The sequence below is a fragment of the Cuculus canorus genome, chromosome 5 (assembly GCF_017976375.1).
Source record: "Cuculus canorus isolate bCucCan1 chromosome 5, bCucCan1.pri, whole genome shotgun sequence".
In the NCBI taxonomy this organism is placed as follows: Eukaryota; Metazoa; Chordata; class Aves; order Cuculiformes; family Cuculidae; genus Cuculus; species Cuculus canorus.
The window spans coordinates 33,226,384-33,279,415 of NC_071405.1; the positions used below are offsets into that span (position 1 = coordinate 33,226,384).

The 53,032-nt window shown below is 38.4% G+C and overlaps 1 protein-coding gene across 3 annotated transcripts; it reads left to right on the forward strand.

Moving 5' to 3' along the window:
• The first annotated feature begins 555 nt into the window (after positions 1–555).
• Positions 556–47,443, forward strand: QSER1 (glutamine and serine rich 1). Of its 3 annotated transcripts, none has more exons than XM_054067289.1 (13): positions 556–839; positions 18,264–18,376; positions 19,657–19,821; positions 23,115–26,810; positions 29,676–29,965; positions 31,454–31,570; positions 32,211–32,344; positions 34,561–34,772; positions 36,374–36,511; positions 37,835–37,932; positions 41,522–41,674; positions 42,664–42,759; positions 43,343–47,443. In XM_054067289.1, the coding sequence occupies exons 1-13, from the start codon at positions 745–747 to the stop codon at positions 43,481–43,483; spliced, it is 5,448 nt and encodes a 1,815-aa protein (XP_053923264.1). In that variant the 5' UTR covers positions 556–744; the 3' UTR covers positions 43,484–47,443. The 3 variants fall into 3 exon arrangements, with proteins under 3 accessions (XP_053923264.1, XP_053923265.1, XP_053923263.1); XM_054067290.1 differs by lacking the exon at positions 556–839 and adding an exon at positions 1,004–1,181; XM_054067288.1 differs by lacking the exons at positions 556–839; positions 18,264–18,376 and adding an exon at positions 20,943–21,068 and having other exon boundaries at positions 19,690–19,821.
• Positions 47,444–53,032: the final 5,589 nt, after the last annotated feature.

The following is a 53,032-nucleotide window of genomic DNA, read 5'->3' on the forward strand; positions in this document are numbered from 1 at the left end:
AGGTGCTGTCCCAAGTGACAGGTGAAGGACAAGGGACAATGGCCTCAAGCTGTGCCAGGGAAGGTCCAGACTGGATATCACAAAAAAAAATTTCACAGAAAGGCTCACTGGGTGCTGGAACCGGCTGCCCAGGGAGGTGGTGGAGTCACCATCCCTGGAGGTGTTTAGAAGATGGGTAGACGAGGTGCTCAGGGACATAGTTTAGTGGCAGACAGGAATGGTTGGACTTGATGACCCAAGAGGTCTTTTCCAACCTGGTGATTCTATGATTCTATGAAAGGGTTATTGGGCACTGGCAGAGGCTGCCCAGGAGGTGGTTGAGTCCCCATCTCCGGAGGTGTTTAAAAGAGGGGCAGATTCGGTGCTCAGGGACCCGGTTTAGCGGAGGACGGGTTCGGTTGGTCTCTGTTCTCCAAGTTCCCCCCAAGCCGCCCCGAGGGTCGCTGAGGCGCTTCCTCCATCTTGCGGGCGCCGCCATGGCCCCGCCCCGGCCCCTCCAACAAAGCGCCTGGTCACCGCCCCCCTGCACCCCGCCCCGGTGCCGGCCACCAGCGGCTCTCCCGCCTCTCCCTCCTCCCCCCGCCGCCCCGCCGAGCCCCGGTGCGCCCCGCCGGGGGCGGTGCATCCTGGGAAGGCGCAGCCCGCCATGGCCCCGCGCCCGCCCGCCGCGCAGCGTCGTGGCTGAGCCAGCGCGGAGGCGGCACCGCGGAGAGCGGGGGGGACGCGCTGCCCTCCGCCCCGAGGATGGACAGGAACTACGCGGCCACCCCCAGCTTCGCCGAGACGCAGCCCGCCGCCTCCTGGGCCTACGAGCGCGGCGCCGCTAGCCTCAAGCCCAGGTGAGGCCGGCGTGGGGGGAGGCCGGGGCCTGCGGGCCGGGCCTCGGAGCCGGGGATGGAGCTGGGGGTCCCTGATGGCAGGGCTTGAGGCGCCCCTGCCTCGGGGAAGCGGGGCTCGGCGGGACAATGCGGCCCCGCGGCGCCCCCTTGGCTTCCCTGCCTTGTTTTCCGCTCGGGTTGGTTCACCTCGTCCCTTCTCCATCGCCACATCGGAGCCTCTCCTCTCGGATCTCCGCTCGGATCTCGGTCCCGCCGAGAGTTGTGTGAAGTTCCGGGAAGTGCGCGGAAAAATACAGGATGTCTTATTGGCTTCGGATCGCTTTTGGAGTGTAGAAGTGCCGGGTAATGAGCGATTAGGGGGTTGTTATCTCCTGCCTGCTGCGTCTCTTGGTGTATCTGGGGTTCCAATCTCCTTTAAAGCTAAACCACCATCCGAATAGGCTGTGGATGACTTCGCATTCGGTCCTGGAAGCGGTCAGGGGCGGATTCTGATCTCTCTGATAACACCAATAGGTTATCGAGTCAATCTCTGCCCTGACCTCGTCATGATACAGGCCATGGGATTCTTCCACTCCCCCCAAATCTGTGTTTGAAACTGGGTTTTAGAAGGTGCAGTTGAAAATTTCCAGTGAGGCAAAATTCAGCGCAGTTCTTGGTGAGGTGTAGAAGTAGCTGGTTTGTATTTTATTTCTTCTCTGTGGTGTGAAGAGAGCTGCCTTTAGCTATAGCCACTGAATCTTACTGTAGCCTCATCCACACTGAAAATCCCATCAAAATTCGTGTTTTCCTGAGTATGGATTTTGATTAATTTCTTCCTTTATGTTCTTTTTATTAAGAAAAAATAAATAATCTTCTGAAGTTTGTTACCAGACATTCTTTTTTTTTTTTCTTGTTTCCACTTCAGTTATTCTCTCGGTTTTCTCCTGGATCCCCTCCAGTTTATTGTCACCCTTCCTGAATTGTGGACATGGCATTTTAGAAGCAATTAAAGTCAATGATAAGTAAGAAGATAATGGGACCTCCCTGCAGAGTGAGCCTCTAGATTCCTTGTTTCACAGAGAATTGCAGGGATGGTTAAATTTTTTTTTTGCCAAAACCCTGCCCTGTGAATCTGTGTTTAGCCGGGTTGTCTGCAGAGTTGCCTACATGGCAAAAGAGGGTCTCCTACCGTTTTTTCTACTCTTTCTTTCTGATTGTTGAACTTCTGGTCATTTTGATATATTGTTTTAGTGGAAGCCAGTGATGTCCTTTCTATATTACTTTTGCTAATTCTCATCTGTTGAGGATGGTGCCCTCTACTCCATGAGGAAGCTTTGAGTTTTCCAGATCATTTAAGAATGCAAGATCTCTCTGGGATCCTGGAAGAAACACAACTGCTTGATTATTACTTTCTATATTCAAAAAAATCCTCCGGTTTTAAAACATAACTTTAATCTTTTTGATAGTACTGTGTTAATGCAATATTAATTGAATGTTTGGGGAATTCCTTAATGGAAATAGCACAGAGAACATTTCCAAGACAAGTACCACGAGGAAGCTTATTGGTTCAATGCCTGTTAACTTTACCGATTAAGTTGTTAATCAAAAAAAACCAAATTAGTATTACTTCATCCATTCTTGATCAGACAACGTTTATGTTATGCCTTAGGAAGAAATGTCAACAAGGCCTTGCTTTCAGTTCTTAAAAGTTTAATCTGGAGGCTGTGTAGATGGTGATGAATGATAAGTTTTAAAAGTGTTGACGGAAATGTCTTGACTTTTTTTTTTTAACCCTAGCAGAGGCTGGGGAAATGCTGTGAATTGTACTTTGTGCTTGGAAGTTGTCCTGTACTGGGTTCCTAGAGTTCATATCATTTTAGTGAGAACTAAAATACCCTGTCTTGAGCAAGATTGAAATATTTGAACCATGTTGAACGCAATGTTATAGACAGTCTGGGCTTGCAGAGGTGTCTCTGGTTTCTCTATCACTGATAACATTTGTGTTTGTATGGATGGAGCCAGTTGCTGGGGAATTGGGATGTAAGAGTCATGCCTATTGCTGCCATGGCTTGTACCAGCCTGGAAGAAAATTGTGGAGGTAAAGATATACTGTAAGGGGAATATGCTGTCAATATTCCCAACTCGTGTTACAGATGACTTCACATTTTTCAAAGTGGTGGTTTTGATTGTGGCTGACAGGTAGTCATCTAAATAGCTGAAGGTGCATTAGCCTGATGTGAAATTAAAAAAATGTGTGTCATGTTCATCTGGTACTTGAAAAGAATTCAGCCTTTAGGTGATGTAGATAACAATATTTCATTCAAATTTCATTTCATATTTATGCTGTTGCAGGCTGTGTCGTGGCAGGCTCTGTTCCCTTTGTGTGGAGAGCCATGTTCGCAGTCTCAGCTCATCAAAATGATTTCTTCTCCCTACAAGCATTGCTCCTGTCTTCCTGCACTTAACTTCAGCCATCTGGTTTTTATCCCGCTCCTTATTTCTTGCAGACACTGTTTTGTCTGCGCAATGGCACTATTCTTATCAACTGAAAGGAAATGTGTGGTGAAGTATTATAAGGACATTGCTACCAGGCCTGCTGTGACATAACTTTTCCCATGCAATAGGAGAAGATAATGAAACAGGAATGGGGAGCGGATGGAAATCACTCGAATCACTGTGTTGACTGAGCAGAGATCGCTCCCATGGAAGAGTGTACTTGGACAGTGAGGCCGCAGCGGCCCTGTAGCAGGATGCTGAGGGTTCTTCTGTCTTCTGCATTCCCCAATACCCCTTACGTAGGCTGTCAGCATCCTGAGGGAATTTCTGATGGTGGTACAGGCACACTGCCACTTCTTACCATCTCTGTTGCTGTGGCATAGTTGAAAGCTAGTCCCGTGTTGGATAGCAGATCCGTACATCATGCTTGCTTGTTACTTGCTTAAGACGAACATGGTCTTCAGGTGAACGTGTAATAGTTGGAGAGACTGTTGTAATTGCTTAGAAAGAGAAATGGAGATAGGTGATAAAGGATGAGGTTTCTGGTTGAGTATGTGCCTGACTTGTGGATCCTCGTAGAGTTTCATTCAGAGGAGAGCTTTTACTTCTGGAGGGAGCTCACTGTTCCTGTTAGGCTTCTTGCTCCAAGATAGAAATCTTGAGCTATATGAGATTGAATAACAGTCACAGTAAAGTTTGTTGTTATTTAGGCTTTATGGTGATTGCTGTGGTCTCTGATGTTTCTTCATGCCTGATGGTCTTTGTCTATTTCTGCCCTACCCAAACATATGGAGTTTTATATAATTTAATTCAAGGTGGTTCTTTTCAGTCGATAACAGTGACATTTGGTTAGCACAGCCTGTTTGTAGCACCTAATCTAAGGTAATGAGTTAATGATAGTTCATGAGCAAACTTACCTAAATGAGATATTAAACTTTTATGATAAACAGTTATGATTTTTTTAACTTGTATTTTTTAATAGCTGTCAAACTAATGCTTATTGTAACAACGATAATCATTGTGACTTAGATAAGGCTCAATTTTAAATTCTAATGGATTTTTGTGTACTTCATGTATTTTAGAAAAGCATCATCAAATGAAATTGTTCTGAGAGGTAAACCCAATGTTTGTTGTTAAGCACATTTCCTATAGAAAGTTCCCTATGGGGTAGGATTCCAAATGTTGAAAGGTAAAGTTCCTAAACATTGAATGCATTTAGAACATTTGCTATTAAAAGAAAAGTCATAGAAGGATTACATAAACTTTATAACCATACAAATAATGTAGGTCACTTTAAAATCTTACGAAACTTCCTGTCATGGTGTATATCTAACCCATTTATACATACAGTCCATGGACACCTTTCAGGGGCTTGCGAGCTTTTGTTGGTTTTCTTTTCTCTTTTTTTTTTTTTTTTAACTTGTTTTAACTTGCATTCAGTACTCACTGAAAATAGCAGCTGTGGCAAAGATTGACTGAATGGAGAGGCTGAATTCTTGCTCTATGCCCCTCAGCTTTTCACAGATGCAGGTGTATGGTCATCCTGTAAAATCTTTGCTAGAGTTTCAAAATGAGCCAGAGAGACTTGTTTGGAATTACATGCTGCTTACCTGTCTAATCTTTTACATGAAGCATTTAAATCATTAGATGTCACTTTGATGCAGCGAGAACTGATGACATAGAGCAGTATGCAGAGGGGACAAGTTGAAACTTAGTCTGAGGATGCAGTTACGTGAGATGGCTGAACTGAATGCTCAGGCTCATGACTGCTGAAAGGGCCTCCCTTCCTCTCTTGCTTTGGCACAGTTGCACAGGAAGCTGATCTGATTTGTTAAAATCCACAAGAAGACTAACCTGACTGAGAAGGTGAATGGTTTTCTCCTGAGTTGGAGAGCTGCACTGCTGTACCTGTGCTGTCAGACAGGAATCCAGAGGTGGCACCAGGGGACAAGCAGGGAGCAGAGCTGTAAGGAGTAAGCTGTGTGGCCTCAACAAGGACTCTGTCCTGCAGTCCTTGGCAGCTTTTATATGGGCTCAGCCTTGCCATGTCACGACCTTCAGTGAGGATCCACCTAAATTGTACTACCTGGTTCCCTACCAGGTAGTATGTTACTCGCATGTTACTCGCATGTTACTCGAGCGCTTGACCTCTCTTGAGAATGACAGAATGATATTGCAGATGTGAGTCCTTTCCCATGGAGCCAACAACTTCAACACAGGTTACTGAGTATTTTGTTCTGAAAGAAAGGGGATTTGTATTCTTCCATCTATGCAAAAAGTCAGTCCGATATGTGTATGCTCCCTTTCAACCTGTTAACTTTAATTGTAGGCATTTACTTTATAGCACCAGAGGACAACCCTCTTCCCTTTGTTTCTTCTGTGCTTTGCCCACCTTTTATTGTTTTCTTGGAGATGTTGATTCTGGCATGATGCTGTCATAGGAGGGAGGTTGTTTTTACAAAAATCTTTGTTTCCGTCAGGAAAAAATCACCTATGACTGGATTATGTTCATTGTGAACGATACTAGAGCTCTTAGTGGGTGTATTTTCTTTGGATTTTTTGATTTCTTTTATTTACTTAAAGCATTTGGAAATTTGCATGTCGAAGGTTATTTTGTATGATGAATGCCTATTCCATGCTTTAAAGACCAAAAAAACCCTACCCAAACCAAAAAGCGGTTAAAAGGCAGCACATTAGTAGTCTTGCTTTGAACCTTCCTTAGCAGCCTTAAGTGTGACGAAAATAACTTTGAGCGCCATGCAGGGTTCAGCCTTGCCAGCATGGCATTTCTTGTGGTATCATGCAAGGGACAGAGAAAGGAAAATTCTTAGCATTTTTAAGCAAACAGAAAATAATGTGCTCAGAGAGGATGGAGCTCTTGGTCATTAAGCACTAGGTTTACTTATCTCACTGGGCAGATTTCATAGTTTTTGGGTTTACTTCTGCTACTCTTTGTCACCTCTTGTTATGTTACTTCCTTGTTATATTCCTCTGAAGGGACTATTGGGGGTGAGTGGACACTTGGAGTTGGAGCATCCTCAGGACCTCTCTGAGCAAGGATGAAGAGAGGTGGTGGCAAGAAGTTTTTATTCCTGAATCCCTGCATACTTGAATATTCATCTTCCAAAACAATTCGGCCAGAACCTACGTATGTTTAGACAAGCTTTTCTTTGCCTCTATTGCTTTTCTTGTTTTTCATCTTCCTTCTACATGCCTACCTCTGTTACTTGTTTAGGACTTGTAAGTGTAACCAATTACAGGCAGCAGGAAGGAGACACCCTTTAGGCATCCTAATCTTAGAGTAATAGTATTTACATAGGAGTGTACTAAGGAACATTTATTCCTTAATAACCTTATATGAATTATACTTGGGGCTGTCATACATCTAGATTTCATTGGAGATAGTCCTCTTTTTCACCTGGCAGCGTTGAAGAGTTTGAGATCTGTGGGCTTTCATGTAGTGTTTCCAGATGTCTGGCAACTTGTTCTGAAAGCTTTTGGACATCCACAGTGTGCCAGATGAATGGCCACTGCTGCTGCGTGGTGTGCATGCAGTCAAACTGGTGTTCTGTGGCAATACTGAATGTACCAGCGTGTGCTGCACATGGCATTTCTTTTCTGACCAGGAAATCCCTTTAAAAAATACGGCAACTTGGTGTTTCACACCACATCCTGTTTACTTTCTCTCCTCTTCGTGTTAAAAATTCCAGTGCTAGACAGTGAATAGTCCTTCAGTTCCTATGTTCCTCCAATTTCATTGTTCTCTACTGAGTCTGCCAAGGATAGGGTTTCTAATAGGTTTTTCTTGACTGTGAACATTTGCTTTACAGAGTGGTCCTAGAAGACAAACTCTTTAGAACTCTCAACTTGCAACCGTTTGTTAACTGCCTTCAGTTGTTGCTGGAATTGGTGACCTGGAAGTTACCCATGCTCACTGCCACTGGAGAGCAGGGATTTTCTTCCTTTCCCGTCCAAAACTACTCCCTTCTGCTATTATTTTTAAAAGAGAATACATTTTTTTTTACAAATTAAAGGAATTTTTTAGTTGATGTGCATACTGTTTTGATCTGTATTAATACTTGCTTAGACATCTGCCTGAACATCAAGAAATCTTAAATCAATACCTGCAGCATGCTTACCCATGTAGCTGTAACTATTTTTATACGGTTCTGAACAGTGCATGTTTTCTAGTTGAAAGCATTCAAAAGCAACTGAGTTTGCATGGTATTTTCAGCTAGATAGTAGCTGTTGACAAGCGGGGGGGGGAGGGGGGAGGTCCTTGCAAGGTTAGAAATGTAAATTTAAATCTGTTACAGGGTGGAGACTACTGGTGAAGAGAAGAGCTAAATTCAAGCTCTATGCTAATTGTCCAGTTAAAAGTAAGGAGTAACACCCTGTGATGTTTCCTTTAACAGGACTCTTGCTGCTGCATTTTATGATGAATTGTGTGTTATTAATATGGTTGATCGTTTCTGGGCACACCTCCTAAATTGGCATAGAAGAGGTGATAGTCAGAGGGATGCCTCTTAATTGACTCAGGAAGCTCATATGAGCTGCTTAGCCCTTGTAGTGTGGTGTGGGATGGGGAAAACACTTTACTGGACATGTAGGCATGCTACATGACTGAGAGAATATTTAATGATCTTGAATTGTAGGCTGTACAGATAACCAAAGTCACAGAAGGATAATAAGGTTTGTGGTGCCAGATTTAGGCAGTGAATAGATGACTCGATTCCATGCAAGTTCTGTGAGTATGTGAGGCATGAAGCCCCTGATCTTCACGGGGATTCAGTATGTTGCATACTGAGTGCTTAGAAATTTTAACTTCGTGAAAGCTTGAGAAACCGGCTCTTATTTCAGTTCCAAGTGTTTGAAGCTCGGTTGTGAGGACTGACTTCTTTCGTAAATCCGAGTGGATTAGTGTTTGTGCCTTAATTTCCCTGGATTAAAAGAGAAGATATTTCATGGATTATGGAACTGTAAAATGCTTGAGGATTTAGTAACAAAAAGAGGTGTTGCTCAAGATCCCTCTGTCAGTCATAGAACATATGTACTTGTGGCTCTTGCCTCTTTTGTGATGACTATCTCAACTTCAGCATCGTCTTCTCCGTGTAATTGAAAAATAAAAGGCTTATTAAAAGGATATTGAGCATTTCTGTAGTATCCAAAGGTAATGCTCAAGTTTACCACAAAACATGGCACTGTAATAATTGCAGGACAGTAAGTGTTGAGAAGCACTTCAGTACCTGAAATGAATTCTGTTGTTAATAAGGCACTGATGTGACTAAGCTGCATCTTGAGATAGTGCTCTGCTGATTTTTGTATTTTGAAATAAAATTGTATTATTAAAAGTAGTGAAATCTTTTTGTGCATTTCTCGGCCAGCCATAATAGAGGATTATGCTGTGTGCGCAAGCATTAGTGCTGTGGTAATCTTAAAGAGTTTCAGATATCTCCAAGTGTGCTTTTGACAACAGAATAGCATTGCGTATAAGAGAAAAAGTGCTAGATTTCCATTACTCTCTGTTACAAAAATCTTTGAAATCATTAAGTAAAGCTCTGTAGGAGAGAAGCATTACTAATTAAAAAAATCACAGCTATTATCACCGTGATGGTTAAGAGAACATTCTTTTATAGAGAAAAGATAAGAGAATAGGATAAATAAATATAGTGACAAAATAATCCGGTGCCTCAAAAGGTGAGAAAAGAAGATTGCAGCTCTTTCCATAGTGTAAGCTACACAGAGCAAAATGGATAGTAATTTTCTGCAGGGAGCAGTAGAGGCTTTCAGGAAAGATGTGTGAGACTCCAAAACATTGTTTGACAAACAAATGGCTTCAAATGATTTCTCATGTGGCAGTATAAATATCAGTTGATAATTGTGGGCATATTGGTGTCTGTTTAGATATGGGGAGTGGTGATAAATGAGGTCATAAAAGTTAGGCCTCAATATTCAGAGCAGGAGTGCTGAAATCTCCTCTCCAGACCTTGAGATCTTGAAAAGTACATCAGGAGCTCAAAAATGGTGTAATCGTAGAATAGTTTTGGCAGGCTGTAGCCCTGTTAGAGTAGAAAAGAGGGGATGAAAAGCGGGTAAGTGGTAAAGAGCTTCTTAACTAATACAACACTTTACAGTCATTTTTATCTACCATGTTCAGATCTAAACATGGTGGCTTTTTTTCCTGTGGGATTTTTTGTGTAATCGATTTCAAGGAATTCCTTGAAAAGTTGTGATAAGAGACAGAATACCTGTCTTGATGCCTCCAGCCCCATGTGCCCTGCGGTCGAGTGGCCAGAGGGACTGCAGCAGTTTGGGGCTGCTGCAGCCAGGTAATCACCCCCAGTCCCAGTATGTAGGGGAGCCTGAAAGCCCTGGATGCTGCCCCAGCTTCTAGGTTCCTGCTAGTGGGCTGGGAGCTTTAGTTTCTCATTGAAGGAGTTTGAAGTAGTTCATATTTGGATTTTTAATTTTGAATTTTAAATACCTTCAGCTTTTTTTTTTTACCTTTCATAGCATATGTAATTTTTGTAAGCTATGGATTTTCTTTTGGAATGTTGCTTTGGTTAGGGGACTGAGAATTTTAGTCAAAGTCAGGAGAAGCGATAGCAATATCTGCCAATTCTGATTTAAAAAAATCCCCAACCTTTTTGTTAAATATGCTGCATTTCAGCTGTAGATAACTGCAGCAAAAAGTGAATTTACAGTGTATACCTTGAAAGTTAGGAACACAAGGTAGTTTGTCCAGTCCCTCCATAGTAACTGAAGCTGAAGTTTGTGAGTAGCTCATTTCTCTCTGAATGTTAGTTTTCGCTTACGTGGTTTCAAGACATAGTTTAACTGATTTTTACAAAAAGGGAATTACTATTGGCTTTATTTTTAAGAACTTCACAGGTTACTTAATCAGACAAGCCAGTGCTTGCACTCAAGTATTGGAGTACTAGTAAGACTATTTTGGCTTTCCTGAAACAGTTTAGGATTTGTTTTATTTTTTAAAAGGATCAAGTGGTAAAGAGTTCAGACGTGTTATCATGTGAATAAAAAGGAGGTGGACCTTTTTTGCCTTAATATCTTTCCCCTCTTAAGATATGACATTTATTCAGGTAACAAATCACAGGGACAATGAACTTTTGCTCATTCAGGCAGTTCCCTGCATGTAATTTTCTGCCTCAATCTATTTCTCGTAAGCTTCTCTCTCAGCTCCTAGAAAACAAGGAAGGAACAAATTAGTGTTTCCTCTCGCGAGTACCTTGAGGCAGTTTGCGGTCCATGGCGCGGTGGTCTCAGCCGTGCTCTTGGTCACTCTGTATATGAATTGAAGTGGGAATTTAAAATTACGTTATAACTTCATCTTTACTGAAAAAGTGAAAAGTGATTACCTTTGGTATGTTAGAATTTCATATACTCTATCTTGAATATGTAGTGTGTAATTACATTAAAAGGGAAGAATATGACATAATGAACAGACAGTTGAGATTGTGAGTAAAATACTTCTGTGTTTTACTGATGCCATAGTACTGGAGAAGAATTCTGTATTTTCCATCTTCCTAGAAGTCATCTTCCAACTCGTATAATAATATTATTAGAATAGAATCATCAAATTTGTAAAATACCTCTAAGATCATTAAGTTCAACCATTAGCCCAGCATCGCCATGCCTACTGAACCATGTCATGAAGTGCCACATTTACATGCTTTTTGAACACCTCCAGTGATGGAGACTCCACCACTTTCCTGGACAGCCTGTTCCAATGCTTCATACTCTCTCAATGAAGAATTTTTTCCTGATATCCCATCCCTGGCACAACCAGAGGCCATTTTGTCTTATCCTATCACTTCTTACTTAGGAGAAGAAACCAACACCCACCTCTCTACAGCCTCTTTTCAGGTAGTTGCAGAGAGCGTTAATGTCTCCCCTCATCTTTCTTTCCTCCAAACTAGACAGCGCCAGTTCCCACCAGCTTTGTTGCTCTTTTCTGGGCATGCTCCAGCACCTCATTGTCTTTCTTGCAATGTGAGGGGACCAAAACTGAACACAGCGTTCGAGATGCAGCCACAGTTAATTATGCTTTAAAATATGTATTTGTTTTCATGTGAAAATTCAAAAATGGGTCAGGCAAATGGTAAAGATGTATGCTATTCCTAGAGGAACACTCTGTGTATCTTTTAAAATGAATTAATTGGAGAGATGCTTTTCTTCTCGTTTCTCAGTGGTGGACTTCACTTTTCAAGCAGCAGATTATTTTTTCTTTTGCTTTGTGGATACAATAACTGTTCTGGACTGCTAAATATTCTTTCTCTTTGTGCAAATGTCACTTGAATCTTCAAATATTAAGGATTGCCTTGTCTTGTATCATCGAATGAGAAGATACTGGGAACTGGATACATGGAGTAGACTGGCTTCCATTTTTTCCTGAACTTGCCAACATTTGCAAGCTTTGAACCAACTTTGTTTTTGCAGCTTCTCTGAGGCTGGGAAATAGAGGTGAAAAAATAACATATCATATACATTTTGTATACATTGTGTGTATATATATATACACATGGTATACACTTTGCACTGAAGTGAGTCTCTGGGCTGAGCGGGAGTTTGTTTTCTGTTGGAATTAATTTCTGAAACATTTTCTGTTTTCTGTACAGGCTTACTTTAAACTTCCAGAAGTGCGTTGACCTGTCCATTGGACAGGAGTGATTTGTTGTTATTAACAGTATTAAACATTTAAGTTGCATCTTTCTGGACAAATCTCTTGATTCTTTGAGTCTGCTTCCTTAGAACCAGTGTTTTTCTAAAGCATAAGATCAAACCCATTTTTGGATTAAATATATCTGCCTATAACATTGCTTTTAAATTTTAATTTTATTCTGATAGATGAACCCTAGATGCCCATTGACATCCTAGTTAGACTGTAGCAAATGGTGAACTGCTTTGCTGTTGGAATGGGCAGCTAAAAGGCTGTTTGCCCTCCATTTTGTCTGTATTAAATTTAAGTAATGTTTCCAAGTAATAGTCTTCCTTTCTGACTCCATGGGATGATGTGAATAAAAGGAATTTAACAAAGATAAATATTTAAGCAAAATATTAAATTTTGTATCTAATATTAAAACCATTCTAAATATGAACCCCCCATTAGATAATGCAAGTTGAAACTTTTTTTACATGTTTAAAATTGGATATGGTGGACAAAGCTGCATATCGGTGTATACATTGTAGTTAGAACAATATTTTTAATATTTAGAAATGCATTTGTCATTTTGGATCTTAAATGGCTTTGCATTCGGCCTCTGACTGGAGGAACTCCCTGTTGCACAGCGTAAGTGCTGGTTGGAGAGAGACTTCTTTGCCAAGTGTCTGACCTTTGGGGTAGAGAGAAATTTAAGTAATGTTTTCCCTACATCGCATATATCTTGAGTCACATAAACCACCAAGTGCGAGGTTTAAGGTATTTCCTTGTCAATGCAAGGCTATAGCTGTATTTTTAATTTCCTTTTTGGTGATGTATGTAGAAATGGACCATATGCCTACTTACCTGTCTGGAGGAGTTGGGAATCTTTTTTGTTTTCGGGAAGGCAGAATGGGCTGCTCAATGATGAAATCTGGTTGTTTGCCTGGTACACCTCAGATTTCATTACAGGTGGAGTGTGCTGGGTTATTGCTTTTGGGTTTGTTGGGTTTGATTGATTTAGATCTCAGACTTTTAAGTCCGTGCAGGAGCTGAAGTTTGAGGTGCTGAGGCTTCCCTTCTTGGGGTAGTGGGAGCATGGGACCTTTCTGATTCTCCCATGTTTAGGAGTTCCCTGTGTAACTCTGGTCTTGTAGGTGTCCAGTTTCACTTTCGGCACAGCCTGCACCATTTGAATACTTTGAAAATGCTCTGTAATGTGTTATTTTAGCAATTTTCCTTTGTATCAGAGGCAGAAGTTACAGGTGCCTAAGAACAAAAGAACAACATACTGCAGCCAGAAGTATCTCTTGCTGCTTAAAAGTCCAGGTCTGTTTTTCACACAGGCATTATGTTTCCCTAGACCTTGAATAACTGCTGGTACTAAACTTGAAAAAAGCAAAAAAAATTAAAAAAAAAAAAAAACCAACAAAACCCAAACCTAAAAATTGCTAAGCTCTTATGAAAATTGATTTAGAAAATGAAGTAGAAAGATGAAAATGCCCTCTTTCCATATAGCTATACTTTTAGTACTGAGTAAATTAAAATACGTTTAAGTGGGTTTGTTTCTATGTTTCATTCTGTATGGATGCCTAGGACAGCAAGGTTATTTGAAGAAAATGAGAGAATTAAAAATAAAGGCTTACTTGTGTGCCCAGTGCTTATTGCAACTAGATTTTGTTTCTTTATGAAAGGGATCTTTGCATTTGAGTTTGGAATTCAGAAACGCATCTCACTGTGTACAGTGCAAACCAGATAATTGTGTTGGCAGCTGAGGCGGGCTGTGAGTGCAGTGTAACCCAATAACCTTTTGCAGTTGGAGACCTAAATTCATATGAAACTATTTGAATGAAGAATGCTGTGAAAGTAAATTATCATAAGAATAGCAACATAAACAGGTCTGTGAAGAGTTGATACAGGAAAGACTTAATACAGGCTAACAAAAAGGAATTGTAAATCAAGGTTGAGGTACTTTAGTTAACAATTAAGTGCAAAGACTATATGTTTTCTTGCAGAAATTTTGCTGAAGAGGTCATCTTTTATTGGCCCAACTGACAGAGCTGAAAAAAGCAGGTTAATAAGAGTCTTTTCACTTTCATCGTCATAAGGATTTGATGATTTGACACGTAATGGTGGCCCATTATAGGACATCTTTAAAAGGACATTAAACATTATGTTAAAATTGAGTGGACCTTTTCAATGAAAAATACTTTGAGGGAACTATTTTCCAAATTTACATGTGGAATTTTTATTACTTTCTAGCAGTAATCACTCCATTGTGCAGTAAAGTGCAGTAGAAGTAAGAAACTGCTGTGATATATCAGTGATAAGGGGGAAGTGGTTTTGGAACACTACATAGTACCTCATTATTTGTTATGATTAGTCACTAAGTAATGTGAGTGTGTTTCTTCTGTAAATATGATACTTCAGTACAAGTGAGACCTCCCGTGGAATTTTGACAGACTTCAAAACCAGAGCACAAAAGGCTACATAGCCCTAATGTTACCTTCCACACCTAATGTACTTTTGATATGCAAATTATTTGCTGTGTAAGTTCATCTTTTTGAAAGTTAAATTTTATAAAAAGAAGCCCTAAGGCAATAATTATCTTTCTGTCTGCTGTGCTTGTGTTTAGGATCAGCTTATGTAAACTGAAGGCATATATGCAGGTTTTTTTTGAGATAAGTATCTACATTCCAGCAACTGGTAATTATGCAATAAACAATTAACCCTTCTAATAAATACAGTGTTTTTATTGAAAGACACATTCATTTTTGAGGTTGTGGTTGCATTAACTACGGCCTGGGATTTTGTATTGTGTAAGAAAAAGAAAAAAGTCGTCATATATTTTGAGCATTTGTATGATGCTCATAATTACTGGAATTTTGAGATTCTAGTAATTAACAAGGTTTTTGAGATACTAAGTGTAGAAGTTATTTTGTGTTCCAGTGTCAATTCCAGCCTCCTCCCTGTTACAAAGTCTTTGTCTTATGTTTCTTTTACAAGTTGCTTTTATCATTCTGTGTTCTGCAAGGTTGTTTATTAGGCTGTACTGTAGTCTGTGTAGACTGTACCTTGCCTTCACAAAACAGATGTTTATTGCAAGGGAGTGGAGAGGAAAATGAATTGCAGACTTCACCAAACAACCAGAATAAGTAGAAATTTCAAAAAATAAAAAAAAACACCCCACCTCAGCAAACTGATGTTTCAATTTCCCAAATTTTCAGGTGGTTAAAGTTCATCCACTTTTTGCTCATGACCTTCTGCTGTGACGATGTGAGAGGAGGGATGATGCAACATTACTTAATGTAATCTATACCAGTTTTTGTGGGTCTCAACTTGTCTGGAAGGATGTTTGCTGCAAAGTGTAGGTCTGCTTGCCTGGAAAACCAATACAATGCCAAACATACTTCTTGGCCTAAAAATACTTGAAACGGGAGAGGGAAGGTGGTCCACTGTCTGAGTGATACATGCAGTGTGATTTCATAGTTTCTTTTTAAATGTGTATGAAAGAAAAGTCAGCATCACATACCTCTATGCAGGTGAATCATACTATGGTTTGGATTGGAAGGGACCTGACTGAAAGATTGTCTAGTTCTAATCTGTTTGCCATAGGCAGGAACACCTTCCATAGGACCAGGTTGCTCAGAGACTTATCCAGGTTGGCCTTGAACACCTCCAGAGATGGGGCTTCCATAATTTCTCTGGGCAACCTATCAGTGCCTCACCACCCTCACAGGAAAACATTTCTTCCTAATATAAATCTCCCCTCTTTCGGCTTAAATCCATTCCCCCTAGTCGTATCTCTGCACTCCCTGGTAAAGATCCCCTCCTCAGCTTTCCTGTAGGCCCCCTTCAAGTACTGGAAAGCTGCTATAAGGTCTTCCTGAAACCTTCTTGTCTCCAGGCTTAACAACCCAACTCTCAGCCTGTTCTCATAGAGGAGGTGCTCCAGCCCTCAGATCATCTTAATGGCCATCCTGGAGTAAAACTAAATCCTGAAGCTCCGTCAGGGAAGGTTCAGGTTGGATATCAGAAAAAAATTCTTCACAGTAAGAGTCATTGGGTACTGGAACAGGCTGCCCAGGGAGGTGGTCGAGTCGCCTTCCCTGGAGGTGTTTAAGGAACGGGTGGATGAAGTGCTGAGGGACATGGTTTAGGGAGCGTTAGGAATGGTTGGACTCGATGATCCAATGGGTCCTTTCCAACCTTGTGATTCTGTGATTCTATGGGAAGTTTTCACAAGATCAGCATTTGTGTTGAAGATAATTCTTGCAAACAGTGCACGTGCTACCGTGATTCAGTTTAGAAGCTTATTTTCTCATGTAGCACGTTTTTATTTTTAAAAAATCTGAAGAAAACATCATGTCCTAAGTTTGTGTTTTCTCCAGCTATGCAAGTTTGTTCAAAAAACCCGAAACCACCTTAACTTTTAAATTTGCCTTGTAGAAATATTTGCTTTTAAATTGGCTTTATTACATGCATAATGTTTGATCTGCAGAACAGTGATGCAATTTCTTTTGGTCTGGAAGTATTAAAAGTGTTTAATGCTGTAAAGAAATACCCTGCAGTGTCATGTGGTTGTGCCTGCCAGTTGTCTGTGGTAGCGATGCAAAGCATTAGATTTCAGTCAGTATATAATCGAACTCAGTTGTTGATACAGTGTTGAACTGTGCAAAGATCTGTCTTCTGCAACTAAGTGCATTGATGTGCTGACTCGGAATTGAGGCTTGGGGATTCTCTAAGTGATAATTATTGCTGTGAAAGGTGTTAAAGTGCTAGACAGTGCAACTGAGAAAAGCTGTAGCTGAGGTGCTTTGCTTTTTCAGAGGGTTTTTGGTTCATTCCTTAGACTTCTGCCTTAGCCTGGCACACTGACTGTAGCAGTGCTCCTATGCTATAAGCAGCTGAAACAGAAAATATATCCCCTGGTAGTGCACCTCGGGCACAGAAGTTAATCTAGAAGTCTGAAATGTGCCCTTTACAGAGAGGCTCTTGCTAGTTATAATGTGCGGAGGTTACAGTGCTCTTGCAGGCTTATCAGATTTCCATTGCCTTCTCTTACCCTCTTAATGAAAACGAAGCAAATCAGTAGTGTTGCCAAGCCGGTGACTTCTATGAAAGTTTCCCATGATGTCATGATTCCTGGCATCAACTGTTCAGTTTTCCCTTATGCGGAGTGACTGCCCCCTCATCCCAGGGGGACGAAGGAGGGTAAGGGAAGTCTCCTTTAATGCAGTCAGAAGGGGAGGACTGTGGGTTTGAGGTTTTTCTGGCATCTGCTTACAATTGAATTTTGAACTTAAATCAATGTCACATGCACTGGAGTAAGTAGCAGCTACCTATAAATGTAATGTCCAAAAGGCAAGAAGAGAAGATGATAAATGATTGCTTGGTCATGCTGGCTTTCATTTTTTTTTTTTCCTGTTTGACGGCTGCTGTACAAAGCTGAACTTCTGGAAGCTTGAAAGCTTTGGGATTGTGTTTTGCTTTCTCCCTCCTTTTTCTGCCTTTTAAGTTGGAAGTCATTAGTGCTTTTGGCAGATTTCTGATGATGCTTGATATTTAGATCGTGTTCCTTTATTTCCTGCATTATTGTTTTTGCCTGGGTCCAGACTATATATTTTCAGTTTGCTTCCATTAGGCCTGATTAAAACATCATGTTAATTTAGATGATGCATTTCAAAATGTTAAATAAAAACTGTGGATCATTTACATATAACATATTTGATGTTAGGGGGTCTGAAATCTGTGACTTGCTAGTGCTCTTGCTGTCAGTCTTGTTGGAATTGTAGCAAACAAAATTCACAAAATCTTAAAAGCAATGCTCCCATAGCTTCTTAGTCATTCCAGCCTTGGTATTAAATGTGGTCTTGTAAGTTTTAATGGAAAGAGAACCAAATGTTGAGGTGGCCATATACTTTTAGTAATCTGCTATGCAGGTTTTACATCAGTAAATCATTATAAAAAGTGTCCATCCATTGTTTCTTCCACCTGAACTAGGAAAACTTCTATCATTCTGACCTGGTCCTTTGTAGACTTTTTTGTGGTAAACATTGATATTTTTTTTTTTTTTTAAGGGTTCCCCCCCCACCTTGGCTCATCAGGTTTTGTAGCATGTTTTTTTAATAACTGCTTAACGTTTTTTTGATGTCCTAGCACAACCATGTCTCTCAGCCTTTGGGTCTGTGTTGTCGTTTGTTTCTGCAACTTTTTGGCTTGTGGTTGGGATTTCATAGTTGTACTTAGTTTCTACAGCTGTGTTTTTTAATAATGTTTAATTTCTTCCTTAGCCTAAGCTATGGAGGAGGACATTCATCACATTCAGAAACGGATCTCCTTCACAGACAGGCATACACTGCTTCTCATCAGCTTCCTGGATACTCTACCGCACACCATCCTACTGGTAACTGTCCATATCATGAGCTTACAGCTTAAATAGCTAAAGGAAAAAACAACCTGCTGGGTAATTTAGTTTCAAGTTGATAGATTTCATAACCAGAAGGAATTTGTCATCCAGGTTGTGGCAAGTGTGTTAGAAAAACTGAGCTTGTAGTAGAAAGGTAACAATCAGTTGTTTAGTTTATTATCAAAATGTTGTAAGTAAAAAGGAAGATACAAGAGAGGGGTGTTATGCTCAACAGCTCATTGTCAGTTCTTAAAGAAACTACACTTATTCTTTAAAATACAGTTTTTCAGGATTTGGCCTGTGCACAAGGGCCAAACATTAAGTATGCCTCAATGCCAGCTGCAAAAATTGTGCCAGTTCATCTAGCCTAAAGCAAATAGCCAAAACTAACGTGAGTTGGGACACGCTGTTGCTAGTACTTACACGTGCAAACTAAGACACAGTGCAGGGGGAAAGTTAGAGTTTACTTTAAATGTAGTAGCAGGGTAGGCTGTGTTACATCTGTATCAGGATCTGTCTGTGATGCTGATGATATCCTGTCTCCATGTCAGGAGAAGACAGGGCATGACCTGTTCATGCTAGCTTTGTAAACCGGTTTCTAAGGAAAGATATTTGAGCTCATGTTCTGGCTGGAATCCAAAGTTTCTTGGCAGGTCCTTGATCAGGACGATGGAGGGTCAGAACTGCAGAGAATATTTCAGGGTACAGACCCTGTAGTCTTGACATAATTTCAGTTACTTAAGACTCTGGGTCTTTCCAGTGCTTCCCATTGAGCCCCCTGCCACTGAAAGGTGTGAGCAGCAGGGAGCACACAAAGGTGTTTGAAACAGTGAATGCAGCCAAACCCCCTTTTCTTGTGCCAGTCTGACAGAGAAGTCTGGAATGCTAGAAGCTGTCTTGGCGGGGGGAAAGATTGAGAAGCTGAAACTGTTTCAGAAGGAATTCTGGACGTTTAAACAGTTCATGTGAAAAGTGGAATGATGAATCTTCAGATGAAGGGAGAATTTTATTGGTTGACCTAGACAGTGTTTTTAAGCATCTCATTTGGCATATATTTAATACTAGATTTTAAAACGTATACTCAAGTTCCAGCTTAGAGTTGTAACACTGTAAACCAGTTAAAAATACAGTGATTTTTCTGTGTTTAATAACATTGCTGGTGTTTCAGAGATTATTTTTAGTGAATTATGAATGTATATCCTTGTTATTTAATTGAGCTTATAAATTCGTCTGAGTTGCCTGTTTATTTTGTTTCATTTCCCTCCACCCTTGTCTAGGTCTTTCAGGAATATTTGATACCAGTATGCACAGTGCTGGAAGTAACACTAAGGAAACTTCTTCAGTTATGAATTTTCTCTCTGCTATTGAGTCTCGTACTGCTCAGGCAGTCTCTTCAGGATCTACTCTTTTGCCACAATTCAGGGCTCCTTCCTGGCAGACAGGTAAAAAATTTCTCTTGAAATAAATTTTTGTCACGATTATATTGAATGTTTGGGAGAATTTGAAACAAATACCCCGAGTGGCTGAAAAGGCTACATCTTCTACCTATTTTCCATCTTTGTATTTAAAAATCTCAAAATCAATGGAATTATATTAGGAGGAGAATTATATGAGCAGAAGCTTTAATTGTTTAGACGGAATTTAGATGTGTAGAACACTTAGTCCAATGAGTCAAATTTACACCCCAGCTTTGTTTGGAATTGGTCTCACTAACACCGTAAGCTTATTCAGGTAAGCTGCCCATACACCCTAGCAGATCTTTTATCCTCAAACTCTGTTCCCTGTCATAGTTCTTCTGTGATATTACTACTAAAAGCCTGTGGATAACTTTAGCCCCTTTCTACACAGAAGTAATGAGCAAGGTGTTCTTAAAAAGAAGGTCCGAGGTGCATGTCGCGTAGAAATAAGTGGTCTGATTTACAAATAAACAGACATGCAGTCTTTTTTTGGCAGACTGACTGCCTCCTGTAAACCTCCCCATCTGTCAAGCCTTCTGTGCAGAGCAGGAAACTTTGCATATTTTGAGCTTGCTGTAGACAGCCCCACCAAGATTAAGTGTTGCTACTGCATCTGTGGGTAGCTTCAAGTTATGCTTAATCTTATGTAGTGATTGTGCAGCTGTGCAATGAATCACATCTATTCACTGATCTGACAGAAAAACATTTGGGTGGGTTTTTTCCCTTGGTGGGTTGTATTTCCACTGTATCAGCAGGCTGATCTGTGTTGCAGTGCAGCTGTGTGATCGCTGGTTCTGATTTAGGGGTGGAGGCGTAAGGTAGGAAGAGGGAAGAGCTGAACAATCCTTTCGTTGACAATGTGCACTTGGTGGGTTAAGTGTAATGTGCAGCTGCATGCCATGAAGAGCTACTCAAAAAGCTGAGGATAGAGAATGTGGCTTTTTATTCACCATGGACAAAAGCAAATAGTGGGAGCGCAGATAAAGATGCGCGGTATTAGTCTGTCAAAAAGTCTTAAAGTAAATCAGTGGTGTTTAGAGTTGTGATGACCCATACTCGCCTCAGATTGTCAGCTGGGAAGAAATCTTTTTTTCTCTTCGTCCTAGCATTTTCTCCATTGCAGCCTGCCTAACAGTGAATTGTGAAGAATGGGGAGACATGCTGTGGGTCGGGTTTGATGTTCATACCAGTGATTGAGAGACTTCTCAGTACTCATTACTAAGAACTCATCAGTAAGCCCATTTTCAATATTACCAGTTCTCTGAGCTTTCTGCTGTCCTTTAATACTTTCGCTGCTTTTCTGTATCCCTCAATCCTCCCAAGTCTCTTTTGAGAGCTTGGTTTTCTACTAGCTTTTTTGATGAAGGAAAACAAGTGCTCTACACTCTTCAAGGTGACCTTTCTTGAGAAGGTTTTCTGCTTTGGGTTTTTCTCCAAACCCTGCAACTGCCGATTCTGGGGGCAAAAGGGGAACGATGTGTTTGTTACATTGTCCTACCACATGTTCCTTTGATCTGTGGGATGTTACCAGTGTTTGATTTCTTAAGGGTAGTGGGGAGTGTCTGTGCACACCGCTTACTACCTTTGTCATACCTTCTGTCTGCCTCTCTACAAAAGTAAAAAATAAAACCCAGCAGTTTTGCTTCAGTAGAGCTTCTGTGACTGGCTCTTATCTGATTTAAGAAATGACCTGGGTAGTAGGAAGGGCTTTAATTTATGGAAGAGAAGGGAAAGCTACAGGTTAGATAAGAAATGAACATCTACAGTTAAAAAAAGGTATAAATTCTTCCTCTTCCTTGATGCTTCCAGATGCCCGTACATTTGTTTTAGTGGTAGGGAACAGTAAAAGAGAATGTGGTTGTCCACAATGTTGCAGTTCTTTAGACTAGGAAAGAAAAAAAAAAAAAGCATTAAAACACCACTTAGGCTTTCTTCCTCAGAAAGACTTTATTGTTGACTAATGAAAAATACCTTGGCATTCCTTCAGTATCACGTCTCTTCATATCAGTTTGTCTTGAAATGAAAAGGAGAAACAAAGACTTTCTTTCACAGCTTCATCTGAAACTTCCAAAGCAGTTGTATGATTAAGTTGCAATCAGTTTAAGAGGACTTAATATGTTCTAAAATAAAGATTTTTTTAGATTTTTTTTTTTTACTGAAATACTTGTCTCAAAACAAGCTTTATCAACTGAGAAGTTTTGTGTTTATTCTTAAATGATCAGAAGCTAAACGCTGTTTTAAGTACCTAAGAAGAATTGAAAATTTTTCAAATCATATCAATGACTTTCAATTTTTCTGTTTTACATACCCGGGTAAATTTCCCGGGGAAAATTGATTCCTTTACAGATTCCTAGGCAAGAATTTTGAGCTTCTCTGAGGATAAACTTGCCTTCTTCACTTTTGTTGCTAGACTTTGGACATAGTACACAAACTTCAGCAGTACCTGCAGGTTACCGGGTGAAAAGTAGGTGAACGATATGGATCACTGCTGTTAGCCCAAAAGCTTGCAAAGAATTTCGTGCTCCTATTTCAGTTAGAGTAGTATATTCTGCTGAGAAATCTTGTTTAAGCCAGGATGTCATACCAGTGTCTGAATGCAAATGAGTAATATTATACCTGTCTGTTGGATAGTTGCCGTTTGTGGATATTTTGGACTCTCACTTTAGAAAGCATGCAAATCAAATTTATTCTTTTTATGGAAAGCCAAACCCCTCCTTTAAGAAAAATGTATTGCAAAGTGTTCAGGCCATTAGCTATCACTGCAAGCTCTGAAGTGTTTCAAGTAGTAAGTTATAAAAGTGTTGATGAGGCTAAATGCCAGAGGTGGAATTGCTCCTTTAATTGTGTATGGATTATAGTTGGTAAGGTGCAATTTTGCCTTTTTACTCTGTATTAAAGGTGTCCAAGGATTTTGATCAGTTGTCCTCTACTATGAACTTCATTTTAAACTGAAATAGAAACTACTGAAGGTCTTTCAGTTTCAAAGCAGAATTAATCCTGTAAATTTTTCTATGCACAATTTACATGTCCAGGATGTGAGTTTTCCCCCCTTGGATTTGGAATGCTTAAAATGTCCTGTGCTTCCAATTTGAAAAGTACTGAAAATTGCACAATAATGCCTCCCTTTATGGTTCCTTTGTTGAGAAGAAGGTTATATTTGTAAATGCTGTAAGGTCTTAAAATTAAATGAGTTACAGAAATGTGGAGTGTTGTAATTCGTAAAGCTTCTTTATGCTTTTTTTTTTCCCTTCTTGTTTTGTTTTTGTTTTTTTTCCTAGGTATGCATTCCTCAACAGCCACAGAACTGTTTGTTACTGGAGCTTTGCCATCCTCTGGAACATTTCCACCAACATCTGCTTTATCAGCATATCAGCATCCCAACACTTTCAGCAGTAGAAACTTTGCTACTACCCCTTCTCTTACTCTTCAAGATTCTACTTTCAGTGCTACATCAAATGGTCTCTTAACTACTCATGATCCTTTATTACAGATTAAAACATCGCAAGGCACTGTTCCTACCGCTTTGACATTTGAACGCCTAGGCAGTTCTGTTTTGAGTACCAGTATACCACCTCAGTCATCAACATATCGTTCTGCTCAAGAGTCTGCACCCCATCTTTTGCAACCTCAATTTAGTTTGTTGCCTTCTACCCTTGGAGGAGCTCAGCAGGTTTCTCAGGCGTACAGCACATCTGTCTTTACTGGTTCCACTGCTTCTATCGACAGAGCACTTCAGCGAGAATGTAGTGTTATTAAACACCATCAGCGGCCTTCAAGTACTCAGTCTGTTCAGGCTCAATTGACTGTTTCACAGCATTCCTTACACAGCTATTTAACTAGTACAAGTGGAGTTAATTTTCAGGATACATCTAGGCACTCGGCATTATCCTGCAGTCCAGTTGGAGATGTTACTCAGGTGAGCAATGGAGGACCACAGCAGAAGACTTCTCAAGTCACTGTAGAACTTGCTCAGTCATACACATCTGCAATTCCATCACCTGGTTTTCCATCTGCTTCCACAGCAAAAGTGAAAAACTGTTCCACAAAGCAGCCTCCAAGGTCAACGAAGACCCCCAAACCCCAAAGTGTAGCTCCCACTGTGCAGACACAAAGTTATGCCAAAACTGCACAAAATCAGAGTTCTGTCATTACAGGCCAAGCACAGATCTACTCTACAGCACAGCTTCCAAGCCTCTTGTCAGTCAGCCAGTCCCAAAACTATATTTCATCCCAGACTCAGAATGTGCCACCTGTTAGCCACTCACAGGATTTCCCATCTAGCAAAATTGAGAAGCTGCCCTCGCTCTATAAAACTTTGACTTTTTCTGGGCAGTCGCAAGCTATTACATCTGATAGTCAAACTCTTAGTTACTCCTCAGAGGAACAGGTATTGACTTCAGTTCCAAATGAGAACTACTCTGGGCAAACGAGGGAACTTTCTTCAGTAAGCCAATCTCAGAACTACTCTTCTAGTCACTCTCAGGGTTTATCTCCAGTTAGCCAATCCCAAGTTAGTTTTTCATCTCAATCACAAGTTTTATCAGCTGTTACTCCTTCAGAAAGCTATTCTTCAGGGCAGTCTTTAACATTAACATCACCTTCTCTTTCCTTTAATGCCTCTCCTCGGATACAAACTCTTCCAGCCTCAAGTCCTAATCAGAGCTATATTTCTTTACATTCTTCTCAGAACTCTCAGTCACAAGAATCTTCCTCTCCACAGTCTCAAAAGTTTTTGCCATCTGTCCATTCTCCACCTTTTGCATCCCCAGCTCATTCACAGACACTGCAGAACAACAGGCCTTCCTCAGAAACAAAGTCATATGTTAAAAGGAAGTCTGACTCTAATTTGTACGCCTCATCAAAACAAGAGGAGGAATTATCAATGCAGGATATGCAGGCATTGCAACAGCAAGCTACTCTTGAATCTTCCGCTCAAAGACTAACCGATGAGGAAATCAGTGCTCAGGATGCATCCTATAGGGTCTCAAAAGCAGATGACAGATATTCTCAAAGTGTAATTAGAAGTAACTCTTGTCTTGAAGATCAAGTTGTTGGACTTACTCTTCAAGGAACGAAAAAAGATGAAAGAATGGTCAATTCTGTGGAACAGCTTTCCCAACATATTGGCCATATCACTAGCCTAAGCCATGAAATGAAAAAGACAGCTAATTTAATGCAAACAACACAAGTGACTGTGAGTGCTAAAGAACTAAACCAGCAGCATTCTCTTATGCACAAGGTACACGACGGTAAAGTTCAAGAACAGCAGGGCCAAGTCATTAGTACACCATCGCAGGTTCAGCCTCATGCTTTAAGACATGGTCATCAGCTGTGTTTGCCTGGTGCACAGGTACTCCTGGAGTCAGCCTGTGACTTGCAGATTCTTCATCAGTCAATACTGCAGTCAGGTTTAGGACAGGCAAAGGCATCACCACAAGTGCAAAGAATACAGAGTCCTCAACAGGTGACACATCCTTTCATTCAGATGGATGGTCATATTATTCAAAGTAATGGGGGTCATTCTCAGCAACAGCTTCATGCTCAGAATTCAGAAGTAATGAAAATGGACATTTCTGAGTCCTCAAAACCACTACAGCAACACTTGACAACAAAAGATCATTTTACTCAGACAAATCAACACGATTCAAAAAATCAGTTTGTTTCGCTTAGTTCAATATGTTTCCCAGAATCTATGCTTCTCAGTGATGAGAGGAATATATTATCCAATGTAGATGACATCTTAGCAGCAACAGCAGCAGCCTGTGGGGTGACACCATCTGACTTTGCCAAATCAGCTCCTAATGAAGAGGAAATCCAGTCTGTTGAAAATAGTGAGGAGTCTAAACCGCAGTTCCGAACAATGGATGTAAGACCCGTGTCTTCTGTTTTCAGTGCCTCACCTACTGTAGTTGGCAAGCCAGCAAGCATAAGTAATATATCTCTCAATGGAGGCCAAATTACTATAAATCTTACACCAGTGTCAGCAATACAGACAAAAACTGTGAACCTCGATCAGCAACACATTGAAACTTCTGATCAAAATGTATCAACAAGAATGACCTCTCCAACGCTTGGCCCTGGTCAAGAAGAGCAAGAACAAGTTCCAGTTAAGAAACAATCTAGCATCAGTCATGAATCTGAAGAAGATAATGATGCTGATGGGACACTGAATGCAAGAGACGCAGAATTTGTTTCAAGTGGTAAGAGTCTAAGTGAAGAAAGTGCTGTTTCAGAGAATGATTTTAATATGCATAGTGATGATGGTACAGTGACATGCAGCCAGTCAAAGGGTCCGTTGCAACCGCTATCTATGCCCCAAAGTGGAGATGGAAGCATTAGTAGAAATGAAGAAGAATGCCAAGATTTAACTCAAGCGAATCTTCAGAAGAAAAAAAGCAAAGGAAAAAGCCAAAACAAAAGTGCTGCAGAAGATGACAGTGCAATTCAGAAACAGATAAAAAGAAGTGGACAGTGTAAGCGTCAAAACTCTAGAGGAAATGACTCATGTTTGACATACTCTTCTCCTGTTTCTGAAAGTTGTTATGATACTTACCAGCATCAGGAAAGAATGAGGCAAAAAATTAAAGAAGTTGAGGAAAAGCAGCCTGAAGTGAAAACAGGATTTATTGCATCTTTTTTAGACTTTCTAAAGTCTGGGCCTAGGCAACAGTTTTCAGCTCCAGCCGTACGAATGCCAAGCAGGACTAGGAGACCAGTTACCCAGATAGTTCGTGCCCCTTGCCTACAGTCCTCTGCAAAGCCTCAACCAGCAGCAGCAGCATCTGTAGCTGCTGAGGTTAGTGGAGAAAGTCCAACCAAAAAAGCCGATGAAGAACTTAAGAAAAACTTGGAAACGTTGCCTTCATTTTCTTCTGATGAAGATGATTCTGTCGGGGGCAACCACGATCTTCAGAAGAGCATCTCTACTGCATTGTCAGCCCTGGATGATACATCTGATAGAAAGAACAGATCAGGTAAAACAGTTACTGCAGATGTATGTGTTGAAGGAGGTTTCGGTAGCTGATGAGGAAAAAAGAAAAGAATCATTTTAGCTATCTTCAGTTCAGGTAAAGGCTTTGATTGGTTTTGGTTTTAATCACAGACATAATTAGAGTTCTGTTCAAAAGATGTGTTGACTATGAACTAAACTATTGTTTTCTACAATTAAAAAATACATAGGTAAACCTTTTCATGCTACTGGAGTAGAACTCTTCAAATGCCAAAAAGTTATTTTAGCCCAGAATTGGAATAATGTGTCTGTTCTCTTCTTCTTTGGCTTAGAATGCCAAGTATGATTTTCATCTGGGAACATCAACAAACCGTCATGTCAGAGGTTTTAAATCTATTTTTAAAAAATTCTAACGAGTGAATGCATTAATAATTGCCCTCAGCAGTGGCTAAGCTCTTCCTAGGTAGAGTTAAACATGCACTTTCTGTGTTGGTGCACTTTGAGTTGCACAGAATGTGTTTATGAGAATCAAGTTTTGCACTTCAAAACTGAGCACTGGTTTGGTGACTTTTGTCCAAGATGGGATTTCAGCAATATTAATCAGCAGCGTTGTAGCTCCTTGTTGATATGCTCTTAACAAAAGAATGAAATGTGGAAAGGGTTGTTTTGGGCAGGGAGGTAAAGGCAGCAGCCATTGATGAGAGTAGTAGTTGTTTTCCACACGCTTTTCAGTTTCATTTGTATCACATCTGTGTTGTGTGTTCATGGATCTTAGCCGATGCTGCTTTGTTTTGAAGTCTATTTCCTAGATAGACCTTTTCTGTGAAGTTTGCTTTCTCTGGTAAGTAACTAAAAACTCTCCGGCCAATCACATAACTGTACTGATTCGAGAGAAATACCATTACCTTCCAGAGTAATCACAGGGAGCAAAAGAAATATTTCTGAAACCCTTTTCAGGACCTGTAATTCATAGGCTGATGCTTAACAAAACAGAACGAAGTAATTGTTTCTCTTTTTAGACTAAGGGAGAGAGGGAGATGTTTTTCTGTAGGGGTGACATTTACTGAAAAATACATAGCATTATTAAATTGTAATAATCGGACCTAAAATACTGGAAAAAGATTGTGGAATACACGATAGGCTAACCCAAACCTTATCTTAACTACTGTTCTGTTTTCTTCTGTGGGTATCTTTAAGTTGTGTTAAGTTCATGCATTTTGCAAAGTCTGCTACAGAAGATGAAGTTCCTCATGTTTCCTTCAGTTGAATATGTGTTTTAAACAAGAAAGTAAGATCTCCCCCCTGCAAAAAAATCTGAAAGGTGGACAATGCCGTGGTTTAAGCCTCTCACTGAAGTTTAACTTGAATAAGCTACATTCTGTGTGCAACTTCTAGAGGATATAGTTCAATGATTTCTTGTTGGATGGGCATTTCCATTTGTGTTTTATTTTCAATTATTTCTCTTAGGATATTATTGTATCTTTTATGTTATTCATAAGGTTGTAATATTTATACTGCCGATTTCTTGAATCCACTTTCTTGTTTTGTTGTATACAAGACTGTATGTTATAAAAAATGCTTAGTAATTACTTATTTCTTACTTGCTTGTATTTTGTTGATTTTCTAGTAAATCCTATTTCTGTTTTTGCACATGCATATGCAAAGACAAATATTAAAACATAGTCTATTGTTGGTAATATTAAGTAGTGTGCATACAGTCATCTCCTGTTCTGAGGATTATGTAATTATACTTGGGGAACTAATAATTGTATGTCTAATTAAAGCTGTCTTAGCTTTCACTGAACGAAAAAATACAACATATTTGCAATAATGTGATATGATATCCAGCAGAACATATTTCATGACTCAGCAATTTTACTGGTTTGATTTCATGAATCTTCACGTATCTGGTGTAGAGCTTTTGCATTAATGCATTAATTCGATATTTAAATAATTTTGTTTTGATCACTTTTATTGAAATATACCACATTATCTTTTTTTGTATTTTTTTCAAATAGAAAAATCCAACAAATGCCAATGATTGTAACAGTACTGTAAAATGATTATCTTAACTTTGAAACCAGTTACCTAAGTGATATTAGAAATATCACACTCACTGTAGCTATTATAATTTGATTTCTTTTACATCAGCAAGTCAGTTTTAAAATTAGTATGTATAAAAGAGTATAAAGTAATACCTAAAAAGTATTCTGATTTTTTTTTTTCAGGTAGGAAATAATAATAATTTTGACAGGTGGGAGTTTCCTTTGGCTCTGAGGCATAGAGGAGGAAAAGAATGTTCCTTCCGTTTTTGATCCTCAGCTCTTACTGCTCAGCTCTGATAATATTAAAAATTATTAGGATATTGACAAAGTTTTACTCTGGAATATCCAATTATATCACTACAAGTTATAAATGTTAAATGTCCAAAAGTCATGCAGCAAGTGTTTTCATATTTCATGTGTATTTCTCTACCATTAATCCTGTTTAACATGACTTTACTGATCAGCAGATTGGAAAAGATTCAGTTTTGTAACCTTTACTGTTATATTTGCTGCATCACCCAAAGTACAACAGTGTTTCCTGTTCATCATGTCTGTAACTATCAAATTGTTTTCTAAAGCATTCATCTTTGTTGTTTCTAGATGCTAGCAGCTGCAGCAATTTAATACAAAGAGAAGTATAGCCACAGTATTTTGATTTTGTTGGAGGTTTAGCTGTGGCCAAAAGAATGCTCTATTGTAACTTGTAAAAGAGGTGTTTTTCCTAGAATAGGTTTGGGTTTTTTTAATATGTAACAGAAAAGAAAAAAAAAAATAAATGTAGCCCCTATTTTATGTTGCTAACCCTTGATAATTTGTTTAACTAAAATTTTGGTTTTTTCCTTCAGAAGCTGAAAAAGCGGCAGTTGTTACTGCTGCTGCCACTGCTGCTGCATCACAGCAGGAATCATCCCAGACAACTGCTCATGTAGTCAATGTGCAGGAGAAAACAAATCCAGCTGACTCTTCAAAAGTAGCTCAGCAGGATGCTGTGGCCGCAGAACAATTGGCAAAAATACAGGCAGCTATTGCAATAGAAGGATGTACTGATGAGGAGAACACGGACAGTGGAGGAGAGGGCATGTACAGAGAACGTGATGAATTTGTAGTGAAGATTGAAGATATAGAGACACTAAAGGTAAACTAAATGCTTTCTGTGGAGAAAAGAGAAGTCACGAAAAATCCTGCATGTGAATTTAGCGTCAACAAACTGACACAAGGGGAAAGGCTGCACAGGAGTTTACTGTTTCTATTCTTTTATTCCCTGGCTGCTACCAAGACTCCTTAAAAATGTCTTTCTAGTTCAGGTTATGAGTGTTTTGTGTGTATGTGACCCAATTTATGCTATATTCAAGCTGAAGTAAATCTATGTGCTGATAACCTCTATTGGAACTTGGAATTACCTTTTTAATATTAAAAAGAATAATTTTTTCACATGCTGTTCACTACACCCACACGTTCTTTTTTTTTTAAAGACAGGAGCAGACTTTTCAGTGTAAGGTGTAGAGGAAATGACTTGGACTTCTGCAAAAGATCATAGAATTGAGGGGTTTTTTTTTTTGAAGAGGTTCTGCTTGCTATCCAAACAAGAAATGTTTCCACAAGCAACCAGTACAGCTTTTCACATGAGTTTATGGGAATGTTCCTGTTGGCTTTGGTTTCTTGTTTTGGCTTTATTCCTTCTCCGTTTTAAATTTGTCTACATGTATACCTTTCCTTTTGTTGCGATCATAGCCAGCAATATTCTTACCAATAATTTCTAATACTTCTGATTATTTGTCTATGTGTTCATCCTGTTGAGCTTAATTTTTAAATGAATTCTTGTAGGTTTGGCATGTAAGATGGGTGTTAACAGTTTAAAATATTCCCTTGTCACTTGCAAAAAGAATTAAGTTTCCTTATGAGATTTTTTTTTTAGATTTAAGCTTTGTGGTGTTTATTTCTTTAGTTATTTGAAGAGTCATGAAAAAGAAGCCAGTACTTGATATGTTTTCCAAGAAGAGTTTTTGAGTTAGTAGCTCGCGTATAGGATTTATAGCGTATCCTCATTAGAGCTAATAATTACAAAGTTGGCTTTAATGCAGTTTATTTCTTAAACTATGTTAAGAAGAAAATCAACTTGAACTAATTTTTTATTAATGGCTAATATCAACTTAAAGTGTAAACTCTGGTTCACTAAATCATGCTGACCTATCTTTTTTCACGTTGGCACAAGTGCCATGCTGTAATGTTCCTGGGCTTCTGCTACAGAATCATGAGGGACCTGTAAGCTTTTTGCTACTTGTTGTGATTCTTTTGGCTATATTTTTTTAAAAAACATATTTATTTTTTTAAAAAATATATTTCATAGAGCAAAAGAGTAAAAATATGGAAGAATGTTCTGTGCTCAGTTGTGTGGCAGATGAGTTCAGCACACTGCAGAAGTAAAACTTTCAGATTTGATATCACTGTAGTTCACTTCATACTGTCTTGATGCAAATGGCATGTAATGACTAACAGTTTGGAATGCTGAATGACTTATTTCCATTTTATCCCTAGATAATTTGCTTAAAAAATATAATGCACAAACTCGATTCTAGGAGAAAAGTAAGTACTATTTTTAGCAAAGAACTCTGTGTTTCTACAGGTTGCTTTGCAAACAGGGAAAGAGCCTCCAGCGATTTGGAAAGTACAGAAGGCTTTATTGCAAAAGTTTGTTCCTGAAGTGCGAGATGGACAGAGAGAGTTTGCTGCTACTAACAGTGTGAGTCTTAAAAATTCCTTATGAAGCCTCATGGGAAACGTTTTCCTTAATGGAAGTCTAGGAAACAAAATAAAATATCAGTGATTCTGACGCACATTCTTAACAAGCATCCTTGGGGAGGGAGGAGGGGAAAGAAAGGAGGAGGAAGATTTCTTGATTTCCTCGAACTTTAAAATTCTGGCTAAACGTATTCTGAGACAGATTCTTGGCTTTTCAGCACAGGTCTTTGGTATCCTTCAGGCTGCATGAAGGAACAAGTTTTCACAACCAGAGTAAAGTCAGTAGAAGCAGCCTTGGGAACCAACTGCTTTACACAATGGGAAGAATACAGATAGGATACAATTTCAACAGGCAGCCCTTTGCCAGACAGATAATCCTTTTGGGATGACATATGGGGAGTATTAAATAAAGAGGAAAAAATGAAGCCCAAAATGCCTCTTGCCTTCTTTTCCTACTTTAAATATTACGTGGAAATACATTGGAGAATTTATCTTAAATTGTAAATGCTGTAGAATTGCTTATACTTGCGTGTAAACGAGTTGGTTTTAAACTGACAGTTTTTCTTTAGTATTTAAATTTTTAGTTGTTAAACTGAGTAATTTTACTTAACAGAAATGCTGTATATTTATTTTTTTTTTAGTATCTTGGGTATTTTGGGGATGCAAAAACAAAATACAAACGAGTATATGTGAAGTTCATTGAAAATGCAAACAAAAAGGAATATGTCAGAGTATGTTCAAAAAAACCACGAAGCAAGCCTTTACAGACAGCAAGGTATTTTATTTCAATTTGGTTTTAATTTTGCCATATTGTTTTTGTATTAAGAGCACGCCTATTTTAATAAACATGACTTGCAGCTTAAGATGATGTTAATTCAGCTTTAAGTTGGAAACAGAACTGTGTATTTTGCTTTAAGAATTGAGATATAAATTACAGCCATTATCAAGACTTCCTACCATCAATCTGTCGATTGTAATGATCATTCATTTTGGAGGTGTGAGGGCTCTGCATGCTATCTCTTTCTGTCGTCTTCTGCCTTATTACTCAACATAAGAATAGAGACAGGTGTAAAGATTTTAAATATTTACATGTTTTTTCCTATCTTTTGGACTTTGCAAATTAGCTGTGTTTTTCCAGATTGCTTTGATGTCCATCATGTCCCAGTATATCAGAAGTACCATGCTTTCTTCTCAATCCCAGAAAGTTAGTTTAAAAACATAAATTCATTGTTGAAGTTGGTTATTGTAAGGATGTCTTTCCTTTGGATATCCTTGCACGCTGAGGGTATTTTACTTATTGCACCTACCCTACTTTCCTTGCCCGCCTCAAAAAAAGGTATCACTTTAAGTCATCCCATGTAACGTTTATCCATGCGTTAAAATCAGTAATTTCAGTAGAATTGCTTCTAAATCACCAGCCAGGATAAGTAAAACTCAGATAAGTCTGTCACTCTGTATAAAGAACACAGAGCAAATATAATATGGTTTTGATTATTCTAGTAAATGTGCTACCAGTCCTGTGAAATATTACGACCGTAAGTGTTTCTCACACTGGTACTTTAACTATCTCTGAGATTTCCTCCGTCACCTTCCTTCCGATAAGGTTTTCAATTCCAGTTGTTCATTTGCTAGGGATTTTACTCTTGTGTTTTGTGTTGGCCTTTGACGGTGCTTTTGGAAAAGATTGCAGATGCTTTAATACTTAGCTTATTTTACTTTCTTACAGTGTCGGATGATATCTGAAGCTTTCTCTCTCTATGGCTTTTCAATAATAATTTAATGCAGATGTGTTTCTTTATCAGGCGTTAGTAAACAGCAGTGACAAAATTTACACTGCTCTTGGTTTAAGAAATTGCTGGGATTTTAAGTCCAGTTTGATGTAAGAAAGCAGTGCCATCAGATAATCAATTTTATAAAATGATTGTGATCTACTTAAAACTTGCTATGATTTTAATGGTCTGGTTTTCTTGGGCTACAGAAGTGTGTTCCAGAACCCGTTCTTCCAGTGCTCTGAAACAGTCCTGTCTTTTAGCCAAAACATTATCGTGATTAACTTGTATCCATATGTTCTCTTAGTAGTGTTTTTGGCTGTTATTTCTATCTCTCCCTGCTGTTTTACTGCGTGATGTATTTCTGGAGAGCAGTCAGATTCCACCTCTGTCTTTGTCTCACTAAACAGGAGTAGTCAAGGTCTTTCTATTTCCTCATCTGAACCAGGGTTTGTTCCTCTAATTATCCCAGTATCTGTTTTCTCCATTCATTTCAGTCCGAAAACTTCATCTTTGACAGGTGACTGGAATTAGTCACAGTGTTCCAGAAGATGCTAACAGTGTTTTGACTGTACATTTCATTGCTTTCCCATTTGGACAATAATTCTCGCCTGACATTTTCCAGAATTGTTTTCCCCACCATGTTCTCAAAACTGTAGAGCTTATTGGTCCTAAAGTGCATAATTTATATTTGTGATATTATTTCCTGTTTACTTTCCTGTTTTGAGTAGTGAGAAAAGAAAGGAGAAGACTTGTCTAGTTTCTTATTCCAGTCCTCAAGGTCCTGCGTTTTTACCCGCATGATGTTCTCTCTTATCTTTGTATATGGAGACATTATCCCAAATTAACTTTGTCAGTGAATATCATTGATTACTAGTATTTGTTCATCTGATAATAAATTTTAATAATATAAATTAATAAATGTAGTATAGCTCATAAATTCTACTAATATTGAGCAATTTAAACTTTCTATGCCTGTTTATCCAGTTAGAAAATTGGAATACTGTTTAATCATAGGATAGAGGGAATAATTGTTAAGCTTTATATGAAAAATGTAGAGGTATAGTGTGTATGACCTGATTCTTAGTTACATGTGACAATGAAATACGTATCCATAATCTGTGGGGAACGTATTCTAATTAAATTAGACTAAAGCTATTTTATTAGTGCCGAAACTTGTACAGCAATTACTTTCATAAAGATAGTCTTCATGATATTGCAGGACGATTCATTGCAAACCTAGTAGTAGCAACAGCAAAGCCCCTGATCCGCCAACGCCAAAACCAACAGCAACAAAAGTCTCTTCTGTGAAACCCAAAGCTAAACAGCCAAAGGTCAAGGCTGAACCACCACCAAAGAAAAGGAAAAAGTGGAAAGAAGAATTTTCATCTTCCCAATCTGATTCCTCACCTGAGGCCCAGAGTGATGAGGATGGTGAGTGAGATATTGTTAGCACCTAGGCCTATTTGAACTTAACTGAAAATAGTATTCTTAAAATATATTGCTTAATCTTGCCTATTTTTCTTTACCAGACTCAGGAAAATAATTAAAATCTGTCAATGCCACGCAAAATTGGCTTCTTAAAACTTCTTGCTTGTTCTTTGTGTATGAGCAAATGTATGCAGCTGAAGTCATCACAACTGTAGGGTAGCAATTGGATAAATACCTTTTTACTGCTTGCTTCCCAAGATGGGTACAACTGCAGGAGAAGAAGCTGATTTGATTTTTGAATACACCTTAAGAATCAAATTCTTCTTTAATTCTCCTTTGCAACTCTGTGTCATGTCTAAAATAACTGTTCCTGCAGTGCCTGTCTGTGTGCAGATGCGGGCAGAATTCAGATGTTGTTTTTTCAAAACCCAAGGAGAAAAAGCCGTTGACTTTTTGGCTGCTTCATTGCTTGTCTAAATGCCAGCTGTTCCGTTGCAGCCTGCTGAGCAGATTTGCTGTTAAGACATTCACTGTGTCTTAGAACATTGAGATACGAGGTTTGCAGTAGTTCTCCAGAACAGAAAGTAGTTTTTGAAGTGTACTATGTTTATAGAGTACCTGTGGTAGCAGAGATACAGTGCATTTTATTTTCTGTATGTTTGAAGCGAAGCTGTGTAGTACTCATGCTTTGTGTTGCTGTATTTCCAAAACATGTGGGCTTCAGTCACTTTAACTGTAGATGACCTAGGGTTGGTGTACTGGAATAACGTCTCTGCTGAAGGCAGCACCTTTAAAAGAACATTTTTTCAAGCAAATTTACCCAAATAACCATTAATACCTACAACTGTCCATATTTAAAATTTGAAGTAACCTTGTAATGATAGTCACCCATTGAAATGTGGATATCTGAGAAAGCCTAACAATCTTGCAAGATTAATTACTGCAAAATAATAGTGTCATACATGGAGCCTATAAAAAGCTCCAGAATGCTTACTAGTACTGATGACAGTGCCATATGCATGTTTAAAATTGGTGTCTATGAAAAAATAAAAGTTTCTTCAAAGTAAGTACAGATACATCTTGCATTGTTTTGCTGGTAAAATTTGTTTTACGTATGTGTTTGAGTTGAATGATTAGATGGGATTGACTTAGATGCTATGCAGGCTTCTAAGTGACGGTGCTTTTGAACACTTTTCTGTTGGATGGCTTTGAGGCTCATGGGTTTAGGAGGTACTTGCATTGATCTGAAACCTGCACTTGGGTCACTTGGGATAATGAATAACTTCAGTCAAGACTTTTCTCTAAACTTTAATCTACAATAAGAGAAAAATGTTTAAATTCCCTAAAATACTATAATTTAAATGCTGATAGTTAGAATAGTTGTATGTGTTTCTATAAAAACTTGTTTCATTTGTACCATATTTGGTATTTGTACCTGGTTGTGGCATGTAAGTAGTTTCAGTATTATTTAAGACTGTATAGAGTTTTCATCTCTTGGGACACCAGTAGGGGTCACTTGTGTTTTAAGAAACACTCAGTTTTGAAAAACACGTGTTTGCAGCATATTGAAGGAAAAATATCATTATATTCCAATTAATTTTCAGAGCTTGTACCTCCAGCCCCCCTTGTTGCTCGCTTTCTGAACACAAGAGCTATGAAAGAGACTTTTAAGAGCTACATGGAGTTGCTTGTTAGCATTGCTTTGGATCCAGACACAATGCAAGCCTTGGAAAAGAGCAATGGTACAGTATGTTTAAGATTTGTATATTCTTCTTAGACTGTAAGGTTATTAATCAGTAAGGCAAATGTGTGAGGTTTTTAATAAAAGAAAAACACTCCCCCCAACTTTTAGCTACATAACCACATCTAAAGAACCCTTTATGCTAATGACTTGTATTTGTGTGTGTGTGTGTATATCTTTGCACTATCTCTTTGAATAATCAAAGGAATTTGGAAATACTGTTTTGTCTGTCTTACTACATTAGGCTTGTGCTGTGACTGTCAGAACTGAGCTCTTTGTTCCTGCTTTGACTGTCTTCTCATATCTTAGTAAACATTCTTAAAATTACAGTGTTTCAAGTATGTGTTTGTTTTCTTATGAAAAAATACCCTTATTTCTCAAGGGTACTTAAGGAAGTAACCTTATAAATAGAAGTAGTTCTGATGCTTGCTGCTATTAAAAATTCGTCATTTCAAAAGTCTGAAATGCTGAAATTCGGATCAAAGACAACTGCATTCCACTTTTTCTTCGAGGAGAAAGTGTCTGGACTTATTTACCATGGTGGACTCTAGGATACAAATCAAAAACATTCTGTTTCTCAGTATTTGGCAAAAGACTCATGTATAGAAAGGTCTCAAAAGAGCAATCATTTCACATTATTTAGTTGCAGGCTGTTGTTTTGTACTGTATTCTGTTTGCCTGTTTTTAAAAAAACTCTCTTCTAGACTTTCTTTCTTGGTTTGCTCTGGTTCTGTGTCAGTGCACACTAACTTCAAGGTTTTATACTCATGCATGATGCAAGTAGTCCCACTAAAAGCAAAGAAAATGACTTTATAAATAAAAGACTATACTGAGCTGTAAATTTTCATTCATGGCCACATGCCTGTGTTCAAATGTATATTGTGCAATTTACAGCGATTTGTCAGATAACTTTTATCAGTAAGCACTCTCCTCAATTTCTTTTGTTATGAAGGTCATCTCTTGTAATACAGAGTAGCAAATGTCAAAAGCACATACGCGTCTTCCTAACACTGCCAGCTGTATTTTACACAATAGGATTATCAAGGAAGTGATTTGAAATAGTCTCTAATATTTATGCTCTGTATTGTTCCATCTTAATTTTTCCTTTCATCAAAGAAGGATCAGGATTGCAGTCAGCAATTAGGCTGCATAATATCCAGACGAGTTTAGCAGGCTGCCTTTTCTTGCTTGTTTGAAATTAGTTTATCTGCAAATTGCATTATTTTTTATTTCCACGCTTTATGTTAATGAAGTATAGATTGACTAGGACTCATTAATATGTCTCTTAATAATTATTTGCTTTTTTTGTGTGTGTGTCTTCTAGATGAGCTACTTTTGCCTCATATGAGAAAAATTGATGGTATGCTGAATGACAATAGGAAAAGATTACTTTCCAAATTACGCTTGGATCATGCTTTCAAGGTATTATCTTTTAAATTCCGGGATTTTTAAGGTAATGTTACAAGTAAGTCGTTGAATGTATACCATGCAGATACAACTTAAAACCCAGAAGGCAAATTTTAACAGAAGTGAATATGGATTTGAAAAAAGATGCTATAAATTCAGTGCTTGTTGGTGGCATTTGGAGAACATTTTGTGATGGAGGAGTTTATACTGCAAAGGTGAAGTTCTAGTTTTACTCCCCATGGTTTCTGGTTCATTTTCAACATGTTTTCTTTTAAGCTTCTGAAGTTTGCCGAAGAAAATCTGTTTGCTGTCTTTCTAGAGCTTTTGTGTAAGTGAGTGTAGTGCCTAAAAATCCTGATAAACTTTTACATGACATAGCTATGCTTGGAGCAGATGTCTGAACTACTTCAAAGGAGAGAACGTGATCAGAGTAGTTTAAAACTAAGACAGAGGGACTCAAGGACAACTCATTTGTGCACTCTTTCATGTTTTTTCATCATGGAAGATCGGGAAGAGTGTGGATAACAAGTCCGTATCACAGCAACTTTGACACAGTAATAAAAAAACAGGTCTGGATGTGGACAGGGAAGAGAGCCAGCCATGCCATCTCAGTAGAGAGAAGGTAAACAGGAGGATAATTACTATGATTCCTACCATTCCCACCCACCCTCCGAGCAACAGTGCAGATTTTGAAAGTGCAGTAAAGTGAATTAAAGTTGTTTTCACTCATATGTGTGAACTAGTTCTGAATGTCTATAATCAGACTGATTATTTCTTCTAAGTTTTGAGACAAACAACAGTAAAGCAGACCTACAAATGCCATCAGACCAACTTTGCTATTTCACCTATCTTTCCTCTGTCACCTTATTCTTACAATACAAAGACACTTGGGGAGTTAGTTGTTGCTCTGTACTGCTGTGTGCTTATTTTTGAGAGCTAGGTGAGGAGGGAGGTAGTAGCAGACCCAACAGTTCTGCTTTTTCATAATGAAATCTTTGAAAGATCTTTTTTTCCTGTCAGCTCGTTTCTGTTAAGTCTTGTAGGACTTGTGTTTTAGGGGTGAGAACATCGCCAGCCAGTGAAACAGCTTTAATTCACAAAATTCTTGAACTTTTTTAACTGTTTGTTATACTCTTTTTCAACAGCTGTACAGTTTCTACCTGTCTGAACATAATTTCTTGTGACTCCCTCCTTACAGTAGGAGGGCATGGGGAGGGCTGTGTACTTTCGAACCATATACAGAGCCTCAAGAGATGGAGTGTGTATTAACCCTCCATTTTTGTTTTTCTTTCATGATAAGAGTTTTTTATGAAGTTGTTTGTATAGCTGCTTCTTTTAGATCTGTCTATGCAGAGAAGATACACCACATTAAGCATTAAGGCAGGATACGAATTGATAGGATTCTGGTTACAGTTGTAGTACACACAAAGTGAGAGGTAGCAAATTTTGGTTTTTTTCCCAGTTCAAGAAAAAAACCCAATATAATCTTCTCTAATACTAACATGTAATTACAGCCGCTTATAGTTCTAGATCATAAGTAATGTAATAGCTTTGCTGTGTGTTCATATAGAAGCGGATTGTGTCATATCTCTGAAGTTAGCTTAAGCCTGTATTTTATAGTATGATTGGCAAGAAGTTAATTATGGATGTAAGGAACGGAGCTGCTTGTAATATAAACTGAGATAAAAAGTCTTTTATGTTTGCCTACTGGTATGAAGGTACCAACTCGTGCCATCCTTGGGTCAATATTTTGGGTAAAAATGAGATGCCTGTTTGTCACCATAAGTGTTCATGTTGGTTAGGAAAATGTGTTTGATTCTCTAAGATTCAGGTTAATCTGATGATTAATACAGGAAAGTCCGCTTCTGTTCCAGCTTTGAAGAAGTGACTAGTTCAGGTGTTAGAGCTGAATGAGGCACTGAAGCAAGCAATAACTGAAAAAATCATTATTGTTCATTACTATCATTCAGTTTGAATATTTTTACTATTCTTCACTGATAAGCACGGGTGCCTGTAATGTTTGGGTTTTTTTTTTTTGCACTGGATACAGTTAATATGGGATATTTTAGCACTGTATAACAAACCAAGTCAGACACTGAAGTTAGCAGTCAGTGTCTGGTAGTTTTGCTTGTAACTTTCTTTATAGATCTTAACACTTTATCACATCCTTTGGTTTATAGTTTTTTTTAATAAACAAAATTGGAGAATATTGCTGTTGCTTTTGTTGAAGCTTGGTAAATAAAGTGATTTAGCTGAATTGTGTAAATGTAATTTGGAAATAATTGTCACCGTTTTATGTCTTGCACTCCCAGAGACATAGAAATCACTACTGTTTTCTTCATCTCAATTAAAATTTGTCTAGTTTAGGTCAGTGGCCCGGCCACGTAAACTGTTGCAGGCAATAGGAGTTCTCCAGAGGAAGGCAACCCCTCTATACTCAAAAGTCAACCTTCAGGAAGGCTATTGCAGTGGATAGAAAAACTGAATAATTTAAACCTGTTGTAGTTGCTCCAGTTTGAAAGCATGCAATGAATATTGTATACAGACCGGTTAGCTAGTTAAGGTTACTGCTACTGCTATGCAACTTTCTCTGTGCAGCAGTTTTAACAGCTTTTTACTGTGAGGGTTTTTTTATAAGCGAAAAATAGCTGGTGTATATAACACGCTAGGAATTTATGGCAGAGGAGGTTGTTCAGTTCTAGTGTTGCTAGCTAAAAGAAAATACAGAAATTTAGTCAACTTCATATTTTAACTCAATAGTCCAAATTAGGTCCTTAAGCTGCAGCATTGATACATTTTCCTGTATGCCTGATTTTCCCCGTCATACTGGAGTATAATACAAAGATACATATCTTCATTTAACTCAAAATATTTTTATTGGAACCAGAAGATACAGCATAACAGAACTATTTCAAAGCAGCTGTGAACATAACGCTTATTTGTACAATAAAGTTGTATTCAAGTTTACTGGTGTAAATAATGTAGAACTGAAGCTGGTAGAAATGCGGTTCACTCCCATGAGTTAGTATGTCTTAAAAACCTGTGCTATCATGAACCAGCCACATGCTTCACTGTGTGTAAGCTTTTCTACCTTACCAATATGATAAAATGCAATTGCTTTATATTTTGCAATTGCTTTATATTTTGCAAAAGCTGGGACAAAACCTATGGAGAAATTTAGGCATCCAAGCTCTGCTCTAATACAATTGTCCTGACTAGGCCTTAAGTACTTGGGCATCTCCAGGTAACTTGGCCTTAGAGACTTGGGTAGAAATGGAATGGTTAGCATTTTATAAGGTAAAAAATGCTTAATGGAGCCTTTTTTTGTCTTGTAAATGAAAGAATCCTAGATGATAATCTGAGATACATTAAAAGGATCTTCTTATCTTGAAAAATTATAGTAGGCAAGAATAGGTGGTCATGTTGTTCAAACTGTGTATTGCTTGATCTGATAAAGACCTTTTATCATTTCTTTGTGGAAGAAGAAACTGTTTTGTAATAGGCTGCCTCTAACTTTACAAAATAAAATGGACAATTTATCAGCAGTCAGCGTGGCTGCCTTGAATTTTTCATAAGCCTTTTTCTTTATGTGCTTTTATAAAAGAATGCTTTGGAAAACTTTCCTGAACTGACAGTGATCACTCGGGATTCTAAGACAAAAAGTGGAGGAGCGTCTGTGTCCAAGATCAAAATGAATGGTAAAGCTTACAACAAGAAAACACTGAGGGCTTCTAAGTCAGCCACTAAATTAGCACAGGTGAGTGTTCAGAGGGTTTATTGCTGCCACCATCTGACTTCTGATATGATAACCAGGTTTATATAAAATACCACTTCATGTATTAGATTTCTGGTGGACTTACCAGAATATAAAATCTTTACTTAGTGGGGCCCTTGTTCTGTGTGAAGGGAATGTTAAAAATCCAAACACATGAAAAGTAGTATATTAAACTGTTGGTTTAACTCATTTGTGGAACACATTTAAATAGCAGTAGGGAAACAAAATATAATAAATAATTTCATAATTATTCCACTTTTAAAGTTCTATGTTTAGACCCAAATGCTCTAATCCTGTATGTTTATACAAGAAATCTTCTGTAGCAACTACTCAGGATGGCAGGAAGGTGTAGTGTTATGCTGCTTCCCTTGTGCAGGCAGCAGTTGGTAGATGTGACTGGATGGGAAGGGGGAGGTGAACCCTACTGTTGCTTTGCTTCTCAACTGTTGTAGCGCATCAAACAGTAGACCCCTGCTAGAGCCCCTTCGGCTTCGTTCACTACCAGAACAAGGACTGAACTTCAGACCCTGTTTCTCCCTGTAAATATATCTCAGTCATATTTCTTGCCAAAGTAACATAAATATTTGGTAAGTATAGATCAGCTCTTCCGAAGCACAAACTGTATGTTTTTTTGCAATGATTGCCCATCAATCTGATGGAAAAGTAGTTAAGCTTTGGTAATTCTTGCAGTAATTCTGGAAGAGAAGAGGGTGTTTTGTCCCTTTAGACTTGCAGTGCGTTCAGGAGGATTGAAAGCATTCTCAAACCTAGTTTTGATAAAATAGTATGGTAGGGAAGGTGGAAATACTTACAATGTAAATTACAGCATACCAAAATGTCAAAGTAATTATTTGAGTGAAGTATCCCATTTCTGAATGGTTGAAAACATTTGTTTCTAGAAGAAAATGTCTCTTGTATCTCTGGCTTTGAAAATAATACAAGTTTACCTAAAATAACTGTTCTTTTTGCAGGAGTTTACGGTAGATCCGGAAAAAATACAGTTGTATTCTTTGTATCACTCACTCCATCATTACAAATATCACATATATCTGACATGTAAAGAAGAGGTAATTATTGTTCTCTTTGAGATACTTATTCATTGAGGGAGTAGAGTCCAACTAAAGGGACTGTTCTCTTCTTGGTAAATGAATATGGATTATGGCCTCCTATTTTAATTCGATCTTTATGGCAAACAAAATGGTATGCTGAGCACATGTGTTGCCCCTAATGGGCACTGCTGCCCGGAATATTCCAATATGAAGCTTACGAGGTTTGTATGGGATTAGTTTCCCTCAGGATAGGTAAGCACTGTTATCCAAAATAAACCAAACAAGTTTTATCATTATGTGCAACTGCTCAGATCTAAGAGCTACTTATTGTCTTAAAATGCCCACTCTTTTATTTTCTCTGCATATTCTTGGTGGAAGTATTCCGGGTAGCAGAAATATGAGCGTTGAGCTCTGGCTCAGTTAAGATATGCATTTTCAGGGGCATTTCTCCTTGCTTTTGAAATTTAAAGATTTTCTTCTGAAGAAGGATTGTATCTAACTGCAGAATAATGTAAAAACCAAAAATTCTAAGACTCTTGCAGACTAACCTGTACCATGTGTGCACATCTCTCTCTCCGCCCCTTTCTCTTTTTCTAAATAGATTTCTTCTGTGCAGAAGAAGAGTGCAGATCTAGGACAGGAAGAGATTGTGCAGCTGTGCATGAAAAATATAAAATGGGTGGAAGATCTTTTTGAAAAGTTTGGTGAACTTTTGAATCGAGTCCAGCAGAAATGCTCGTAACAAAAACATGTCCCAGATCTCACTTTTTTCTACGGCACTAACCTGATGGAACAGAAAGCTCAGAGAGGCTCTCGTTTCTTTTACAATGCCAGACTGCGTTCTTGATCGTAGCCATTTTTATTTCTCTTCATGGAACTTTGTGCCTTGGCTCTTGCTGAGGAAAAGTGATGCTGCCAAGGAAATCAGTCCTTTAGGAATGGAACTAAACGTAAACCTAACCACATTTTTAACCTGAAGAATTGTTTTCTATTTTGTAAACTATTGGGCAACTTAGTTTTATTTTCAGAAATGTTTTTGACAAGTGATAAAGCATGCACTACATTTACATTTTTCTTTATTGCTATGAAAAGATAACAACACTTAAAATACTACAGATTTTTCCATCCCTGACTAAGCAACTGAAAAGTCAGTGTTGGGGTGACCTGATTTCTACATGTCTGGCCACCAGATTTAGAGTTTTTTACATTTTGTGAACAGAGCCGGAGTGACATCAGTTTCTGCATACGTATGTTGCCATCATCAAATCCAGAAATGTCATTATGCTTTATGGACTCCTTTTACTCTTGTCATGTTCAGGAAACTGAACATGGAGTTGGTGCAATCCTATGACTGCTTTTTGTGTCAAATTATATTGTAATGAAAGACAATGACCTTAACTATTTTCCCCCGTTTGAAGAAAAAAAATATTTTCCTTTATACTGTGTTTTTTTTTCTTTTGGAAAAAAAAAAATCAATTGTACATTTTATCTCACTAATAGTTGTATTTTTCACAGAGAAAATATTGTGGTTAAAATTGTTTCATGTATCTTTGTAATACACTTGCCATTGTTTTCGGTAAATCCTATTCATTTATATGTTGATTTCATATTGTAAACTATATATCTCAAGGTAACCCTTTTGTTTATACAGTTTGCTTCAGTGTTAACCAGAATAATGCATACTAGACTAGTTTTGCTTTAAATGTAGTTGTGTTAGACACTGCAATTATTTTCTGATACATGAAAATAAATTTCTTACTACACTAGCACTTGATTAACTGAGAGTTTAAATGAAGAGTTACTACCCTTTATCTTAGTCAACAAAGATTGATGATTGAATAGACTATATGCAGTGTTAAACACAGCTTACATAATTGTTTGTAGAGCTGGCAGTTGCAGAGCTGTTCTCTTTTTGGTGCCTTTCAAGTTTTCAGACATCTTTGTAGTTTTTTTTCCCCTCCAGTTTGTTAACAGTTAGTAGTGCCACTAGTCACACTCAGACAATGAATGTAATGGGCTCTAAGCAGGAGAACATTTTCTTAACATTTGCCAACAGAATGCCTTACCAAGTCATTCAGAATAGAGATGTACTCTTCTGGCGTCCACAAAAATAGTCATGTTGGTCTTTTTTCAGATAATGTAGAAAAAATCTTCATTCCTTTGTACTTTCACTGCCACTTAGTGCCTTAATTTCAGCCGAGAAAGCAGGGTTCACCATTCATTGGCCAAATGAAATAATGTTCGTTGCCATGTCACCTTTATTCCCCCAATATGTTTTGATCCTGTTTAGTTGTTAAATATTCATTAGACCATAGAACTATAAAGAGTTTAATGGATAGACGTGAAGATGAAATTATTTGATCTTGAGTAATCAAATAGAGGTTTGAATATTAAAGTATGTACAGAATTTTAGCTGATTAGTTTTAGAACCTTGTAGGATGTTTACCATATTCCAAAGCTTTTCATCTTTTAAAAGCAATAATTCTCCTTTACAATTTGTATGCAGACTACAGTGAACAGAAATGGGTGTATATGTGCCCTTGCCTTTTTTAAAGCCTCTTTGTAGGGGTTTTGCTTTTAAGAAGGGAGGTCACTATCATGTTAATAGATGCATTGTGCTACTGCTGGGTCTACTATAATCAAGGAGAGCAGGATGGGTTTGAGTTTAGGAAGAACAGGCAGATTGTTGGAGTGATCATGAAGCCAATTCATTTTCATGGTGACAAGAAGGGTAGCCACAGGCTTGAAGAGTTGCTATTGTTTCAGTCGTACTGTGTTGTATCTGGTAGGAGGTAGAGTTGATATGGGGAAACCAGACAGCAGAGTTGCCAACATTGGTAGCAATCAGCTAAAATTATTTTAATGTAAATATGTGCACTGGAGATAAAGTAGAAATGTGCCTGGTATAGTATCTAATCGATAGGGGGGGGGTCCCAAATTTCCTTAGTGCATTCCCTTATTGGTGGGGGTCATTGGCACTGTGTGTGGATTCATGAGAGGTATTTGCTTGCCCAGGCAGAGTTCTGTTGTCACAGTCTGAGAATTCCTAATCTGTAGTTTTAAATATTAGGATACAGACTCAAGGAACAATAAAGTTGGCTCCTTGATGATACAGTAAAGGGACACACGCACATCCCTTCCTAAAATGACTATGAAGCACCTAATTGAGAGAGGTCTCTATGCTTTCTAAATGAGTTCTAGACTGCTACTGTATACTTACTCTAGAGTTTTGAATCTAGAAGTAGCTTTAGGAAGCTACTTGTTTGAATCCAAGTCCTTAGAAGCTGAAAAGAGAAATTAGAGGCTTTTGGTGTAGCTTCTCCATATTTTAAAAGAAGGTAACTTTAGCAACAACCATTTAAAAAAATGCAAACAACATAAAATGGCCAGGATGCTCTGCACTGCCATAGATTGTGACCTGGCTTATTTTTGGCTATTTTATTCCCAAGGCGAGCTAAACAAGCACCGTGCCTGTAGAAGACAGGACAATCCTGTCTTGAAAAAGAGTAACTACTCTAGAATATTAAGGATTATTTTAATGGAGCTTCCGTCTTTTTGTCTTGGGCTGCAAAAATGGTTGCTGGATTAATTTACCAGATGAGAAGAAGTAAAAACATGAAGCTCTCGAGTGTGTTGAAGGATCATAAATCAAAATAAAGCTATGTTAGTGGGATTGATAGAGGGTTTTTTTTTTTATACTGAAGCAAACTTAGAAAAAAGTCAGTGTACAAATTACTTTTTTTTGCACAAATATTTTGCTTTGTTTTGTTGCATTTTAGGTAATTGATTATGCACCACACCTCAATCTTCTGGGTTTTTTTTCCTTGAAGTGAGTGAGGTCTTCATCCCTTAACATCTGACAGTGGAAGTTGAGCACTCATTTGACTGCAAGAGAAGATGCACTGGGAAGGAATGAAACCCTCCTTAGACTCTGAATTAGCAAAACAGAAATTAAACTAATTGCATGATGAATTATTTGGGTTTGGATTCCACTCTTTTTTCCTTTAGTATGGCATCCCTGTTTACAGTAGGTTTGCTTTTATTGAAATACAGTATTTCTCTTAAAGGCAGGTTTTCTTTGAGATGCTACTTCCAAAGTTTTGCTAGCAAAAAACTGGGGACAAAATTGGATTGAAAAACTGTTTCTGAAAACGGCTGAGGACTTTAGGGTCTTTGAAGTTCTGTGGCATGTATTGTATTCATATATTGTTGAAATGACAATACTACTTTTAAAAAGTGAAATCTTACAGGCTGTCTTCCAAGTAAATGATTTCCATAGGAAAAATATATTTTAAATATTATTTAAATATTTACTACTATTTAAAACAGAAAAGCTAAAATTATGGTCACAAAATGTCAGTGTGTCATCAACCATTTCTTGTCTCATTGCCAACACGTGACATTTGGTCTCTCTTACCCTGTTACATACCTGTGCATTACACGATGCACATTCTGCCATATCTGATTGTTTAAGCTAATAATAACGACATGTCATTGTTAACAAATGCATGTTTTTCTGCGTATCTCCTTTACATATGGCAAAATGAAGCTAGGGCTAATTAAGAGATACTTCATGCGGTCTTAGTCCAGATTTTCAGGTGGTCCATAATACAATGTATGGAAATGTGAAAAAGGACAGTTTTGTACCATTCATGATGTTATTAACTAAATCCATTAAAGTGAAAACACTTTTTAAAAAAACTTACAATGCTTAGTCATTTATTATTCAAATATCAAGTCTGGAAAGGTTAGATTGTTGGAAAAAAATTGGCAATTCAGACTGCATTTTCGGACCTCAATATAAAGAAACACAGTTCGAGGGTTGCTTTTTTCTTCCACATTAGATTGCGTGGATCGAGCATGTCTGGTTTATCTGGGTTTTTTTACATTCAGGGGTTCTAAATGTGTGGATTTCTTTCCACAATATATCTGCCAGGTCTTAAACTGATCTGATAAGCAAGGGGCCAGACAACTGGGGTAAGAGAGAGACTGCTGCTGCGACTGAAGTGGTTTTTAGCTGTACTGTTTTCTTTTGTCCTCTTTATTGCTAGAATATTATCTCTCTGTACCTGCAGGGAAAAGTAGCTTTCTAGAGGATGTTAGTTGGGTTCTTTTATTTTTCAATTACAATTAATTGCTCTAGATATTTTTTTATGAATATTTTTCCACACACGGAGAAGGCTGAAGGGGTGTGATCTGGATATTGGCCAAAAGATACAGGGTGTGCTTTTTCTGAGCCGCTTGTTTACAGAAAAAGGTGAACCTGAAGGGCTGGAATGTATTTTTAATGATTCTGTGTGTAAAAACCTCTTCCCAAACCAAACCAAGATGAGTATAAAATGGGACATTTGCCCTTGGAGTTGATTGTTTATTCTCCAAACAATACTTTGGGAAGTGGGTAGGCACAGAGAATTGTCCCATTGCTGCAAGGAGGTTGAAACTTTTAATACTGCATTCCAGATATAGATTATAATTTATGAAAGGGAAAAAAATAATCAAGAAGCTGAGTTTATGCAGCTTTTTAAAGGAGAACAGCAGCTCCTACTTTCAGTAATTTGTTGGTAAGTATCTCAGCCAATCAAAATAACTCATTATGCATTAAGTATTTGCATCTCCTGTAGAAAGCTTAACAAATCCTTCTTTCATTTCCAGAAACTAAAGAACAGAAAACTGTCTTAAAACTCTTTTAAATTGATCTCTTGTAAGAATACAGCAATAAATTCAGAGAATGATCTATTTATAAAGGAAAAAAATTAAAGATTAATCGAGAAGAACAGCCAACAGTCTTTTGCAGGGCTGTACTTGACCTCATGTGTCTTAGAATTTTACTTTTATAAGTTCCACAGGGCTCTTTCTTTTATGTGTGTGTGTTTAGGTTTTGTTGGGTTTTCTTGGGTGTTCTTTACCTGATGCACAAAGGATAAAGGGAATTAACAGTAGCAGCAGTGCCCGTGAGCAGGACTGAAGGAGCAGTTAAGGCAAACCAGACTCAGAATAAAGTGGAAGGGCTCATCCGTATGTCACAGTTGATATAGCAGGAATCTAGGGGAGAGGAGAGGCGGGAAGTTGGAAGAAACACGTGGGACAGATGTGTGAGGACAGTGGAAAGGAAGAATAATTTGGAATGAGTGAGGTCAGGGGACCTTTTGAAGTGGAGGAAATTGAAGAGCAGAGAGTGTAAGAGTTGGGAGGGGTCCTAGTTGGGAAATGGCTTCAATTAGGCATGCTGCAACATACACACTGATGGAAAAGCAAATGACAAGCCAGCAATGTGATCTGGTAGCAGGTGGACATCCCAGCAGAGGGTCCCACCAAAGGGCTGTTGGCATTTTGCCATACACAATCAATTTATAAGATTAATTCAATCTAGTCCTAATTCTGCCTTTGTTTTGCTGTAGAGAAGGCTTTTTTTTTTTTGAAAAAGTTTTGAGAAGCATGGATGCTAGTAAAGCTGCATACAAGCAGTGGTTTTTCATAGCCTGCTATTAAAGTCCATTTAAGAGTGTGTGTATTGATGGACCGTTGCTCAAGTTGTCCTGTATTGTCAGTGTCCCAATGTGTATGAGGTGAGCAAAAGCTCTTTAAAGAAGTATTTGTATTGCAGTCACCTGAGACAGGAACTTTTGTTTTACTTTTGCAAATGCAGCTATATCATTGATATACCATGTGGAGGGTAAGAAAAACCTCTTATGTTTGTACTGTGACATAGCATGAATGGATTTCTCTCTGTGTCTGAATTATGATCATTTGAAATAAAAAAATGCTGCAGCCCTGCGCAAACTGTGACTTAGATGTAGCTGTGGGAATTTATTTGGAAATAAGTGGCTAATGTTTGAGTCAATCTACTCAGGTCTTCTACCTTGGTTTAGATGGGTGTGTGCATGGTAAGCATACAGCGCAATAGCAATTAGAAGAGTTGCTCAAGTAAGTACACAATAGTGAGAACAGCAGTAATATGAAAATGTGTGAGTAGTGATGCTAGTGGTAAACTAAACTGTAAAATTTCCATCCAGTATGCAGTTAATATATTAACTTTCTAATACTGTAACTGAGTCCTCATATAACATAAAGAGCAGTTAACTATATAGTTTGTGTAACAGCTTAAAAATCAAAGCATTTATCTTTTTCTGGATAAACTGGGATGTTCACACACATGGGAGAATTAATTGTCTGATCCTGTGCACATGATAAAGATTATAGATGGTAGCAGCCACTCTTTGCTCCAGTTACTGTTTTTTTTCATAGGTGTTTTTGGTTCCAATTATGATTAAATTAAGTCACTCTTTATTCTACATGTATTTGAAATCTTAAACTGTATCATGGGGAGTACAGGCTGTAGCCTTCTGCAGCTTCCCAGGGTTTGTGATAGCAAAGCCTTTTAAGTAAAATAATGTTTGGCATCATCCTCTCCTTTCTAACTGTAGTGGCTGCTAATGTGATTTGTCTGTGCATGATTTATGTATCACATATTTTTGCTGCGGCAACACAAGGTAAATGGTATGGTAATCGAGTAAAAGCTGAAACGTCATTGTGGTTCGGTCAAATTGGTAACTTGTTCAAAGCTCAGAAAGGATAACAATTTAGATCTGTTCCCCAAGTAAAACAGTTCTGATGGTTTCTGAAAATACCGGATTTTTGTTGTTTGTCAGCATGTCAAAATTGTTATTCCTGCAGGTTTGGTAACAGAAGAGAGTAAGAATAGGTTTTTTTGCTTCAGTGCAAGTAACTTTCAGTGCAAGTGCTTCAGTCCAGTAACTTTGTTTGAACAGCCAGAAAGGCAGTTTGACCAGAGGCAATGGACTTTGCACTGAAGGACTTGGAGAGAAAGCTCCCTGTTTGTGAGAATCCAAGTGTTGCAATTTCTCAGCCAAGTGGCTAAACAAAAAAAGGTGGTGGGCAGTGCTTGGCCAGGGATTGTTACTTTCTTTTTGATGTGAACTCTGCTCTTTCTCTTTGCATTGTAGTAGGGTAGCAAGGCTCTCTGCAGGGTGCTTCCAGGGCCATTTTTCCGTCCTAAACTGCAGGCCTGGCCAAACACGGCATAATTGAGTTTGGTGGCCCCAGGACATTGTACAGTAATATAGAAGGTGAATTATGGATTTCTGCTTGTACGTACATCAACAATAAGCCTGATCCTCTCCTCTAGAACACAAGCCTTGCGTTCACTGTGAATACAGGTGGTATGTAGCTGTTTTCTAAATAAGTCCAAAAGCCTGACATTTGCCAAAATCAAAATGGTTAGTAGTAGATAGGTAAGGTTGGACTTGATGATCTCAAAGGTCTTTTCCAGCCTAGGGATTCTATGAAATCACTGGTCATTCAGCTGGATCTCCACATGCTCTCCACAATTGTACAAACTAATGAGAGCTGCTCCCCTAATTCTTTGTTAACTTGCCTAAAGCCACTTTTGGCAGTAACATAAATTAGCGAATCTGGGGTTTTGTTGAGGAATTAATAGGCAGCCACTGCGGCTCACCTGAGAAATGGTAACTCTCAGCTGGGGAGATGGTAGCTTCTAAGGTTTCAGTTATTTGTGTCTGATTGTACTTGCTCATTCTGGTTGAACAGGTTTCTGGTGTGTAGATGTCTGAGTCTTTACTGCTCTGTTTTATCCAGAGTTGCTAGGACCGTGCCATCCTGCACACATTTTGGTATGAGGAAAAGTTGAAAAATCCATTTAAGGCAGAATTCCTTTGTATTTAGTAAGACTGAGGAGCAGGGTCTTGTCCCTATGTTTTGGTGACATCACTAAGTCTCTGCCCCCTATACACTTCCTTACAGCAAGTTGTCTCAAGTAATTTGGTTCCAACTTGCTCCCTTTCTAGCTCCCACGTGGATTGATACTCGGAGTGCCGCGTGTTCCACCGGAGGTCAGTGTGCACCAGCACAGACTCAGCGCGTTGCCTCGCTGCCCCTCACTTGCCATTGCCCTGCTTGACTTGGTCCCGCAGTCACATTGCTATTCCAGCCCAGGAATGGAAGGATTGCGCTCCTCAACAATGCACCCTTTGTCAATTCAAACAGTCAAGTCATCCAGAAGCCTCTGTCTGGAACTCTGGGAACTTGTTTATTGTTCCACTCTCTTTAAAAAATGCAAGAGTGGAATCCTTACAGATTTCGCATCAGTATAAAATACTGAAGTTTGCACTTTGGGAGTAAATTATACCCTTTTCCAGGCAGGAGTGCGCCTGCAAGTAGCTGTTCCGTGGCAGGGTAGGTGTGGTTGGCACCATGGGTAGAATGTTATAGGATGGATGGCATCACTGTATCCTACATAACCTCCTACTAAGTGCTTTTCAAAATTCAAATGTACATAGGAAGCTGGGACTAAGCTGAGTGAATTTGTGCACAACCTGCTCTGCATCGTAAAGGAGAGTGTCGTCATCTCTGACCCTTGGAGAGCTCTGACCCCAAGCAAACCTCTCCTGCTCTTAGTAGCAGAACATGTTATGTAGTAATAAGATTGATTCACCGTGGGAGTTCTTTCATCTCCCTTCATATCTGTCTAGCATATCAAATAGCCTTTTGCAATCCAATATTGTATGATTAGCTGTTAATTTTATTAAATTTGAGATTAGTAAAGGTGGAAGGGAAAGTTTTCTGATTTTTACAGGACGGTTTCACTATTAAAAAAAAGTACTGGACTCTGTATCTTCGTGCAATGAAACAGGACTTGCTAATGTTATGAAAACTGTGAATAGTAATTTCTGTAACCGATGCTGTTGATTTTTCCTTTACGTGTCCTTCTGTGACAATGAACCATAGGTCAAAATTTCATTTGTCTCCTCATTTGTGAATGGAGTGGAGCAACATTTTAAGGGTTACTGTTTTAAATGTTCTCCTTTCATCAACTTCAGCACTGCATTGAATACAGGCATTGTTGATATGTAAGTGGGGAAAAAAGAAAAGAGTAACTGTTGTAAATAACTGGAATATTTTCCTGAATTTTTATGGTAATTGTTAATTGCTGTGCTTGTTTAGAAACAGACATAAAGATAGGCTTCAGCAGATCCTTGCGATTATGGCAATAAAATTGTGCTTCTATATAAATTTAATCTGTTGACATACATTTAGTCTTTAAAGCTTGTGTTGTTATGGGAAGACATTATGAAATCTAAAAAAATTTGGTATAATGCAGCTTCTGTAGTCTTATTATGAGATGTAAGATTAGCATTTGAAATACAGTGTCTATGTTAATCTTTCAGAAAAATGAGATGTAAATTCTTTGGAAAAAAAGAAATTGGATAGTATTTTCTGCAAGAATGCCTCTACTTCATAGTCATTTTTCAGT

Bases quoted from the DNA above. Each gene is read 5' to 3' on its own strand.
- QSER1 (XM_054067289.1), top strand. From the start codon at position 745: ATGGACAGGAACTACGCGGCCACCCCCAGCTTCGCCGAGACGCAGCCC. The intron at 26,811-29,675 runs GTAAAACAGTTA...TTTTTCCTTCAG, and splicing joins TGATAGAAAGAACAGATCAG to AAGCTGAAAAAGCGGCAGTT. The intron at 31,571-32,210 runs GTGAGTCTTAAA...TTTTTTTTTTAG, and splicing joins AGTTTGCTGCTACTAACAGT to TATCTTGGGTATTTTGGGGA.